The sequence below is a fragment of the Ahaetulla prasina genome, chromosome 7 (assembly GCF_028640845.1).
Source record: "Ahaetulla prasina isolate Xishuangbanna chromosome 7, ASM2864084v1, whole genome shotgun sequence".
NCBI lineage: Eukaryota > Metazoa > Chordata > Lepidosauria > Squamata > Colubridae > Ahaetulla > Ahaetulla prasina.
Window position 1 is genome coordinate 89,894,590 of NC_080545.1, and position 60,948 is coordinate 89,955,537.

General features: G+C 41.9%; 2 protein-coding genes across 9 annotated transcripts in view; both read left to right on the forward strand.

Annotated features, from left to right (window-relative positions):
- The window catches only part of PDE3A (phosphodiesterase 3A), a 343,124-nt gene extending 338,011 nt beyond the window's left edge, over nt 1-5,113 (forward strand). For all 8 annotated transcript variants that reach the window (XM_058189740.1, XM_058189742.1, XM_058189743.1 and 5 more), the window contains one exon: nt 4,634-5,113. In XM_058189740.1, the coding sequence (XP_058045723.1) occupies nt 4,634-4,872 (239 nt within the window). In that variant the 3' untranslated portion in view covers nt 4,873-5,113. The remainder of the gene's footprint in view (nt 1-4,633) is intronic.
- Nucleotides 5,114-28,521: 23,408 nt separating this feature from the next.
- On the forward strand, nt 28,522-60,621 carry SLCO1C1 (solute carrier organic anion transporter family member 1C1). Its single transcript, XM_058190438.1, has 12 exons — nt 28,522-28,586; nt 31,477-31,598; nt 35,212-35,358; nt 36,669-36,767; nt 37,824-38,060; nt 39,990-40,154; nt 45,309-45,504; nt 48,709-48,874; nt 49,629-49,813; nt 54,804-54,868; nt 57,348-57,465; nt 60,212-60,621. The coding sequence occupies exons 1-12, from the start codon at nt 28,537-28,539 to the stop codon at nt 60,435-60,437; spliced, it is 1,776 nt and encodes a 591-aa protein (XP_058046421.1). The 5' UTR covers nt 28,522-28,536; the 3' UTR covers nt 60,438-60,621.
- Nucleotides 60,622-60,948: the final 327 nt, after the last annotated feature.

Genomic DNA, 60,948 nt, shown 5'->3' on the forward strand with positions numbered 1-60,948 from the left:
TGACGAGTGGGACCTCGTCGAAACGTCGCCAAGATACTCTCAACCTTACACAGGAAAAGACCCGAATACGCCAAGACTTGCATACATACATACATACATACATACATGCATACATACATATAAAAGATTACAATTAAAAAAATGGGAAGAAAAGAAGCAGGACACACCTGGGATCTTCTCTTAATCTGTCAACCCATCTCCACCGTGATATGCTCCCAAGCCAACTTATGGAAGGGCAGAAGGATGGGAACAGATTTCACCTCAGGTGACACACCTGTGTCAGAATTGCTATCCAGTCCCATTTCGACCCAAGTATTTACTCAGTCTTTCTGCATGTTCTGTAACCCTGATTGAGTGACCCACATGCCAAAGCAGCATCCATCCATCCATCCATTCATTCAAAGTTATACTAAACAATCCGAATTATCGGGGCAAAACTATCTATGTGGTTCAAATTCAGTCTTCCCAACAGCAAGCTTCAAGGTCAGAAATAGCGAGTTGTGTGTAACATACTACCTTGGTATCCCCGCCCAGGCACTTCAATCTGTCTACGTTAAAGACAACATCCGCAAACTTATTCAGAATTACAGATTCAGGTGACCTTGGGTGGGCAAAATATTACTCACCAGAGGAAAACTCTAGCAATTCACAGTAGAAAACGTGTCTGCAAGCATTCCCAAAAAATCATAAGAAAACGGGATCTTTTCCCTGGAAGATGGGACATGTGGGCACATGTCCATTTTCCAAGGTCCTTACATTTCCAGAATCTCTCACTATGTTCTGACCTAGGCTTCCCAAGAGCATGAAGCAGACTCCTTGTCCCGACAAAAAAACCCTTTTTATTAAGTTACTGTGAATTCCTCTCATTCACATACAGCAATGCCTATCAAGGGAGAATTTAAAGTCACAGACCTTATCTGGCTTGGAGAGCTGCCAGGCTGATAGCTTCAAAACTTGGCAAAGAGTCTCGGAGAGTCACAAACCAATTAAGCGAACTAATTGTCTCCTGCAAACTCCCCTCCCCACTCGCTCCTCTTTTATTCCCTCTGAGAGGGGCCTTTCATCGTCCACCCATGGCCTTACTCCCAAGTCGACCCTTATTCTTTAGCTGTTCATCTGGCAACTCTGCGCATGCGCACACTGGGAACAGGCTCCAGCTGTTCGTCTGCCTCACTGATGTCTGACTCTGAAGGCAGCTGATAACTGGCATATGGCCCTGGCCTCCTCTCTGCCTCCAATGCAGAGCCCTCATCAGAGCCTTCCCCAGACTCCAGGACTGGCCCATGTTCCTCCCCAACCTCCTCACTGTCCGAATCTGCCGCCAGCTCCATTGGCCGCTGCCGGGCCACCACACACTACATGATATGAACAAAATGCCAGAAATATAGTTACAGTGACTCACAATGAGCATGTGTGAAATGATTTCCAGCAAAACATTTTGTTGTTGTATTAACTATTCAGTCGTGTCCAACTTTGGGTGACATTATAGGCAAATGCTCTCTATTACCCTGTCAAGCACAGCTTTCAATTGATGGATGTTCGAACATTACATCAGAGTTGATGTTGTCAACCCAACGTATTCTTGGTTTGCCGCTTCTCTCTTGTCCATTAGCCCTTCCTAACATTATCGCCAACAAAACATAAGATGTGATTAACACCCTTCTGGCCCCTCTGGAGCCCTGCAAAGTATGGGAGGGGGTATCTCCCAGGAAACCAGAGCGGGAATGTTTTATTATGGAGGGCTAGTTCAGCACGGAAGTTCCTTCTGATTAAATCTGGAGGCTTCCCTACAGGGAATCGAAAGTTTTCTAAGGAAGGATTGAACTGGATTTGGGCTGTCCCATCGTGAAAAGCTCTTTGTTTGAAGTTGAAAAACTTGAAGGACTCAAGAGTTTGGCTTCCAAAGTGCTAATCTATGCACGCATTTCTTTTGACAAAAAAACATTCCTGAGTAATACTTCCTCCCTCATGTTTTGTTTCCTTTTATTAAAACTTCTGAAGAAGAAAAAAGGTTCACTGTGCAAGTTAGTGAAGACAGATCTGGGGAGCGGTAGAATCCCAAATGCTTTCACAGAATCATACATGAAAGCGTGGGGGGGAAAAAAAAACTTTCACCGAGCAGAAGCGGTTTCTATGCAGTTAGATCCGAAGGTGTCCTCCTGGCCTGGCGATGGGTTTCAATTTTTTTTTACTACCGGTTCTGTGGGTGTGGCATGGCTTGGTGGGCGTGGCTTGGTGGGCGTGACAGGAGAAGGTTACTGCAGAATCCCCATTTCCTCCCGATCAGCAGGGACTTGGGAGGCAGAGAACAGGTGGGGGCGGGACCAGTCAGAATTTTTACTACCGGTTCTCCGAACTACTCAAAATTTCCGCTACCAGTTCTCCAGAACTGGTCAGAACCAGCTGAAACCCACTTCTGATGTAAACCTTTTGAAGCGGTAGCTTAATCAGCTGAATCTTTGGTTGCTGGTTAACTTAATTAGCTTAGTTTGTTTCCTTTGCAGCAGGGGTTGGACTAGATCAGGGGTGTCAAACTCAGAGCCAGCAGGCAGGAACCAGCCTGTGGGGTGCTTAGATCTGGCCCGCACAGCCAGGGGTGAAATTAAAAACTTTCCCCTACTGGTTCTGTAGGCGTGGCTTGTTGGGGGGAGGTCATGTGACTGGGTGGGCATGGCCAACTCGACATCACTCACATCGAGGGGCTCCTCACTGGCCCCTCTCCTCCCAGCCACTCCTTGCCACAAATGGCAGGAAAATGGGGTGGGGAATATTCTTGCCTACCATCCTTCCTTCAGTCTACGCTGAGATTGAGGAATGGATGACAGGCAGGAAAATCCCCTTCCCCATTTTCCTGCCTTTCACAAAAACGGCTCGATTCCAGCTGCTCCCCTCCCGTCCTCTGCCCTCTTGGGGACTACCTTAAAAGGGACAAGCTGCAGCAGCTCCGTTCTGAATGGAGGGAGAAAAGTTAGCATTCTCTCTGCTGCATTTAACATTGAATTCTGTGGCAGAGAGAATGCTAACTTTTCTCCCTCCATTCACAACGGAGCTGCTGCTCCCTTTATGGTTCCCTTCCGGCCCCCTCCCTCCTGGGGACTACCTTAAAAGGGACAGGCTGCAGCAGCTCCGTTCTGAATGGGGGGAGAAAAGTTAGCATTCTCTCTGCTGCATTTAACACTGAATTCTGTGCAATATCAAATGGCTGGAAGAGGTGAGCGGTGACCAGCTGTGAGTGGGTGGGTGGGGCCAAGGAGAGCTAATTACTACCAGTTCGGTGAACTGATGCCCATAATCCCTAGCGATCCACCCAAACCAGTCCGAACCAGTAGGATTTCACTCCTGCGCAGGGCCAACCTGGAAACAGCAAAGGATTGGCCCACAGTGCCTCTGCCAGCGAAGATGGAGCTTGGGAGGGCCATGTGCGGCCTTCCCGAGCTCCATTTTCGCTGGCAGACGGTTGCAGGAGGCCAAAAATGGAGTTCGGGAGCCCGTTTTCACTGACAGAGTGCTTTGGCCAGCACAGGCACCCCTGACATGAATGACGTTGAGCTGGCCACACCCACCCTGCACCCCCAAAGTCAAATACAATCCTGATGCAGCCCTCAATGAAGTCAAGTTCGACACCCCTAGACTAGATGATCCTTGCATTTTTTTTCTTCAACTCCTTAGTTCCATGCTATTGTATTTTTCTGATAAGTATTGGTCAGTTGGTAAGGTTGGCAAGAGATTAATAGACTGGGCATTGAGGGCAAAGCAAGGTCAAACATGGGACAGTAAAAACATGTTATGACCTCATCACACAAAAGTTAGATACAGAAAGATGTGTATTCATTGAAACTGGTTGTTCCATGCCAGACATACAAATTGCTGGTGGACTTTTTTTCCACAATTCATTTTGTGGTGGAAGGTAGACTGGAGTCCCAGGTGGGAGAGTCTGCTTAACGGGGCAAAGAGGCAGCAGAGCTTGGATAGGTAGGAAGAGGGTTAAGACAGTCCCTCCCTTGCAGTTCAGAGTAGATCTGTAATTATGTAGATAGTTGCTTTAGTCTGGCAAGATTATGTCGGTAGGTGAGAAACAATAAAGAACCTACTCAGAGGTAACTCTACATGTCATTGCTGTTTTCTTGGGGCCTGACAATTTTGCTGAATTGCATTCAAAATTGACAACAACTTTTCATCAATATCCCTCCATCAAACTGTTCCCAACAGAGAAAACTACTCTTAAGTCCTACACATGGTCCTTATTTGCATTATTCCAGTTGGGTCCTGCCCAGAGGTGGTATTTAGCAGTTTCTGAACAGTTCTGGAGAACCAATAGCGGAAATTTTGAGTAGTTCGGAGAACCGGTAAATACCACCTCTGACTGGCCCTGCCCCCATCTATTCTCTGCCTCCTGAGTCCCAGCTGATCGGGAGGAAATGGGAATTTTGCAGTATCCTTCCCCTGCCATGCCCACCAAGCCCTGCCACTCCCACCAAGCCACTCCCACAGAACCGGTAGTAAAAAAAATTTGAATCCCACCACTGGTCCTGCCTGTTCTTCTTACATTTATGTAGAAAGTAAGCCAGGTTTTTTCAGACCTGTCTCCCAATGTGAATGAGGCTTTATGTTTGCTTGTCGCCTTCTTTGGCAGGAAAGAAAAGGAGGAGAGTCTACTGTCAGATAACTCAGCACTTGCTGCAGAACCATCAGATGTGGAAGAAGGTCATCGAAGAGGAAGAGAGGAGAGCTGGGAAGGACAAGCAAAGTGGGGAGCCATCAATGGCGCTGCACCCGTCCTCTGAACAAATAGAGGCCATTAAAGAGGAGGAAGAGGAGAAAGGAAAGGCCAAAGAGGAAGAAGATCACACAGCTTCAGAAGCAAACCAATGACAGTGACAGAAATTTTGTACAGTATTTGGTGCAAGGACATCTTGCATAACAGTTGTTTTTACAAGCCAGCACAACGTTTAGACACAACACTGTAGAAATACGGGGTAATTCACCTACAGCTGTTTAAGTTTTCCTTCCTTCTTTCCTTCCTTCCTTCCTTTCTTCCTATGAGGTACATTGGTTTCACAGTTTTCAACGGCCATTTTTACAAACTTTCAAATACATTGGAGAATTATAAATATATATATATAATATATATATATATATATATATATATATATATATATATATATATATATATATATATATATATATATATATATATATATATATATATATATATATATATATATATATATATATAATTATATAAATACAGTATATTAGCCTGGGTTTATAAGCTGCATATTTGTTTATTTGTTCTTTTTAAAAAGAATATACGATGCTGCCTGTGATGATATTTAAAAAAAAGTGGGGGGAGGGAAGGATTTGAAAATGAGACAATACTCCATGAAATGGAGAAGGCCTTACTGCCCTTGGGTTGTTGTTGTTTTATTTTTATTTTTTTGTCAAAGTGGAATAACTGATTGTGTGAGTTAATGGTTGATCCCAACTGCCAGCATAGATGCGCCTGCAGGACGTCATACGGACACAAAACAGGAGCACCTCAATTCATGGAGCAAAGGGAAGGGTTTATCTGCTTTGGAGATCAGCTGTGACACACTGGGCATGTCACCACAGAAGATTTATGCACCTCCATTGCAGAGAACTTGCTCTCTCTCGCTTTCTCAGCCTGGAGAACTCTGCCTCGAACCTCTTGCACGTTCTTCCACACAACTCAGTAAAATCCAGACGGAGGTGAGCCCATAACAGCCCTGGAAAAAAGGACTTCCCATTTCTGGAGCGAGCTGCTGCTGTCTCCGTTTGGAAGGTCTTGATTGTTTTTTCCGAAAAGGCCATGTCTCTCGAAGACTTGTGCGAGCTGCGGTTCCTACCTGTATATTGCTCAACTGTCTATGCCATCTCCCCTTCCCCCACGTTGGGCGAGCAAGTTTCAAGCAAGCCTCCCATGTTAATCTGCTGAAGAGAAGGTGGTGGTGGGAATTTTCTATGACATCTGAAGGAATTTCCAATTTATTGAATTGAGATAGACTTTGGAGAGACACACCTTAGGAACCTTCTCGTCCTTACCACCTTTTGTTTCCTCCTCATCTTTTCATGTGTCTTGTGGGGCATCAGAAAAGTGACTTTAAAGACGGACCGTGAACGAGAAATGCCGGGTAACCATTTCTTCTGCTTTTGATTGGAATGTGTTGTGTATGGGCTGTGAACCCGGTGCCTGGTGGCCTCGATCAGAGGGAACTCAAATCTACTTCAAGGAATCCATTCTTCATCGATTTTTTTGTCATAAGCTGATTGCATGTGATTACGAGGAGTCTGGAGCACATAGACAATTTATGTGAAACACTGCCTAGGACTCGCTGCAGTCCTACCCACCAAGTCAAATGCCCCCTCTAGAAGGGAGTCCTTCAACTTCCAGAATTTCTCAGACAGCTTGGTCATTGCTGAGGATTCAGCATATTTCTGGAGGGTCACAGCGTTAAGGAAGGCTGCCCCTCTGCGTTTCCCTCCATGACGGAAGGGCCATTTTGTAAATGCAGTGACCCATCTAATATTTTAGCCAAGGAAATGTCACTTAATCATTTATCTGTCCCCTTCCACAACCATGAGAAATTTCCAAAGAACACCGCAGTTCTTTAGGACAGCAGTTTGGAAGCGAGGGGATCTAAACCAGGGGTTCCCAACCTTGGCAATTTTTAAGACCTATGAACTTCAACTCCCAGAATTCCCCTTGCTGGCTGGGGAATTCTGGGAGTTGAAGTCCAGAGGTCTTAGTTGCCAATATTGGGAACTCCAGGCATAGACTGATAGAATTGGTTTCTGGCCCAAGGAGAATTGGAAAGCAACTACATAAAACAACAAGAAGAAACCTTAGCGTTATCCTTCTCCCACTAAGGCAGGAACCCATTATGCCTGTGATGGTGAACCTATGGCATGTGGAGCCATATTGGTGAGCACGCGAGTGTTGTCCTAGCTTAGCTCCAATGCGCATGCACGTGCCGGGCAGCTGATTTTCGGGCCTTCTGGGCCCACCGGAAGTCTGGAAACAGGCCGTTTCCGGCCTCCGGCTGGCCTCTGGGTGGGTGGGGAAGGCCATTTTCACCCTCCCCCGGCTCCAAGAAAGCCTCTAGAGCCTGGGGTGGGTGAAAAACGGGCCTACTGGGCCCACTGTGCCATTGTGTGCCAAAAACGGGGAGTGCGGGGGAGGGAGTTGTGCGTGCAGCACGGAGGGGACGGGGCACATTGATTTATGGGTGTAGGTACACACTTGCACGCCCCCCCACACACACACTTTTTGGCATGCGACGGCAAAAAGGTTAGCCATCACTGCATTATGATGTCAGTTTTCAAGGAAGGTGGTTTCGTCCTGCATTTCATATTTGTTGACCACATCATAAGTAGACTAAATTCTGCTTTGATGTTCTCATGTAACTATATTAAGGGAAACCGGGTGATCTGACAAGTACCATTTCAGATGATCTTTCAAATGTCCCCTTTGGGAGGCTATAGGTATGAATGCCAGAATGTAAAGAAAACTGTAGCATAATTTAGGGAAACAAAACACAATACGACTTGCCTATTTCTCCCATGCTATTTATGTCCTCCATCTGGGTCGTGTTCAATTTTAGTTTTTTAAAGCAGGGGTCTCCTACCTTGGTCCCTTTAAGGCTTGTGGACTTCAACTCCCAGAGTTCCTCAGCCAGCTTTGCTGGCTGAGGGACTCTGGGAGTTGAAGTCCACAAGCCTTAAAGGGACCAAGGTTGGAGACCCCTGTTTTAAAATGAATACAATCCCATTCCTCACTTTGAAATGCAGTTTGGATGGATGACACGCAACTGCAGAAGAAACTTTGATATCAAAGTTTGTCCACCTTGATTGTATGTCTCGGCAGCTATAAAGGCAAGATCCCAATAGATGGGGAAAATTCACCCTCAGGCTTAGGACTTCGTTAAATGATCAGTTTTCCATTTTGAATGGTTACTTCTTTGCTCACAACTAATTTCTATTAGCCTACATGTAAATACAGACACTTTTTTAGTGTCCTGTTGATAGTCAAGAGGAGTTGGGTTGTATTTGTAAAGATAATTAAAAAGAGAGAAAAAAAAGATTTCATCCTCCCCCCCCCTCCATAAAATGTAACTCTCTTTGAATTTGACAAATGAAATCCTCCGTGACTGGGAATGGAATTGGAGAATTTCTTTTCAGATCGGTGGGATTATTAGCATCAGCCGTCGGAGACACTTCGAGTGTAAGAAAAGTGCTGCAATTTAGCAGCAGAGCCTAACTCTTCACCCCAGAGTTTTAAGTAGTAACACAGGTTGGAAGGAGATCCATCTGTAGCTAAGTGTGCCCTCAAAAAATCTTTCTGAAATTATTGTCCTGTTTCCATTTGATTGGCTACTGAGCCAGCCCATTTCTCTTATCTTACTAATACTTCAGGATGAGTTTATTTTGCCTCGTTGTTTTTCTCCCAGGTTAGTTCTCTGGAATCTCCTAAATCAGGTGTGTCAAAGTCATGTCGTCGCAGCATCATCACATGACGTATCACAGCTCCCCCCCTTCGCTAAACTGGGTGTGGGCGTGGCCAGCGTGTGACGCATCCGGCCCGCAGGCCCCAAGTTTGACAGCCCCGTCCTAGACTCACAGTCTACCCCAGGGCTGTCCAACTTTGGCAGCTTTGAGACCTGTGGACCTCAACTCCCAGAATTCCCCAGCCAGCCACGTCCACAAGTCTCAAAGTTACCCATTTTAGACAAGATTGTTGCTGAATGTATTGGAAATGTAGAAACCCAGTTCACATTTTTCCCTAAATTGTAATGTGATGGAAGATTGTTGAATAAGCCATGATTTGCCATGTTTACAATTTGCCTTGAGCCATAATGTGTGGTTTGGTGAACCACAATGGCTGGGTTCTGACAATCCACACTGAACCAGGGGTCACATAGATGAGGCTAAGGCTAGATTTAGAGGGAAATTTAGGAGTTCTTAAGATGTGAAACTGATGCCTTAAGCTTCTGAGTAATCTTTAACTGCCACTCAATTTTTTAAAAAAAGAAATCAGGTGTTTTGGTGCCATCCAGTCTGGGAACCCATCTTTGAAACCAGCATCAATCCTTCCCTCCCTTCACTTAGATTAAGCTAGTTCCAAGTGAGGGGGGAAATGCACATTAGAATTGGTTAGTAAGTAGTTCAGCCTCTCGCACTTTTCCCATAACTCAACAACGTCTTTGAAATTTTGCAAATAGTTAGAACACTCCCTTCCTGAAAAGGTTATACGGTGTGTAGCAAGTCTTTATGTATGATGTTTGACGCAAACATCTCAGATTTGTCCCTTTGTGGCCCTTCCAGCTGCATAGGGTTGTCCACAGCAGGGGTCTCCAACCTTGGCAACTTTAAGACTTGTGGACTTCAACTCCCAGAGTTCCTCAGCCAGCAAAGCTGGCTGAGGAACTCTGGGAGTTGAAGTCCACAAGTCTTAAAGTTGCCAAGGTTGGAGACCCCTGGTCCACAGAGTATGGCTAGAAAGTCAAGATTGGCATCTACAATGATGCAATCAATGCCTTGCCTGGTTTTGTGTGTGTGTGTGTGTGTGTGTGTGTTGTGCATAAGATGCAAAAGAAAAGTGGGGGAAGAAACTTTGATTGCACCATCACTGCCACCATCTTAATTTTTTTTTTTTGAATAATATCTTGCAGACACCACTGTTGAAGTTCACATTAGACAGATGAATCTCACATTCTAGTGACTATTATGTAAGCTCACCTTCTCAAAGGACAAACCAGAGTCTAATGGCTTTAAATTGCCTGTAAATGTGTTCTACGTTTGAAACAATAGTACTTGCTGGATGTTGGAGCGTTTGTGTTTTCATGTCAATCTTTTTTCCTGTTCAATTGTACCAACCCACGTCTAAAGAGGATTGTTTATCTGCTGTTCTTCTCCAGTTCTTATTTTTTTAGGGATGGTTAGCAGACATGAAACTGATCTGGGTACATTTGTGAGAGCAGCGGTCCCCAATCTTTCCAGATTGGCAGCCCAGCTCTGGGCAGTGGGGCGGTGTGAGTGGTAGATGCACGCACAGCTCTGTGGCATCCCGCACGAGTGGAAAGTGCTTGCAATCCGATCCTGGCAATGTTCCATGCACAAGTGATGCCTAACATCCATGAAATTAGGACACACCCACTCACCTATCCTATTTGCACCAACATTTAAGAATGATTATCCCCAGCAAACCTTGAAAGATGGGTGTATATTTGGCCATCATAGGAATTAAAGCCAATTCACTCTTGTTTCTCTTGAGACCAAATAGTGTTGATTCCTAACTTGAAAGGTGCACCTTCACACATGGTTGTATTTGAGTCCTCTGAGTTCAGTCATGAGCATTCGACAAATCATGGTGGCTGTTGCTTGAAGGACCCATTGTTCCAGTTCACCTAGGCAGGTTTTGAGTCTTTCAATCATTGTTGGTTTGTCTGCCCTATCAAGGTCTCTTAGCAGAGTTGTAGGTTTCATAGTAGAGTTGAAGGTTTCTTCAAAAGCAATATCATGAAGTACTATTTTCTTCATAAAGAAAAAAATGGAGTGGGGGGGACGGGACAGGTGAAGGTGATCAAGCCAGACCTAAATGTTTCCAAGGCCCATTAATTTTTCAAGTCAACTAGTGTTGACTTGTGTGTCCTACCACCATGGCCTATCCTTATAGCCATCATCCTAGTAAGGAACCAATGATCTTCTAAACTACAATATCCATCCTAGATAGATAGCAATAAGAGTTCTTGAAAGTTGTTGGGCAGCCAATGTTGACTCCAACATTCTTTGAAGAGCCAAAGCAAAGGAAAGGTGGAAGATGATGGAGAAATAGCGATTTAGAAGGACCCACTACCGTGTTTCCCCAAAAATAAGACCCTGTCTTATATTTTTTTTGAACCCCGAAATAAGTGCTTGGCCTTATTTTCGGGGAGGTCTTTTATTTTGGGGCATATGGAGCAAGACGGGGACCCTCTTGCCGTCTTACCTGATTTCCAGCTCTGTCTCCCTAACCCTAACCAGAGGAAATGGCGAGGACCGGCTGCGCATGCGATTAAATATTTTCGGGGAGGGCTTATTTTCAGGGAGGGGCTTATTTTAGTGCATGCGCTCAAAAGCCCAATTGGGCTTATTATCCAGGGAGGTCTTATTTTCAGGGAAACAGGGTACCTGAGTGGTTCTTCTGTTTCTTTGGTGGGTTTTGGTTTTTTTTTAATTTCAAGTTGGGAAGAAATGGCAGCGTTGAAGAAGTTGCTAAAAGAAGTAGCACCTGTTGTGTCATAACAGCGCACACTGCTTGCTCCTTCACAGTGTCCCACTAAATTCAAATGAGGCTTTATAAAAAGGGGTTCAGTTGCGACGTTTTTCAACCCTCCCAAGTAGGTGGAATTGCCAACCATTGTTGTACTGTAGAGCTGTACCTCCTGCATTCAGTATTTGTAGATGTCCATTTTTTGAAGCACGGTCTTCTTTTTCACTAAATACTACCTGCATTAATTTATATTTATATATTGCCAATATTGTTGTAACCAAACTTCTTTTAAGACAAAAACTTCAAAAACAAGGCCTTGTATTTTTTTTTTAGGTAAGGATCTTTCACCAACTGACTGAAACCTCTGTTGGCTTTTCTCCTCACAGATATCTTGCACTTAAGACATGTAGCAATACTTAATATATTCCCTTCACGAGTATTTGTTAGGTGATTTTCAGTTAATGGCTGATAAATGTTTTGTACAAAATAGATTCTGTACAGGCGGAGAAACAGGAGAAATCTTTTAGATAAATATTATTTATTTTTACTGTTTTGTAAGTTAGACACTATTAATGAAGCTCCTCTTTTGCCAGAATTACTGGAAGTGCCTCTTGGTATAATGTATTATAGTAAATATATATTCAGAATTATTAGAGATAATGTGTCACAAAATGAACAACATGGATGTTGCAATGTGAAGAAAAAAACATAAATATAATTCTGTGGTATCATATTGGTGACTGTTCTTTTTTTTCTTTTTTCTTTTCTTTTCTTTTTTTTCTTTCTTTTCTTTTTTTTTGCTTAATGGGGTTTGTGAACTTCACGTGGCGTCAGGAAGGGCATCCGGTCAGTAAATGCTCAACTCCATCCAGTCACCCCCAACTCTACTTCAAATTAACGAATTACAGGATCGTAAAAAAGAATGGAATTTGTGATTTGTCTTGTAATTGCCACTAAGGCAATTATGTCCAGGACTTAATAGTATTGGTCACACCGTAGTTCAAGCCCTCTCATCCAGTCCTGGGTCTTAAATTTAAGGAGGATTCAAAAAAGTTTAGAAGATAAGCAATGTTTGTAAGCAATGGACTGTAAATTTAAACTCAGTGAGGTCAGAATAAGGAAGAATTGTCAAGCACAGGAAACCTGGAGCCAAGGTGGCTCAAATGAATACAGGTTTGTTGCATTCTAGCTCTACAAAAATCTGATCTACTAACAGTCAAAGCAAATTGGCAATAGATAAGGGTCAATGGAATTTAAGGTGGGCTGGACTTCGATTCTCTTGTGGGTGCAAAGAGACTTGAGACTGATGATGCATTTGACACCCCCCCCTCCATGGGCTCAACCTGGTCATCTCCTACAGTACTAGGTGCTGTTCTGACCCAGTTCCCCAAACACAACAAACCATCTGAAGTTAAATCAATGATTCCTTTATTAGGAGCGCCAACAGCCCCGGCAAAAAGTTTCTCCCTCACCGCAGGCTAACAAGTCTATCCGGCAGGGAGATGAATAATTGTCTGCCACATCTATTCATTTCCGCCCCCTGCCTTTTATCCCCAGTGCTAGGGTGCGGCTTTACTAGCAGCGGTGACTCATCCTTCCCAAGGATTGGCCCACAGATTTCCACTGCTCTCCTCTCCTCTGCCTTCTGTGCATTTGTGCAACAGCCACTGAACCCAGCTGTCCCATCTCTTCCTCATCAGCCACCTCCAGACCTGAGGGCTGTTGACTCCCCATCTGAGGGCTGACGGATGGCCCAGGCTCTGCCTCTCTCTCTCTCTCTCTCTCTCTCTCTCTCTCTCTGCCAGCTCCATTCCCTCTTCCCACTCGGAGCTGTCAGGTTGCCTTGATGCTGGCCCTGACTCCCATGCCGCCACCTCCTCCTCCTTTGATTTGGCTGATTCAGCCACAACAGGTACACTTAGCTTTAGATGGCAAACCTTTTGGGCTTGATGTGTAGAAATTCAGAAAATTTACACCTTGACTCAGAGAGAGAAGGAGGAGGCCTCTCCAGACATCCTTTACTTTGTACTCTCTTCTCCGGATACTCTTCTCCCTGATACTCTTCTCTGGAAGTCGTACACGAGGGTCCTACTATCATAGAGTCTCTGGAGTCTCTCAAAATTGCATTAGAATGCTTGCCCAGTTTTGGGAGGGCTCAGAGGCTATGCTAGAGCAAGGCCCTCTCCTGTAGCTTGGAGAGCATCCAGGGGCCTAATATGTCACTAAAATGGCCTGGTGTGTCACCAGTATACATATTTGGCTTAGGTCCTCCATCACTACTTTAGCCTGGATGAGGGTTTCAAGTATCTGAAAAGGCAGTGGCACAAGAAATATCAGGGATCAATTTCTGTCATCCTGGAATGGAGAACAGTAAGTAATTATTTTAATTATCATATTTTTCAGACTATAAGATGCATTGGTGTATAAGACACACCAAGATTTTGAAGAGGTAAGAAAGAAAAAAAGTTTTTGCCCTCCCCGGCCCCCAGGAGCACTCTGCAGGCCTCACAAACCCTCTGCGTGTTCTGTTTTTCGCAAAAACAGAGTGCACAGAGGGTTTGGGAGACCAGAGTGCTCCTGGGGGCTGGAGAGGGCAAAAACCTGACGTGGGAGTTTGGGAGGCCAAAAACAGACCCATTTTTTTGCAAAAATGGACATTTTTGCCCTCCCCAGCCCACAGGGGCACTCCGCAGGCCTCCCAAAACCTCTGCGCGCCCTGTTTTTGTGAAAAAAAGCCTACTTTTCGCAAAAACAGGACACGGGGCAGTGCTGCGGGAGGTCAAAAATGGCTGTATTTGGTGTATAAGACGCACCAACATTTCCACCCTCTTTTAGGGGAGAAAGAAGTGCATCTTATACTCCAAAAAGTATCAGAAAAAAATTAACAATGAGAAGAGTTCAGTAGTTGAACCAAGACCTTAGGAAGTTGGGGAGTCTCCCTTTATTACGACCTGTGACCCAAAACACAACGTACATCAAACATGCAGATCAAGCATATATAGAAATATATACCTAAAAACTTGCATATGGGAATAAAAAAGCAAGGATAAAATAAAATGGTGTCATACAAATAACATGGTGATTAATGGGAAAAAAAATCTCAAGACAGTTGAGAACTACACTAGCCTGATAAATGAATTGTGTGTTCCAAGAACCTGGAACTGCACCCCAAAATATTTGCAAGTGTGCATCTGGTCTATTGAGGGTCTCATTAATTTGCCATTTATGAATCCTACAGTGTTGTCATGCCAGAGAGTCACTATTTTGGTAATTTATTATCCTGGGGGGGGGGAGATTTAGGCAAAAGAAAGCCACTGTCTTCATTCCCAAAAGAAACAAGATTACAACATCATCTACATACAAAGTATTTTCCATTTGATGCGCCCCTTCCCACTTTCACTTTTTAAATGTCATACATTTTATTTCTTAAGTGTTTTAAAATAAACAACACTTGCAAAAGATAAAAATGCAATGCAATATAGAATCAGGAAATTTAAAAAAACAAACAAACAAAAGGCAGCCAATTAAAAAACAAACAAACCTCAAGGGTCTCGCTAATTGCAAATAACCCAGGTCTTTTTCAGAAGGCCCTCAAGGTTGGGACCAATCTGATCCCAGGTGGTCAAAGATGTTTCAGAGAGCAGGAGCCATGACAAAAAATAAGATGCTTCCTAGATCCGGCAACATTTCCTTTTAGTTATTCATTCATTCATTAAGCGTATATGGCCACCTGTCAGCTTTGGAAGCCATACTAGGCTGAAGGTTTCCATGTGCTGCCACAATTCTCCTCTGTGGGAAAGGAGGGGAAGAGGGTGGTTGTCGTGTCCCACTCCTCCGCTGACGGCCGGGTCAGGGAAATCCGAATCAGGCGTGCCTCTGCAGCTCTGCCAAAGTCCTAGCAAAGTTCTCAAGGCAGGCAGGAGACCAGAAAGTGACTTCAGCAAGATATGTTCGACTTTGCCTGACTCAGAGACTGCCAGAAAGCAGATCCTTTATATAGGCCATGGGGTGTGACTCCATGACTCAGCACTTATCCAGGCCTGCCCCTCCCTTCCTTCTGACGACGCTGCCTATCAATTCTTCTGAAGTGAGGGTCACTCCAATCGGCAGCTGTTGGTAATAGACATCCCTCAGGCTCACATGCTGTAGGGGAGGGGGAGGGGGAGGGGTCTAGTTGCTCCGTTTGCCTGGGCATGGAGCCAGGGCTGGGGCCGGGAGGTGCTCCCTCCTCCGCAGCCTGTCTGGGCATGGAGCCAGGGCTGGGGCCGGGAGGTGCCCCCTCCTCCTCAGCCTGTCTGGGCATGGAGCCAGGGCCGGGAGGCATACTAAGACATTCCTCAGCGTTCGGAAGCAGATAAGAAGACCCCGGCTGCGGTGAGAGCGGGCAAGACACAACAGTGGTAGTGCAAGAGATGATTAGACATAACAACATTTTTCTGCCAGTCAAGGTCAGGCTGGGTCCGCATCTGGAGAAGGAGTGGCTGGAGTGATGCTTCGACATGGGACGGTTCAGGATTGGAGCATGTGACCGGCAGAGGGGTCATGAGGGTGAAGATTTGGGGGTTTGTATTACTGAGGGACAAACCAGAATCCCCAGTTTCGGTTGTGCCAGTTTACCTATGCTAGTAAAAGAACTTTGAAAGATGTTGGTTTTGGAGTCTTTTCTGCAGGAAGGGTTTTCTGGAACGCTGACACTACCCATGTCAATAAGTGACATTAAAAAGTTGTGACCAACTCAAGGGGGCAATGCTATCTCCAATTCTCAGCCAAGGGAGTCTACATTCTCTGAGAGACACTTCTGTCATCATGTGGCCAGCATGAAAGTACGGAACACAGAAACCTTTCCCACTGAAGTGGTACCTATTTATCTACTCCAGTGGTGGGTTTTTACCAGTTCACCCCGGTTCGGGCGAACCGTAGTGGCAGTGCTGGGAGGCTCTGCCCACCTGCCCAGATGTCATTACGGATGCTCTGCTTATGTGTAGAAGTGCTGCACGCGAGCGAAGCAAGCGCGTGCACACTCACAGTTCCATACCGGTAACGAAGGTAAATGGAAAACACTATTGATCTACTCGCATTTACATGCTTTTGAACTGCTAGGTTGGCAAGTAACGGGTGCTCACCCTGCCACTCAGCACTTGGGTCTCAAACCCAAGCTGTTGAATTACCAGCAGATAAATTTAGCGTCTTTAATTGCTGAGCCATTGTGCCACCCTTAAATGATGTTAAAGATGGTGTTAAATGGATGGAAATTGATCCTGCCCTTCCTAGCAGATCTAACAGGATGGGCAATGAAAACATAGGCACTGATAATCAGGGACAGGAGTCCTTCAAGGATCCTGACCCCACGACACAAGCTGTAACCAGAACTTCGAATTGCATCCCGACACCTGCTGGGAGTCAGCACAGCTCATAGAACAAAAGGGGAACCTGGTCAAAAACCACTCATAATTGTGCCTACGCCATCGCATCGTAGAACAATTGTAGCTTCCTAATTAAAGCATTCAAATGAAGTGTATCAACAAAGAAGAGACATATTGTTTTACCAACTGGAAGAATAGGAGTCAAATATACCTCCTTCGGGAATGCATTTTACAGCCTCAGGACCACACTGGAGAAGATTTTCTCCACCGAGAAGGTAAGGAAGTCTCAGATATTGGAAGCACTTTTTAAAGTACTCTGCTGCTGATATAAGAAGGCATAGCGGGAGAGGACACCTTATGCAGAGTAAAAGCCTAAGCTACTTAGGTTCTTTCTATGCCATGACCCACATCCAGAATTGTATCAAGTAGCCAATGGACTCCCAATGCAGATCATTCAGTACAGAGGTGGGTTTGGCATAATTTAACCACTGATTTGCCACGCATCGAAAATACGTGCGGCCTTCCGTACATGTGCTATGCTTATGTGCGTGGCTTGCACGCATGCACGTGGCTTAGAAAATGTGGCTAAATAGGATGGCATAGCGCTGGGCGGGTGGGCAGCCACCTGCAGGTCACCACTACCGGTTCGCTTCAACTGGTCTGAACCGGCTGAATTCCACCACTGATTGAGTAGGGAGGATAGGATAGGATAGGATAGGATAGGATAGGATAGGATAGGATAGGATAGGATAGGATAGGATAGGATAGGATAGGATAGGATAGGATAGGATAGGATGAAAGAAGGGAAGGGAAAGAGAAAAGTAAGAAAAAGAAGGGAAAGGAAGCAGAGGGAGGAGAAAGGGGGAAGGAGAGAAGAGGGAAAGAAAAGGAAAGAAGGAAATAGAAGGAAAGGAAAGGAAAGGAAAGGAAAGGAAAGGATGGTTTCTAAGCTAGTATGAGGCAATTCACATTTTTATTCCATCTTTCCCCTTTCTTAAAAACAACAATTGAAGATTAATCTTGTTTAGTATGCTATAGATAAATGATAGAGAGAGAGAGAGAGAGAGAGAGAGAGAGAGAGAGAGAGAGAGAGAGAGATACAGTGGTGGGATTCAAGTAATTTAACAACTGGTTCTCTGCCCTAACGATTTCTTCCAACAACATTTTGCCAAACTGCTCAGAAAGTTAACAACCAGTTCTCCCGAAGTGCGAACTGGCTGAATCCCACCACTGGATATATATAGATATATAGACAGGGCTTCCGGGTGGCTCCACCTCTTCGCTGAGCCCTAATTAAAGGGGCTCCGCACTGAACATCGTAAAAGCCAGGAAAAGCCGGCTTTAATCTTTTTCCCTGGATGAAAGGGGGAAGATAAGAGCGCAGGAAATGTTGGTAGACCTCCCCAGAGGCTTTGTTTTAATTAAGCAGAGCCTCGAAGGGTCGACGGGTCCCATAAATATTCCTGCCATCTCCGACTTCAGTGCGTGTCTGCAAAAGCAGGAAAAGAAGAAGGTGTCCATCTCTGCTAATTGTCTTATCTTTATGGATCTCTTTAAGCAGACGGAATGAGTGCAAGCGGACGATTATTGGATTGCAAGTATTTTTGATTTCCGGACTTCTACCTTTTAAAAAAGAGAAATTTTTTTCTCTCCTTTGTTTTAATTGACTCTTAAAGATGGCGCCTGAACAGGAGTGAAAATGACGAATAAGAAGATAAGAAAAGTTATGTGTGGATTTTAATGAAGTGAACTGAGCTCTCCTATACTTAAAGGGGAAAAGAGAAGTTTCTAGACTTATATTTTGTGAATTTTAAAACTGAAATGGCTACTAAACCACCTAAGACTGGGGGCAGAAGGGGTTCTGAACCAGCTTTAGAAGATCTGATTAAAGAGCAAGGGAAAGTGTCTGAAGAAAGGTTTAAGGAGATTATGGATAATAATGAGAAAATAAGAGAAGAAATAAAAGAGAATAATAAAAAAATAAGAGAAGATATCTTGATGGCTTTTCAAGGTTTGGCAAAAAGACTGGAGGTGGTGGAGGAGGAGGTGCAAGAAATTGTTCAGTCAAATCAACAAATAGAAAATAGAATGGGGGGAATGCAAATCAAATTGGATAAAAATGAAGATCAAGTGGTGGTGATGCAGTATAGAATGATGGAAGGAGCTCTGAGAATTAGAGGTTTGAATGAGGAGAAAGGGGAAGATTTTAAAAAATTTTTATCAGAAGCTCTGGCTGAATTTATTGAACTTGATCCACAAGAGGTTGCTTATCAAATTGACAAAATTTATAGAGTTAATTCTTGGATTGCTAGGCAAAAGAAACTTCCTAGAGACATTGTGGTTTATTTTTTGAAAAGAACAGTGAGGAATCAAATTTTGCAAGTTGCTTTTCAGAAAAACTTGAAAATAGGGAACAGGAGTTGAAGGTTTTGAAAGAGATCCTCCCAAGATGTTAAGGGATAGAAAGGACTTTACATTTTTTACACAAGAACTTAAGAAATACCAGATTCAATTTAGATGGGAGGTTCCAGTTGGCTTGACAGTGTATTATCAGGGAAGAAGATATCGTATTGACACAGTGCTTAAGGCCAAAGATTTTCTTTCTACAGTGCTGAAATTTGAAATAGAAATAATAGAAAAAGAATTCAAGAGACTCAAATGGGTGTGGAAGCTGAGGTGATTCCAGTGATGTTACCATCAGAGGAACAACCACAAGAACAAAGACTGACGAGGGGAGCCCTTAAGCGTAAAGAAAAGGAGCAACAAACTCAAAGTAAAGTTCAGGACTCTGCTACAGAAGCGGTGGGAGGAGCACGGCCGAAGATACGGGAGGACGATCTTCAGTTGATTGCCCAAAGGCTTCAGCAGCCCAGTAATGGCAAATAAAATCTTGACTTGGAATGTCAATGGTTTGAACTCAGCTCAGAAGAGAAGAAAAATATTTCATTATTTGAAACAATTTAAAATGATGTTATTTGCTTACAAGAAACGCATATTAAATTATCAGATCAAAAGTACCTAATAAACTCAAAGTTAGGTAAACATTTTGTTGCTTCAGCTTTGGAGAAACATGGCATAGTGGTTTATTTGAGAAAAGATATACCAGCCAAGTTAATAGAGGCAGATATTTATGGAAGATATATTGCTATTGAACTTACAATAGAAACAAAAGGACTCTCTTGCTTGGTATATATGCACCCAACCAGCAACAAGAAAAATTTTATAGAATGTTATATGATAAGTTGATCTATGGGATTATAAATCGTGTATTATATTGGGAGATTGGAATGGAGTAATAGATACACGAAAGGACAAGAGAATTTCTTCCAAGAAGATACCTGCACATGCAAAGCTGCCTAAATCCTTTTTGATATGATAGAAGATTTTGAGTTAAGAGATGTATGGAGACTGCGAATTTGGAGGAAAGAGACTATACTTTTTTCTCTGATAGGCATCAATCCTTCTCACGTATTGATTTTATTTTAATTTCTAATGATTTGCTTTTTAGGGTGAAGAAAACTAAGATATTTCCAAGATGTTTGTCTGATCATAGTCCTGTTTGGATGGAATTGCAATATGGAAAAGAGGGTAGAAGAACTTGGAGATTAAATGAAAATTTGTTTAGATATCAGGATAATGTAAATCAATGTAAAAAGCAGATGAAAGAATTTTTTGATTATAATTTGAATAATGAAACATCGATAGAAATGGTTTGGGACTGCAGTAAAGCTTTTATGAGAGGTGTATTAATATATCTTAATAATAGACAGAGAAATAAGCAACAAAGACAGCGTAGGTATTTAGAAGAGGAAATTTATAAGAAACAACAATTATTAATACATAACCACATGATCAAAAACTTAAAGATGCAATAAAGTTACTACAGAATCAATTTAATATGATAATGGCTGATCAGGTGGCAACAAATATACAATATGCCAAACATAATACTTTTGTAATGCAAATAGACCTGGTAGGTGGTTAGCATACACTTTAAGGAAAAGACAAAAACAACGTACTATAGAAAAAATAGAATACAAAGGTAAAGAGAGATATCAACAGGATAAAATTAAAAAAGCTTTTTTAGAATATTATACAAATTTATATCTTAAAGATAATATATTGAATAGGGATATTGATAATTATCTGAAGGAATATAAGGTTAAAAATTTAACTTTAGAACAAACGGATGAAATGAATCGGCCTATAACCTCGGAAGAAATTATTTTGGTAATTAAACAATTAAAATGGGGAAAACTCCTGGTACGGATGGGCTTACAGTTAGTTATTATAGGAATTTACAGGATGAGATGTTAGGTCCACTTAAGGAATTATTTAATCAGATACAACTAGGAGAATTCCCCTCATGGAGAACCTCTTTTATTTCATTGATACCAAAAGAGGAACAGGATTGTTCTAAACCTGGGAACTATAGGCCAATCTCACTTTTAAATAATGATTATAAGATTTTTGTTAAAATAATAGCTAATAGATTAATGTTGATTCTGCAGCGAAGAATTCATAATGATCAATCTGGATTTATAAAAGGGAGACAGATGAGGAATAATGTTAGGCAGATTGTTAATTTACTGGAGTACTTAGAAAAGAAAAATTTTATTCCAGCAGCATTTATTTTTCTCGATGCAGAGAAAGCTTTTGATCGATTGCATTGGGATTTTTTATTTAAATTAATAGAAAAGATGCAATTTGGAGATGGTTTTTTAAGAATAATTAGGGCAATTTATGGAGAGCAAACAGCACAGATTATAATCAATGGTAGCTTAACAGAACCTTTTAAGATTGCGAAAGGAACAAGACAGGGATGTCCTTTATCACCATTATTGTTTATTTTAACTCTAGAACCATTATTGGATAAAATACGAGAAGTAAAGGAGATAGAGGAATTAGAGTTAGACAGTATGAATATAAGTTAAGAGCTTTTGCAGATGATTTGGTGATTACTTTAACAAACCCTATAAATTCTAGTAAATCTTTGTTGGAAATAATTGATCAATATGGGAATGTCTCAGGGTTTAAGGTAAATCAGAAAAGACAAAAGTGATAATAAAAATATGGCCAGACAACAGAAAGAAAAACTAGAGGAAGTAACAGGATTTGAAATTGTAAAGAAGGTTAAGTACTTAGGGGTTTATATTACGTCATCAAATGTGAAATTGTATAAGAATAACTATGAGGTTTTATGGCAAAAAGTTCAGAAGGAGTTGATTGTTTGGAAAAATTGCAATTATCTTTGCTGGGAGAATTGCTGCTATTAAAGTGAATGTTTTACCTAGATTTTTATTCCTCTTTCAGATGATACCAATAATTAAGAAAGATAAGAATCTTGAGGAATGGCAGAAGGGAATTAACAAATTTATATGGGAAGGTAAAAAAGCTAGGGTTAAAATGAAAATAATTCAAGATTCTCGGAAAGGGAGGTTTAAAATGCCTAATTTTAAATTATATTATGAAGCAGCTGCTCTCTCTGCAATAAGTGATTGGTTTAATTTAACAGAGGACAGAATTTTGAATATAGAAGGTTATGATTTGTTATATGGATGGCATGCATATTTAATTTATGACAAAAAGTGGATAAGGCCTTTAAAAATCATGTGCTAAGAAATGCCCTTCATGTGTTTGGAAAAATACTCTTATAAACTAAATTATAAGGTTCCTATATGGGCATGTCCTAGACATACAGTAGAAAATATAAACATAGAACAGAATCAGGAAATGATTACATATAAAGATCTTTTGTATACTGAAAGAGGTAATTTGCAGTTAAAATCTCTGCAAGTATTAAGAGAGGAAGGGAAAAATTATACTTGGTTTCAATATGAGCAATTACGTGCTAGATGGAAGGGAGATCAGAAAATTGGTATAGAGCAGAACGAGGGAAATTTGGTAAAGCAAATTAGAAATCAGTCTCAGGAGCATATAAAGAGATTGTATAATGTGTTACTTGAAATAGATTCTGAAAGGGACTTGGTAAAGGACTGTATGATAAAGTGGGCACAAAATTTTCAGGAGCCAATATTATTGGAAACGTGGGAAAAATTTGGGTTAGAAATGTTAAATTCACGAGGCACAGAATCTGAGGAAAATTTTTATAAAATGTTTTATAGATGGCATCTAGATCCTAAAAAATTATCGTGTATGTATCCAGAAATGCAAGCAAAATGTTGGAGATGTAATTGTGATGACGCTACATATTTTCACATTTGGTGGACTTGTAAGGACATAAAGGCCTTTTGGATAAAAATTTGGTGGATTTTACAAAATGTTCTGAAAAAGAAGATAAAGTTCCTGCCGCAATTTTTCTTGTTGGGAATTATTACGGATTGTACAGTAATTGAGACTAAATTGATTTTAAATCTAATAACTGCAGCAAGATTACTAATAGGACAATATTGGAAGAAAAAAGAAGTACCAACAATACAAGAATGGATATTGAAAGTTGCCAATTTGGCTGAGATGGCGAAGATATCAGCCTTTTTGAAAGACAATACGCAAGAAAGATACTTAAAGGAATGGAAAAAATGGATTGACTATATTCAACGTAGATATCAGACTAAGAGTTATCAGACTGTTTTGAATGATTATGATGTATTATTTTGATTGCTTTGGGGAAGTTAGGAATTGATGATTGTAGGGTATAATTAAGTTGGGACGAAAATTTTTAGCATATGTTTGTTTTACTTTTAACTATACCTTGTGCTTGTTCCGGGAAGTCGGGGAGGGGTTAAGGAGGGGGAGGAGGGGGGAAAGGGGGGGAAAAAATTTTGTAAAACTTTTTGAATAAAAAAAATAAAAAAAAATAGATATATAGACAGATGGTGTGCAGCCACTGGATAATCTGGGGAGGAAGGAGAAAAGAGAGAATTCATGTTATACAAAAAGCCTTCGGTGTAACCGAAGAGAGTTTCTTCATTCTGCCCACTTTCTTTCTCTTCTTTTGGTCTGTTCTTCCCCTTTAAGTCTTCGATTTCATGAGAACCGGCAATTAAGAAAACCAGGTCTTTAGAAAGAGAGAGAGAGAGAGAAGGAGAGAGAGAGAGAAAGCTTTGTCACATGCATTCTGTCAAAGTTGCTGCCTGCTTAGAAAGAAGGCTCTCAAGCACATTTAACCATTTCCATCGCTTGGATTTCAGGAGAGTCTCCTGGAATTTATAAAGGAGGAGGGGAAAGACCAATGCAAAAGATGTAGAGGTCATCGGGATCAAAACAATAATAACAAAAGATACTAATCGTACTGGAAAACAGATACCTGTTTTCTCCTCCCCCTTTTCTTTTCTTTGCTTGTCTTGTTTTCCTTCTTCCAGATATTAGATCTACCTCTGGCTGTGGTTAACCACCTTCCACCCAACAGCTAGGAGGAAAGAGAATCTACGTATCTCAGTTTCTGAATTCTACTTGCACGAATGTAGCTTCTACGAAATATGAAGGCTGGCGAGGTAAGGAATGTGAATGTGAAACTTGTGGTTTTAGTATTGTGTCCATAACTTTAATGAAAACGACTTCAGAGTCAGCTTCCCATGGCAAGGGAATCTTTTAAAAACCTTGGTTTTAAAGCAACATTTACATCTTGGTAATTACTGCTATTTTTGATGATCCGTCGTTGTGCTAGAACCATGGGTTTCTTCTAACATCTTCCAAATAAATAGTGAGAATATTCAGAGATCCTCTGCCTTTAAACTTAAAGGAATTGGGTTGCCTTGAGTAGCAAAGACGTAGCAAAGATAATCCATATTGGCTTCAACATATTAGGCAGAGACACAATCCAATGTAATGTAATCCAATTGCATGTAAATCAAGAATGTGATTTTGTCACAACTTAATTGGCAATAGACATTCTAAGCCAACATTCAAAGCTTTGAACGACGTTTGTGTGTTTTTAAACAGCTTAGTCTGTTTTGTTTTATGAATTTTGTAACTATATAACTATAAGGTAAAGGTAAAGGTTCCCCTCGCACATACGTGCTAGTCGTTGCCGACTCTAGGGGGCGGTGCTCATCTCCGTTTTAAAGCCGAAGAACCAGCGCTGTCCGAAGACGTCTCCGTGGTCATGTGGCCGGCATGACTCAACGCCAAAGGCGCACGGAACGCTGTTACCTTCCCACCAAAGGTGGTCCCTATTTTTTCTACTTGCATTTTTACGTGCTTTCGAAACTGCTAGGTTGGCAGAAGCTGGGGCAAGTAACGGGAGCTCACCCCATTACATGGCAGCACTAGGGATTCGAACCGCTGAGCTGCTGACCTTTCGATTGACAAGCTCAACGTCCTAGCCCCTGAGCCACCGCGTCTATAACTATAACTATATAACTATAACTATAGCTCAGCTGAATTCACTGTGGTTTGGTAGTCTTGAGGATGGCAATAGCAACAGCACTTATATACCACTTCACAGTGCTTTACAGCAAGGGTGAAATCAGCAGGTTCTAACAGGTTCTGGAGAATCGGTAGCGGAAAATTAAATTAAATTAAATTAAATTAAATTAAATTAGATCCCTCACATCCTGGACATAAACTGTTTCAACTCCTACCCTCAAAACAATGCTATAGAGCACTGCACAACAGAACAACTAGACACAAGAACAGTTTTTCCCCGAAGGCCATCACTCTGCTAAACAAATAATTCCCTCAACACTGTCAAACTATTTACTAAATCTGCACTACTATTAATCTTCTCATTGTTCCCATCACCAATCTCTTTCCACTTATGACTGTATGACTGTAACTTTGTTGCTGGTAATCCTTATGATTTATATTGATATATTGACCATCATTTGTGTTGTAAATGTTGTACCTTGATGAACGTATCTTTTCTTTTATGTACACTGAGAGCATCTGCACCAAGACAAATTCCTTGTGTGTCCAATCACACTTGGCCAATAAAAAATTCTATTCTATTCTATTCTATTAAAGTTGCTTTAAATCACAAATCAACCAAGCAATTAACCGATTTATGCAAAGGAAAAAAGGAAAGAAAAATATAACTAAATCTAGTTTATGCTGCTCCATAGACTTCTCAATACTTTCCTACCTTGGCAAATTAGTCTCTCTTCAGCTCTATGCATGTACTGTATTTTTCGGAGTATAAGACACACCAGATTCTAAGACGCAGCTACCTTTTTTGGTGTGGAAAACAAGAAAAAGAAATCCACCTCTGCCTCCCAGCAATTTTGCAAACAGCAAACAGCCTGCTTTACTTTCATTTTCGTTTTCAGCATAGCTTGATTAGCACAAGAAAAAAAAATCTGCTCCCAGCAATTTACCTCCTTGCAGCAAGCAACAGAGGCCTGCGCAACAATAGGCAATGGCAATCCCTGCAGCCTGAAACAGCTGAGAGTTGGAAGGCCGACCCAAGGGACAATCAACTTGTGCTAATTATTCGGTGTATAAAGCGCACCCAAATTTTCACCCACTTTTAGGTGGGAAAAAGGTGCGTTTTATACTCCGAAAAATACAGTACCCTCTCTCTGGTTTATTTAATTTATTTATTTAGCCATTGCATTTATACTCCACCCATCTCACTGTCCCTTTTATGTTTTGGATTTCTCTGTGGTCTCCTTTTCAGGAGCGCCTCAAGTCCATCCAATTGCCACGTCTCATCTTTTTCCTTCTGTCCCGTTGTCTCACTCTTCTTTCCTATGTTGATTTTGTAATTCAGTCCTCATTTATTCCTCTCTCACGCACTCTCCTTTCAGAGCATATTGCTCTTCCCAGTTTGCACATATACCACTTTGTGGGAGGGGGGGGACACCATCATATACAACACTATTACATTAAAACCTTTTAAATTGAGAAACATCAATTAATCAAAATATGGCACTGAACTGTGAAATCAAATTCAGCTGCCTTCAAAGCACTCTGGAAAGCGAATAACAGATTAGTCCCAGGAAGGGAATTCCACTAATTTGGGGGGTTTCACTAGAAATTTCATTCCCTTTTGCCCATGAATTGTGCTTTTTCAATGGAACGGAGTACAATGAACTAAGAAAATGGTCGTAACTTGAGGGCAGTTCCTCAAATGACATGGTGCAATGTTTTGCAGACTGATTGAAAGGCAATATCCAAAATGGAGTCTTCATCTAAAGAGAACGCTCAGTTCTTCCCAAAACCCTTGACATTGTCCACTGACAGATCTTCCTCACGAGCAGATTCTTCCACATCGAAGGAAAAAAGAACATTATGTGGAGGAATTAAGGTACAGTTAAACCCAGAATTGAGAAAATAGATACTTAAAGTGGCTGATGTTGTAGTCCACCAGCAGCCAGCAGACCTGGCAGCAAAGTCGGACAGTGAGGAGGTTGGGGAGGAACATGGGCCAGTCCTGGAGTCTGGGGAAGGCTCTGATGAGGGCTCTGCATTGGAGGCAGAGAGGGGGCCAGGGCCGGATGCCAGTTATCAGCTGCCTTCAGAGTCAGACATCAGTGAGGCAGACAAACAGTTGGAGCCTGTTCCCAGTGTGCGCATGCGCAGAGTTGCCAGATGAAGGGAACAGCCAAAGAACAAGGGTCGACTTGGGAGTAAGGCCACAGGTGGACGATGAATCGCCCCTCCCATAGGGAATAAAAGAGGAGTGAAAGGGGAGTGGAGTTTGCAGGAGACAATTAGTTCATTTCTGCATTCTTGCCAAGAATTGCAGGTGTCTGAAAGACATCGGCCTGGCCACTCTCCAAGCCTGATATAGGTCAGAAATTGTGAGCTATCTTGAAAGACTGTGGGAGAGGAAAGACTTTGCTGGAGAGGAATTCACTGTAAATTAAATAAAAGGGGTTTATCGGGACGAGGACTCGGCTTCGTGCTGCTGGGGAAGCCTTGGTTAGAACAGCTGAGAACTTCCTGGATGCATTTTTTTCCTTACGTTTTTCAATCTGTTCTCCTCCACTCCCACCCCCGGTCGCTTTAGAATTTAGCTTTAATTAATTTGATGGGATTAACACTCCAGCATTGCATTGGAAAGGCTGCAAACATTTATGACATCCTTTCGTTCTGGTTCTGAAGAACAAACAACATTTTAGGTATGGGAAATACTTTTGTTTAAAGATAATTCTATCATTTCCAAAAAACATATTTTGGATTCTAGATAATGCTATGCCAAAATCAGTGTTGCAATTACTTAACACACTGTTTCTTAACCTTGGCAATGAAGATATGTGGACTTAACCTCACAGTTGGCTGGGGAATTCTGGGAATTGAAGTCCGCTTGTCTTAAAGTTGCCATGGTTGAGAAACACTGTTCAAACTCTTAAAGTTGCCAGGGTTGAAAAACACCGCCTTAAAATATTCCGGTTAGAAAGCTAATTCAACAGGAAAATGTATTTTGTTTGTCAGTTTCTCTAATGCTGTACATATATGTTTGGATGTATTTGGGGCTTGTCAAATTTGTTTGGATGTATTTGGGTTTTTTAAAATTTGCATCACAAATTTGCATCACAAAGCGTATCCACACGCAGACCTATGTATTTAATAGACCTAATGCAGGAAAGTTATGACGAACCAAATTTCTCATCTATTTTGCACAGTTGAATTAAAAATTCTTCGGCACCCTTTTTTTCTAACAGATTTTTCTTGGTGCATTGTCATTTGTTTACTTTGCCAAAACTCTATCAGGAAGCTACCTGAAAAGTACCATCACTCAGATAGAAAGAAGATTTGATATCCCTTCTTCTTTAGTTGGCCTAATCGATGGGAGCTTTGAAATTGGTATGTTATACACACGTTCTCCACATTTTGCAAATAAGCTAACAATATATTTTTACCCCGATAGACAAGTCCATCTTCTCCACCTTCATCCTTCTTTCTATGTTTCTTAAAGGGAACCTTTTAATCATAATTCTGGTGAGCTACTTTGGAGCCAAACTTCACAGACCCAAAATAATTGGAGCTGGGTGCATAATTATGTCACTGGGGACATTTCTGATTGCCATACCACATTTCTTTATGGGACAGTAAGTATAATGGTTAAACATTTAGTGTTATCCGATAGCATGCTGGCTCGGGAATTCTAGGGAGTTGAAGTCCACATGTCTTGAATTTTTCAAGGTTGAGAAACATTGAGCTAGACCAGGGGTAGTCCACTTGGTCCCTACCACCCACTAGTGGGCATTCCAGCTTTCATGGTGGGCGGTAGGGGTTTTGTCCGATACTGAAGCATTTTCCTTTTTTTTAATTTAATTGACTTTTTTAAAAAAAAATTCATAGCATTATTTAAAAACATTTTCATTAGGTTTTCATAAAATTCCCTGTGACAATTTAAATTTCTGAAAATATACTATTTGTATCGCCCGCGCATAAGTTTAGTTCACGTTATGTAAGTGAAACTAAATGGCGCTATAGTGCGACCGCAAACAAAAGAGCCTCATCCCAGAATAGCTCGCGCATCTCCCCCCACACCACCCAGCTGTAACAGACAAGCAGAGCTGGTAGCCGGCGCCCTCCCTCAACCCAATCCATGATGTGCGAGAGGCATGCGCAGATGACGATACACGGCACATTACTGTGGAACCAATGGGCGGTTAGAAAATTTTACTACTAACAGAGATACAAAAGTGGGCGGTAGATATAAAAAGGTTGACTACCCCTGAGCTAGACTATCCCACTGGACTTCCTTGTTTTTCTTTGAAGAGGTTTCACTTCTCATCCATGAAGCTTCTTCAGCTCTTCTTCAGCCTAAGAAACTTCTTGGAGGAGAAGCGAAACCTCTTCAAAGAAAAACAAAGTCCAATTGCTTCTTGAAAAAGCACCTTTGGGACAACTGGATGGCTGAGAATCTCCGTAGACATGGAGCCAGACTGTATGCTTGAGTGTAAAAAAGTCCGAGAGTTGAAGTCTGCATATGTTCAAGTTACCCAGGTTGCGAAACACTGATCTAAGGGATCAAATAACTGTTCATTGCTAGAGCAGAGATTAGAAATCCATCCAGCCAATGTGATATTTGGCTCTGAATGGTCTCATTGACTTAAGATGCTGAGCAAAATGACCTAGGACAGGGATCTGCACACTTGGCTCTTTTAAGACTTGTGGACTTCAACTCCCAGAGTTCCTCTGGGAAGCTGGCTGAGGAACTCTGGGAGTTGAAGTCCACAAGTCTTAAAAGAGCCAAGCTTGCAGACCCCTGACCTAGGAGATTACTTCTAACTCTATGACCTTTTGATTCTGATGGTATAAGGAGATGGATTCCCAGGAGGAAGGGAGTGCTTTCCAGAGGGGCAACTCAGTCCAGATATGATGTGTGAGAGAAAGAGGGTGAAGACAGTCCCTCCCTAATAGTTGAGTACAGGTAGTCCTCCACTTACGACCACAATTGAGCCGAAAATTTTTGTTGCTAAGTGAGACATTTGTTAGACGAGTTTTACCCTATTTTACCACCTGTCTTGCCAGTGTGGTTAAGTGAATCATTGCAGGTGTTAAGTTGGTAACACGGTTGTTAAGTGAATGTGGCTTCCCCGCACAAGAGGTGATCACATGACTCCGGGACACCCCAACCATCATAAATATGAACCAGTGGCCAAGCATCTAAATTTTGATTACGTGACCGTGTGGTCATAAGTGTGAAAAATGGTCATGAGTCAATCTTTCCGAATCATTGTAACTTTGAACTGTCACTGGACAAACTATTGCAAGACGAGGACTACCTAGATAGTAGAGTCCTCAGCCTGGGAAGATTTTGTCTATAAATATGAAACAATAAATCAATGGTCCCCAACCTTTTTGGCACCAGGGACTAGTTTCTGGGGAAGGCCATTTTTCCATGGACCGAAGGGGTGGAGGAGATGGTTTCGCATGCAATCTAGATCTCACACATGCACAGATGAAGCTTCACTTGCTTGCCCACCATTGACCTCCAGCTGTGCAGCCCGGTTCCTAACTGGCCATGAACCGCTACTGGTCTGCAGCCCAGGGGTTGGGGACCCTTGCTATAAAGGACTCTGCTTGGAAGAATCGCCGTGGGTCATTCTTGGCTTTGGGCCTGACACTGTTTGCGTCATGCCCCCATTGGAGTCTGAATCTGAGATGGAAGACAGGCAGCTGACAGAGAGGGAGAGAGTGGCTCCGTTGGTTATGGAGGAAACTGGGGAAGGGCAAAGCCAGGCTGGGCAGAACAGGGGAGAGGTAGAACAAGGGAGAGGAAGTTCAGATGAAGACCAATGTCCATCCCCTCCCCGTCCTAGGGCACCCAGGGAAGAACACAGAAGAAAGCAATGTGGGTTGTATGGCTTACGAGGAAGGAAAGGGCCCCAATTCTCTTCACAAGGCACACCTGGGGATGGAGTTTAAAGGAGAGGCAGTTGGGAGAGCCGTTTGTAGGGAAAAAATGCTGAATTAATCTGGTGTTGAGAGTTGTGGCCTGCATTCCTGGCATTTCCTCCTGACTGTTTGAATTACTGCCGTGCTACTGTGTGCCTATCTTGTCTTGCTGGAATTATTCTTCGCCTCTGGGACTCATTATCTTGAGTCTGCTGGAGTGATTGATTGCAATCATTCTGTTTACAGCATTTGGACTGAAGTATCTGCAGGTTTGTGGGAGAGCTTTCTCCAGGCGGCAAAAGGGACGTTGGGGGCAGAGTATGTGCCAATAAAGGGATTCATACCGGTTCTCTGGTTATATTTGCCTTCGTGCCACACCCTGGGTCCCCACAGTTTGCTTTCTGCAAATCTCCACTAGCCTTGTCTTGGTGGTCATATCAATCCAGTTATTAACTTCCCTAAAGCTGTTTCTTGAGGTGACATCTTGAGAACTGGGCCCTGAATAGGTCTTTGGAATAAGTTAGAGAAATAATTTTTCCTCCCATTTTCATAGGTGGGATCCTTGTAAGGAAACTGTTGGTTTTTACACAGCTATAGGTATGAGGTGTTTTCTTCCTCCTCCAATTCAACTATCAGCGTCTCCCCATGTCTGCAGGATCAAAACCAAATACGAGTCTCAGGCTTGGAAAGATCTCAGACAAAAATCCAGACGGGTAAGTAAGTATTTAAGAACAATATTGACAACATACTTCCTATGGGCTTTAAAAAAACAAACCCATAATATTTATACTTGGTTAAACTTGGATGTCCTGGTTCTCTTGAACATTCCACCTCAAATGTGGGAGGAGAAGACCTGGTTTCTCTGAAACTATCTCTAACCACATACCAGCATTATTTGGAGGAAAATAAATCAAAATTGAAACCCAGCTCTGTAACCTCTTTGAGAATTCCATCAGCATTGGGAATGAAAATTATTTATTATCTGAATTTTCATTTTGTCTTGCATATCAGGATAGTTACTGTTCTGTCCCCCTTCGTCTCCGTCCGAGCGATGGCTTAATTAGCTGGCACTATCAGCTCTGGCAGCAAAATAGCAAGCATCTGCCAAGTGTCTCTGTTATCTCCCTCGACGCCGATGAGTCAAACAGTACTTCAGCTCTTAGTTAAGCAGTTAATTTGTCTGCTACGAAGAGGCACAGCAGCTCTTGCTGCCTTTCTATCCTGTGGGGTGTGGCTCCATCACTCAGCACTTCCTAGGCCTGCCCCACCCCTGCTTCTGTTGCTCCCTCCTCTCCTGCCTACGAAACCTAAGGTCCAGCCAGGCCTGATTGCCATCAGCTGGGTCTGGAGACGTGGCCTGGGGGGGGAAGAGTCAGGGGACGGAGGCCTCATTATCTCTTCCACCTGGCCTGCCTCTGGCTCCTGGAGCGGAGCTAAGGAAGCCGGTGTTCCCGAGGTAAGTCCTGATGGCCCTTCCCCCTCACTTTCCAAGTCACTTTCTGGCAGGAGGCCCGGCTCGGGGGGCACAGACACAACAGTTACAGATAGTCAAAAGGCCAAGTAATGTTCCATGTGAGTCCTTTGCATGATGACATTTTTGATGTCATTGTAGCCTCTATGTCAGGCCTGGAAGCCATCTTTTGCATTGGGACTTCAGGTCTGCCACATTTACTGTTGTGGGAAACTGGGGGGAGGGGATTGCATGGAGCATGGGTGATATGTAGTCACAATAACATTCCTTTCTCAGAGAGTCAAGGACATCTTGCCTTGCACCTGGAAGGCTGGAACTGGGAGGCATCTCCAGTTGGGACAATGCTTTGATTGGACCATGTGATGAACATGTGGGTGCAGGGGAAGAGACTTGGACTTTATTTTGGGTGGGAAAAATCTGGAAGCTTTCAGATTCGGGTTTTCCCAGATGTGCCAATATGACATCTCTAATGAAATGGAACTTTGAATAACTTCATGCCTCAGAGTCTTCTTTCGTTGGTGGTGTTACTTGAAACCCTGACACTCTAATTGGGTACTTACGTTTGCATTATAGATAGTATCTAGATCAGTGTTTCTAAACATGGCAATTTTAAGACATGTGGACTTCAACTCCCAGAATTCTCCAGACAGTATGCTGGCTGGGAAATTCTGTGAGTTGAAGCTGACATGTCTTAAAGTTACCAAGTCTGAGAAACATGGTTCTAGTTTATTGATTGCTATCTGCAATTCACTTTATAAATGAATTTCGTTATATGGGTATACTGTCTATATACGAACAATGACAATAAAGTTAAACTTTAAACTTTAACTTTTTCCCGTTGAATTGTGGATTTTCTCTCTTTTTATATTTTTCTCATGTGTGTGTATGTGTGTGCGCGCGCACACACACACACACACACACACATACACATACATATACACACACACTGGGGAGGGAAGTTAGTTTTTTCTCCTTTTCTAGTTTTTTTTTTTAAAAACTTAAGCCACTTCAGCCATGACTGACATAGGAAAGCATTCTTTTGGTAAACTAAAATAATCAAACTTTATTTTTATTTATTTATTTATTTTTGAATTTATATCCCGCCCTTCTCCGAAGACTCAGGGCGGCTTACACTATATCAAGCAATAGTCTTCATCCATTTGTATATTATATACAAAGTCAACTTTTATTGCCCCCGAAAATCTGGGTCCTCATTTTACCTACCTTATAAAGAATAGAAGGCTGAGTCAACCTTGGGCCTGGTGGGATTTGAACTTGCAGTAATTGCAAGCAGCTGTGTTAATAATAGACAGACTTAGTCTGCTGAGCCACCAATATTAAAGTGGGGACACTTTTTGAATAGCTTTTCTGCTGTTTATACACATGTATGTAGCGATTAAAATCTCTCTGCATTCATGCTGTATTCCAGATAACTTCATGGATATGCCCATTTAGTTTCCTTGTCAAAAATATTGATAGTCGTCAATTTATGACCATTTAGTTAGTGATTGCTTGAATTTACAACGATGCTGAAGAAAGTAACAAAGATGATTAGGGGACTGGAGGCTAAAACATATGAAGAACGGTTGCAGGAACTGGGTATGTCTAGTTTAATAAAAAGAAGGACTTTTTATCTCAGGGGTTGCCACAAAGAAGAGGGAGTCGGGCTGTTCTCCAAAGCACCTGAGGGTAGAACAAGAAGCAATGGGTGGAAACTGATCAAAGAAAGAAGCAACTTAGAACTAAGGAGAAATTTCCTGACCGTTAGAACAATTAATCAGTGGAACAACTTGCCTGCAGAAGTTGTGAATGCTCCAACACTGGAAATTTTTAAGAAAATGTTGGATAACCATCTGACTGAGATGGTGTAGGGTTTCCTGCCTGGGCAGGGGGTTGGACTAGAAGGCCTCCAAGGTCCCTTCCAACTCTGTTGTTATGTTATGTTAAAGTGATTTACGATCAGTGCTGACACTTACAATCATGCAATTTGGCAGCTCGAATCTCACCAGGCTCAAGTTTGACTCAGCCTTCCGTCCTTCCCAGATGGATAAAATGAGGATCCAGATTGTTGGGGCCAATAGGCTGACTCTGTAAACTGCGTAGACAGTGCTGTAAAGCCCTGTGAAGCGGTATATAAGTCTTAAGTGCTATTACGATTGTGCACAGCAACTGACATATATTTATGATGCTTACAGTGTCCAGGGTTAGACGATCACCATTTTTGTCCTTTCCTTTTTTTTTTTTTTATAAAAAGTTTTATTTTTACAATCATATCAAATAATTCATCCAATGTACAGTTATATACAATTAGTCGGGCTTGCCCAGTCACCACCACCCTTTTTAACACTCTTCCCTCTTCTACCTTCTTTTACTTTCCAAACCTTCCTCTCCTTCTCTTATCTACATCCACTCCTCCCTCCACCCTACACCTTCCTTCTCCCTCTACTATCCCTCTTCCTTCCTCATTTTTGTCCTTTCCAACTGGCTTCCAACAAGCAAAGTCAATGGGGGAAACTGCATTCATTTAACGACCATGTGATTTACTTAACAACCTTGGCAAAAAAAAAAAAAAGACCATAATATCGAATGCGACTCACTTAGCAATCACATTACTTTAGCAATGGAAATTACTGCCCCAATTGTGGTTGTAAGCCAAGAGCTATCTGTATGCCAATCAATTGTCACTGCCATCTTTCAGGCAGTATTTCTGATTCCTAATCTACCCCTGGAATTTCTTAGTGGTCTCCCATCCTGGTAGGCACTCAGGCACCTACATATAAGCAACAGGGTTGTTCTTCTTGTTTCTGCGGATGTTATCAGACAGCAACTCTGAGCTTCTTGCTCTGTGTATCCAGGGTGCGAAAAAGAAGCTGGCATTTCCATGTGGATCTATGTTTTGCTGGGAAATCTACTACGGGGAATCGGAGAAACACCAATCCAGCCTTTGGGAATCGCATATATTGATGACTATGCCCCAGAAGAGAGTGTGCCCTTCTACATTGGTACTGTTGAAGACCATAATAATAATAATAATAATAATAATAATAATACGACTCTAGGGGGCGGTGCTCATCTCTGTTTCAAAGCCGAAGAGCCAGTGCTGCCCAAAGACATCTTTGTGGTCATGTGGCCAGCATGACTAAATGCCAAAGGCTTATGGAATGCTGTTCCTTTCCCACCAAAGGTGTTTCCTATTTTTCTACTTGCATTTTTTAAGTGCTGTCGAACTGCTAGGTTGGCAGAAGCTGGGACAAGTAACAGGAGCTCACCCTATTACGCGGCACTAGGGATTCGAACTGCTGACCTTTCGATCGACAAGCTCAACATGTTAGCCACTGAGCCACCATGTCCCATATATATATATATATATATATATATATATATATATATATATATATATATATATATATATATATATATATATATATATATATATATATATAAATATATATATATATATATATATATATATATATATATATAGAGAGAGAGAGAGAGAGAGAGAGAGAGAGAGAGAGAGAGAGATTGATTGATTGATTAGGGGAAACAGATCCCTTTCAGATTTAATTATTCAGATTGGTTTTGTTGATTTTATACCATTAATGCTTATAAATCTGTTATATATATATATATATATATATATATATATATATATATATATATATATATATATATATATATATATATATATATATATATATATATATATATATATATATATATATATATATATATATATATATATATATAAAATCAGGACTGGCCTGATTTTTAAACTCTAAATTTTTAATTTTTAATTTTTAATTGTAATTTTATTGGGTATTTTATAGGGTCAATTGGACGGTTTTAATTTCGGCCTTTTATTGAATAAGTTTTTTAATTGTTATTTTAGTGTGTATATTAATTGTTTTAAATGAAGGCTGTACACCGCCCTGAGTCCTTCGGGAGAAGGGCGGTATAAAAGTTTAATTAAATAAATAAATAAAATAAATATATTATTGACTGTATTCATAGTTGTATTAGGAATCTTGATGGCGCAGTGGATAGAATGCAGTATTGAAAGCTAATTCTGCCCACCGCCAGGAGTTCAATCCTGATGGGGCTCAAGATTGACTCCATCCTTTGGTAAAATGAGGATTGTTGGTGGCAATGGGTGGTATATAAGTCTAAGTGTTATTCCTATTTTACAGTGTTTTGCTGCATTTTGCTATTTTCTTTTACTTTATTTCATCAATTTAAAAGTTTTTCTCTTTCTTCAAAAGATCAAGTTGAATTCTTCTCAGTCTGATCTGCCCTTCCACTTTCTTGACAGGATGTGTTCAGACAGTTGCAATTATCGGTCCCATTTTGGGGTTTCTTTTGGGATCCTTGTGTGCCAAGCTGTATGTGGACATTGGCTTCGTAGACATGGGTGAGCATGAATGGCAGTCTTTGTAGAAGTCCAAATGCCCAAGTTATTTTTGACTAAGACACCAACATCAAACCACACACTGTGGAAACAAAGAGTGGATAAATATTTTTTTCTGAAGTTGTAGTGGGAAAGGCATAAACTACAGTTTGTCCCCCAAAAAAGGCATGGACAACATTTGATGATCTTGGTATCAAAATAGGTGAAACCAACAGGAAAAAGTGGGGGGGGAATCCCCGGAATCATAGATAACAGAATTGGAAAGGACCTTAGAGGTCTTCTAGTCCAACCCCCTGCTGAAGCAGGAGACCCTATACCATTCCAGACAAGTGACTGTCCAGTCTCTTCTTAAAAATCTCTAGTGATGGAGCATCCACAACCTTTGCAGGCAAACCGTTCCACTGATTAATTGTTGTAACTGACAGGAATTCCTGCCTCCATATTAAAGGAGAAAAACTCACTTAAATGGAAACTGTGATTTGCCAGAAAATTATCGTACCAAACCACATTGCCAGAATTAAGGGATGAGATCGGGAAGGTTTTGAGCAGCGGTGAAATCTAGCAGGTTCTGACAGGTTTTGGAGAACCGGTAGCGGAAATTTTGAGCGGTTTGGAGAACCGGTAGCGGAAATTTTGAGCGGTTTGGAGAACCGGTAGCAGAAATTTTGAGCAGTTCAGAGAACCGGCAAAGACCATCTCTGGCTGACCCCAGAATGGAGATTTTGCAGTATCCTTTCCCAGGAGTGGGGTGGGAATGGAAATTTTGCAGTATCCTTCCCCTGGAGTGGGGTGGGAATGGAGATTTTGCAGTATTTTTCCCCTGCCACGCCCACCAAGCCACACCCACCATGCCACGCCACGCCCACCAAGCCACGCCCACAGAATCGGTAGTAAAAAAAATTGGTTTTCACCACTGGTTTTGAGCAGGTACAACATCAATTTAAGATCTATTGACTGCCTAGCCTTCCTTAATCCCTCTCTACTCAATATTAAAAACCATGTTGGTATTTAATAATTCATACTGATTTTTTTAAACATCCCCTTCATTTCTCTTTTTAGGCACCATAGCCATCACTCCCAAAGACCCACGCTGGGTTGGAGCTTGGTGGCTTGGCTACTTAATCGCTGGGTTGGTCAGCATCTTTGCTGCAATCCCCTTTTGGTTCTTACCCAAGCATCTTCCAAGGCCTGAGATCGGAAAAGATTCTACTGAGCAGTCCAGGTTCATTGCAGAAGATAACGAGGACTGTTGTGCCACCTACCAAACCCAAGTCAATTTTCTCAAGATGGCAAAAGGTGAGGGAACCGGGCTAATTAACTGATCCATTGTTGGATACTTTGGTGGTCATTTTCTACATCACTAGTTTGGTAATTTGGAGAACTAGTTTGTAGAGCCAGCTTGGTCTAGTGCAGGGGTCGGCAATCTTAAACACTCAAAGAGCCACAAAGGTCCTAACCGGAAGTCCCCTATTCAATTCTGGAGCTGACCAGAAGTCTGGTTCCCCCACCATAGAATCTCCTCCTAGCCCGGTGTCCTATTTCCTCTGCCAACTGGAAGTCCGGGTCCCCTACCATAGAGTCTCCTCCTAGCACTGCGTCCTTTTTCCTCTACCTGTCCTAACCAAAAGCCCTATCAATTGTGCAGCTGACCGGCGACAGGGAGCTACAGCAGAGGAATGAGAGAGCCACATGCGGCTCCAGAGCTGCAGGGTTGCCAACCCCTGGTCTAGTGTTTAAGGCACCAGACTAGAAAGCAGACATCTGTGAGTTCTAGTCCCACCTTAAATATGAAAGCCAGTTGGGTGACTTTGAGCCAATCACCAGGAGACTGTGAGTTCTAATCCCGCACCCCACCATAGCCGTGAAAGCCAGCTGAGTGACTTTGGGCCAGTCACTCTCTCTCCATCCAACCGATCCCACAGGGTGGTTGTTGTGAGGAAAATAAGAGGAGGAAGGTGTGTTGGATATGTTCACCACCTTGAGTTATTTGTAAAAGTAATAAAGGTGGGATACAAATAAATAATTAAATAAAGATAAATAAATGAATAGTCGCAGCACAAAGAACTGCCTTGCTTTGAATAAGAGAGCTGCTGTAGACAATCCAATGTCTTTCAGAAGCCTTGCGAGGTAGTTTTCATAACTACTTGCTATTGACCATTCAATTTAAAGCCAATTCCACTGGTTAATTGTTCTCACTGTCAGGAAGTTTCTCCTTAGTTTTAGGTTGCTTCTCTCATTGTTCAGTTGCCATCTATTGCTTCTTGTTTTGTCTTCTGTTTCTTTGGAAAATATATTGCCCATTCACCCCTTCTTTGTGGCAGCCCCTCAAAAGCCTGTTTTGTGACCTACCTATCACACTCTTGGGCAAAGCAGGTGAGCTATTTCCTCCTTTCAGTGGTCCATGAAAGTACATCTATAGTATGTAGATGCAGATAATAAAGTCGAAAAAAGGCGAACAACATTTTTACAGAACTATAGATACGTTGAGGCCGGACGTGACAAAGAGTGGATGGGAGGGGAGGGGCCGGGGGAGGCACCCCTCAACGTGATTGATGTTGAGTTGGCCACACCCACCCAGTCACATGACCACCCAGCCACACCCACCCAGTCACATGACCACCCAGCCTTGCCCACCCAGTCATGCCTACAGAACCGGTAGTAAAAAAATTTGAATCCCACCACTGGTTATGAAGTCCAAAGTATCTAGAGGGCAACAGATGAATTACATCTAATTAAGACAACGAGTAGAAGTCAATTGACCCATTGGCAGTGGGATCCTGAATGGATTCAACTTGAGTTTTATTTGGGTTCCAGTGACCCACATGCTGACCAATGCAAGGGCTGTGGGCACTTTGATGGAGATAAATGTTTTGCAGCAAAAGTCAAAGGCCTCCTGAATCAGGGGTCTCCAACCTTGGCAACTTTATGACTTGTGGACTTCAACTCCCAGAGTTCCTCAGTCAGAAAAGCTGGCTGAGGAATTCTGGGAGTTGAAGTCCACAAGTCTTAAAGTTGCCAAGGTTGGAGACCCCTGTCCTAAATGACAAAAAGAGAAAGCAATATATTATAAATATTTGTCGTGTGGAAAGGATCTGAGTATGACTAAGTCTTCCTCCAATTTTCCATGAACGGTGGTTACCAGGTCAACCGATTTTGAAAAAAAGTTGTCATCCGTGTTCATTTCTCACTTCTGTCCAATTGACACGTATCCATTTTCTTTTCTAGAGTTCCTGCCTTCCTTGAAAAGTCTCCTTGGAAATCCAGTGTACTTCTTATATCTCTGCTCTAGCATCATCCAATTCAATTCTCTGATTGGCATGGTAACCTATAAGCCAAAATACATTGAACAACAGTTTGGACAATCATCTTCCAAGACCAATTTTATCATAGGTACGGTTGAGGTTCTTGTGGCTGGGAATGAAGCAGATGCTACTTTGTTTGGGGTTTAATACATGTAGAAAAAAGTCCATAATCCAAGGTTTGATGACAATGTCGATAGATGCCAGAGAGGGAAATCATTACTTGGAGAAGTAGTCATATGTATTTTTTTAATTAATGTAACTTTAAGCCACTTACACATCAAATCAAATTTACTCTTTACCTTGGCTGCATGTATGTGTCCCTTGGCTTGCTATGCCTCTCAAAGGGTAAAAACAGCCCTTTGACTAAAAAAAAAAAATGATTGCACAGCTGTGATACAGATACATAAAGTTAATACACTGTAGCTCTATCTTCCTTTTCGGTCTGTTTTTGTCTGGCACATCTAATGGACCGCACTTATTTTTGTAGCTGGCTAACTTGAGAACATATCACTGCTACTTGTAGCTAATTGTAGGAACAGGAAAATTTAGGGAAAATTAGCATTAATCAGAAAGAATTTGGAGATCTTGTCTGTTGTGATCTAGGCCCAAGTAGTTATTACCAGACACAATCAGTCCTAAATAAACATATTTTATTAGAATAGCTGAGAATTACTTCATTCCCAGCTTAGTCTAAATTTAAGTCCAAAACAAAGTCCTTCAGAAAAAGTCCTTCGGCTTTATCACAAACCTTTGTCTTCTTTGGCACTCTGCCAAAGGCTTTTCTTGGCAAGAACCCATGAAGTTCAGAAACAGGAGACACTGACAGGAAACAAATGTAGCAACCTTGCTTTCCTACAAAGAGCCCAAGAGCCGTTTCTGCTCTTTTAAACCTTATGGGTGGGGCCAATCATATCCTGGCCTTACTCCTGAGTCGTCCTTTTTGCTTTAGCTGCTCTTCCCTTCTGGCAGCTTTTCACATGCATGCACTAGGAACAGGCTCCCCCTGTTCCTCTGCCTCTCTGCTGTCCGCCTCTGGAGGCTCCAGAGTCAGCACATTACTCCCAGATGGCCCTGGCCCCATCTCTGCCTCCAATGTAGAGCCCTCATCTGGGCCTTCCTCTGACCCCAGGACTGACTCATTGTCCTTCCCAGACTCCTCACATCCGACTCCGCTGCCAGCTCCACAGGCTGCTGGCGGACCACAACATTGTCCATCTCTAATTCCTAGTGGTTTGTGAAACCACCCTCTTCTGACCTAGGCTTCACAAAAGCACGCAGCAGGCTCCTTGTCCCAACAAAACCCCTTTTTATTAAGCTAATGTGAATTCCTCTCATTCACATTCAGCAAAGTCCCGGCAAACAGTCTTTACGGGTGAATTTTTACAAGCACAGACCTTATCAGGTTTGGAGATCTGCCAGGCCAATATCTTCCAAATCCAGTGCTGTGCAAGAAAATACTTGGCAAGGAGTCTCTGAGAGTCATGAACAGATCTTCGCACTACCCAAATGAACTAATTGTCTCCTGCAAACTCCATTCTCCTTTTGGTCCTCTTTATTCCCCACGGGCGGGGCCATTCAACATCCACCTGTGCCTTTACTCCTGAGTTGGCCCTTGTTCCTTAATTGTTCCTTTCTCTTGGCAGCTCTGCACATGCGCATACTGGGAACAGGCTCCAGCTGTTCTTCTGCCCCACTTATCTCCGACTCTTAAGGTAGCTGATAACTGTCGGATGGCCCTGGCCCCATCTCTGCCTTCGATGCAGAGCACTCATCAGAGCTTTCCCCAGACTCCAGGACTGGCCCATATTCTTCCCCAACCTCCACACTGTCTGAGTCTGCCACCAGTTCCACTGGCCACTGGCAGGCCACAACAGGCAGGCCCTGAAGGGACCCCTTAAAATCAGATATGTCAAGTTTCCCACCCTTTACAACATCCAGAATGGTAGATTTCTACTCCCTAACTAAGGAGTTCTGGAAGGCAAGATCCATACCTCTGGAAACTGCCAGATTTGGATAATATTGTTTTTTGCCATATTAGGGCCAATTATCTGATCAAAGAAGATACTAAAATTTTTCATTGAGGATTAAGAGAAGTTCATCTGGTTCGTTTGCAATTAGAGTTTTATTTTGTCTTTTTTGTGAATGACCCAGTTATTGTGTGAATTCCTTGAAGTTAGGAAAGGATATTTCTTGAGCTGCCACCTTTTAAATTGTAGCATAATTTGAAAATGCTGTTTCAAGAGAAGTAGAGGCATTTAGAAACAATTCTTCTTACCCTTAACACAGTACTTTCCATTGTATTTTAAGCTTTTCTCAGGGCTAAGCCTTCAGCTATGTATGAAACACTTCGGCATTGTGAAAACAGAAAGAATAGACTTTATGAATCAAGTTTATAAAGAATATGCAAAATATTTATAGTTGTTAACTTACCGCATTATAATACACATAATTAAAATAGGGCCAGATAATACGCTATGTTAAAAATGATCATATAATAGAGGCAGGGGTGAAATGCTCCCGGTTCAGACCGGATCGGCCGATCTGGTAGTGATGGCAGCTATGTGATGACCGTGTGGCGATCACACAGCTGAGCTGTGTGATTGTCAGAGCATTTTTTTACAACCTATTTGGCCGAATAGGTTGTAAAAAAAATGCTTTCAAAAGTAAAAGAAAAAGATTGTGTGCCACAGCTGATCACTCCCCCACCCGCTGTTCTACTTACTCCATGCCGCCTTTCGGCCTGCACTGCGCTCACGTGAGCACCTTGCATTTGGTGCATGGTTCAGATTTCACCACTGAATAGAGGGAAGATCGATTTTCAGCCATTGGGCTACATAGAGAGTCCCCCACCAAACTTGTTTGCACCCCCAAAAGTTCCCAGGACACACTGTCAAAAATCTAGTTGGCAAAGAGCCAGAGTTTAGGGGTGTGATTATTTGCTTTTTTCTCACAAAGATCTAAAATTGGTGTTTTGATACTTAGAGAAGGAAAAAAAGAATCTAAACTCCACAGAATCAGTATTATATTCAGCCGGTTTTATCCAGTTCACGCGAACCGGTAGTGGCGGCTGCAGGAGGCTCCGCCCACCCACCTGGATGTCATCACATCCTGTTTTTTATGCTCTGCGCATGCGCGGAGGTGGCGTGTGCACTCACATTTGCGAATTAGTAGCGAAGGTAAGTGAATACTACCCCTGCTCAGAATGTCCATTTCAGGGGTGAAATGCTCCCCGTTCGGACTGGATCGCCTGATCCGGTAGCGATGGTGGTGGGTGGTTCAGAGAACCGGTAGCAAAAATCCCTGCCCCCACCCCCATGCCACGTGATCATCAGAGGGGTTTTTTTTACTTTTAAAAGCATTTTTTTCTACGGCCTAAAAAATGCTTTTAAAAGTAAAAAAAAAAACAACCTCTGACGATCAGGCAGCTCAGCTGGGATTGTCAGAACCCTTTAAAAGCATTTTTTCTACAACCTCTTCGGCTGAAGAGGTTGTAAAAAAATGCTTTTAAAAGGCTCTGATGATCCCAGCTGAGTTGCCTGATCGTCAGAGGCTTTTTTTTCTTTAAAAGGCAAAAAAAATGCTTTTAAAAGAAAACAAAGGCCTCTGACGATCAGGCAACTCAGCTGGGATCGTCAGAGCCTTTTAAAAGCAATTTTTTACTGAAGAGGTTGTAGAAAAAAATGCTCTTAAAATTAAAAAAAAAAGATGGCCACGCTCACCCAGTCACATTACCCACCACCACCAAGCCTCGCCCACAGAACTGGTAGTAACAAATTTTACATTTCACCACTGGTCCATTCCCTCTAAAGAAGCTAAAAGATGAAGCCCTCTATGACAGGGGTGTCAAACTCAAGGCACGAGGGCCAGATCCGCCCGTCAGGGTGCTTAGATCTGGCCCGTGGGGCCGCCCTGGAAACAGCAAAGGACTGGCCCGTGGTGCCTCTGGCAGCAAAAACAGATCTTGGGAGGGCCACCCCCTCGAGCTCCGTTTTCACTAGCAAAACAAACTAAAAACAAAACAAAAGGAGAAATGTTTCCCTTTTTGCATTTGAGTATGTAAGAAGGAACAGGAAAGGAGAAAGGGAAAGAGAAAAGAAAAAGAAGGGAAGATGGGAAGATGGGAAGAGAGCAAGGAAGGAAAAATAAGGAAAGAGGGGAAGGAAAAAGAAAGGAGAATGAAGACAGAACAAAAAAGAAGAAAAGACAGACAGGCAGGAGGCAGGCAGGAAGGATGGAGATTATAATCACAGCGAGGGAGGGTCTGAAGAAGTCCTGCCTTAGCACTTGGCCACTACAGGTGCTTCCGACATGAGTGACGTTGAGCTGGCCACACCCACCTCGTCCACGCCCACCCGGGTTACCCACACAAAGCCACCAGACTCCAAATTTTGGGCTTAGACAATTTAGAACTACACCGACTTCAGTCTGACCTTAAGCATAGTACATAAAATTATCTACCACAATGTCCTACCTGTCATTGACTTCTTCAGCTTCAACCACAACAATGCACGAGCAAATAATACATACAAATTCAAGGTAAACTGCTCCAAACTCGATTGCAGAAAATATGACTTCAGCAACAGAGTGGTCAATGCCTGCAATGCACTACCTGACTCTGTGGTTTCTTCCCCAAACCCCAAAACTTTAACCTTAGACCGTCTACTGTTGACCTCACCCCATTCCTAAGAGGTCTGTAAGGGGCCGTGCATAAGTGCACCTGCGTGCCTACCGTCCCTGTCCTAATATTCCTTTTTTACTTATTCTTTTCATGTATCCAAATTATGTTTATTCTTTTACCTGTTATCTTATATATGATTGATAAAATAAATAAATGAAATAAATATATAAACCCTGATGCAGCCCTCAATAAAATTGAGTTTGACACCCTTGCTCTATGACAGTGGTCTGCAAACTTGGCTCTTTTAAGACTTGTGGACTTCAACTCCCAGAGTTCCTCAGCCAGCTTTGCCGGCTGGGGGATTCTGGGTGTTGAAGTCTACAAGTCTTAAAAGAGCCAAGTTTGCAGACCCCTGCTCTATGACATCAGAAGCATGCCCCTTGCAGCCCTTGTCTGTCCTAACTCAGCAGATACCAGGATTAATTTAGCAGATGCAATACATAAAGTGTTCTGAAGAATGGGACAAAAGAAGATAACAAACACTTCTTGGTCAAATCCCAGTTGTTCCTAAAAATAAGTGTATGACTGTGTTCATTTGCTTCTTCGGGGTGGTGGATACTACAGGTCTCATCAACATTCCTGCTGTAGCTCTTGGGATGTTCTCTGGAGGCTTGTTCATGAAGAAGTTCAGGCTGAGCATGTTGGGGGCAGCCAAGCTTTCGTTGATCTCGTCCTTCCTTGGCTACCTATTGCTCCTCACCCTTTTCACAACCGGTTGCAAAAATGCAGAGGTGGCAGGCTTGACCATCTCCTATGAAGGGTAAGTTCCATTGGACAGCGCGAGCAGATAGTTCACACTATAGTAGTTACTTTGTTAAATTGTGTCGTTGTCTTCCATGGGGCCCATTGAAGTTCAGATGAGATTTCTGAAGTTCTTTCTGTGTGAATTGGGTGATCATCTTCTATAATACAGTAGCGGCCAAAATTGTGGAAACCTTTTGGGAAAAGTGTATTTTTGAGGTTTTATGGCTAATAGCACCACTTTTTTTTGGAGTTTCAAGATATTCTATTACTGAAATGGCATGGGAATAGCCCAGACCTTAACCTCATTGAAAATCTATGGAGCCGACTGAAGAAACTTGTTAGTCAGAAGCGACCCAGCAATATAAACCCAGTTAATAGAAGCAATCATTCAATCTTGGTTTCACATTAGAACAGCTGCAGAACTCAAAGACTTGGTTCACTCCATGGGAAGACGTTGTAAGGCCGTAATTCATGCTAAAGGTTACCCAACTAAGTATTAACTGACATGGCGATAACTTTTGTAAATCTCGTTTTTTCTACGGTGATAATTTTTGTATATCTCGTTTTTTCTATGTGTCTCACTTTTCTTCTTTATACTGTAACCGCTATTCTAATAGCAAATCCTTCATAAAAGCTATTGCGTTACATTCTTGATTAAATTATCTCTCCATTAATATAGAATTTTATAGTACCACTCCAAAAAAAAAAAAAAGTGGTGTTATTAGCTAGTTTTAGAACATGCACTTTTCCCAAAAGGTTTCCACAATTTTGGTCACTGCTATAATTGGTTACTTGGTGCTGTGAGTTGTAAACCAACAATATCTTGAAGACTGTAGTTTGCTTACCACTGACTCAGGAAGAGTTTTTGTGTTTTTTGGGGTTGTTGTTTTTTGACTTTGACTTTGCTCTTCCAAAACGATCAAGACCATATCAGAAATTGCTAGGTTTTGTGATGAGTTGGGTCAATGAAGAACTTCCTGGACTGAGATGGAAAAAGCTTAAAATAGCAGGGATTATTGAAGCTGTATAAATATAATTAATGTAGGGTCGGGTCTGCCCAGCTACCATTTTAGAATGGTGGGGAGGGAGAAAAGAGGAGAGAGTAGGAGGTAGGAAAGAGGAGAAGAGGGGTAGAAGAGGGAGAAGAGGAAGGAAGAGGGGTAGAAGAGGGAGAAGGAAGGTATAGGGTGGAGGGAGGAGGGGATGTAGATAAGAGAAGGCGAGGAAGGTCTGGAAAGTAGAAGAAGGTAGAAGAGGGAAGAGAGTCAAAAGGAGGGGTGGTGACTGGGCAAGCCCAACTGATTGTATATGACTGTACATTGGATGAGTTGTTGGATGTAAATGCAAAAATAAAACTTTTTTATTAAAAAAAAAGAAAAGAAAAAGAAAAAGCTTAAAATAGCCTTCCTGTCTTGATAGAATGTTGTTCATGAACAGAATGATCCCTCTTATCTGATGGATCATTTCTTGGTTCCTATTGGAAAGGAGACTGGGTAGCATCTTTTCTAACCGACAACATTTATTAAAAAGGAGACTTTTTAAGATCAGGATCCTACATGGGTCCAGTCACTCCATGCTCTTGTGAAGTAAGTGCAGCTAATGGAAGCTTGGCCTTTGGATGAACTTCATCAGTTGGAAAAGATTCTGCCAGGCTCCTTCTGGTTTTTTGCTGCCAGAGACTAACATGGATGCCTTCCTAAAGGTAAAGGTAGAGGTTCCCCTCACACATACGTGCTAGTCGCTGCCGACTCTAGGGGGCGGTGCTCATCTCCGTTTCAAAGCCGAAGAGCCAGCGCTGTCCGAAGACGTCTCCGTGGTCATGTGGCCAGCATGACTCAATGCCAAAGGCACACGGAACGCTGTTACCTTCCCACCAAAGGTGGTGCCTATTTTTCTACTTGCATTTTTTATGTGCTTTTGAACTGCTAGGTTGGCAGAAGCTGGGACAAGTAACGGGAGCTCACCCTGTTACGCAGCTCTAGGGATTCGAACCGCTGAACTGCCGACCTTTCGATCGACGAGCTCAGTGTCTTAGCCACTGAGCCACTGCGTCCCTGCTGTCCTCCTACAATGATTCATATTTTTTTTAAAGTACATTTTTTTCAGTGTCCTAAAGAAACGAGAGTGGCTTATATGAATCAATAGAGAAATCCAATATTGTAATAGGCTGTTCTCTGACCACCCTAAATATTTGATTGGCCTCAATTGCCAGTAATTTATTGTGCAATAAAAGCCAACAGAAGCCAATCCAAAGGATGTTCTTACTCTTTCTTTTCTGATATTATTTTTTTAATGCAAGATCTTGCTTATTGTTTTGCTTGCCTTTGACGGCCCTTAAGTCATTAACCCTTCCCTCTAAGGGGAACACAGATATTGGAGGTGAAAAACTGCTATGCTTCAAATAACTTTAGCAGAAGATAAGGCTGCAGAGAAGTTTTCATATTAAGCTGAGTAATATAGAGAGATAGTTTAGTCTAGTGATTAAAGCACAAGGCTAGAAAGCAGAAGGCTGTAAGTTCTAGTCCTGCCTTAGCCATGAACGCTGGATGGGTGACTCTGGGCCAATCACCAGTACATGGTGAGTTCTAGTTCTGCCTTAGGTATGAAACCCGGCTGGGTGGCTTTAAACCAGTCACTTTCTCTCAGCCCAACTAACCTCACAGGGTTGTTGTGAGAAAAATAGGAGAAGGAAGATGTGTTGGTGTCAGTCGTGAACAACCAGATCCACGCTGTTTTATTGCTCAAGCCTGTAAGGTTCAACCTCATTCAAAGGTGCGTGTATCAGAATCCACTCTCTTGTGCTCACATAGGGATTCCAGAATAACTCCCTGTTTGACTCCTCTCCCTGGCTTAGCCAGTCTCTCTCCAATAGTGGCTTATATTCACTACCTTGAATTATTTTTCAGAATAATAAAGGCAGGATACAAATGGAAGGAAGGAGGAAGGAAGGAAGGAAGGAAGGAAGGAAGGAAGGAAGGAAGGAAGGAAGGAAGGAAGGAAGGAAGGAAGGAAGGAAGGGAAGGAAGGAAGGGAGGAAGAAGGAAGGAAGGAAAGGAAGGAAAGAAGGAAGGGAAGGGAGGAAGGGAGGAAGAAGGAAGGAAGGAAGGTAGCTGCTATACTGGGGTGCTATCCAATGATGCTCCAACTGTGGTCTGAGGTTGGGCCAATGTTGAGAAACAACCTACAATGATCTTGCAGTATTCTCTCTTTTCTCCACTAGCAAGAAGCCAATCTCCTCCTATGAACAAACTCTGTTTTCAGAGTGCAATGCAGGATGTGCATGCTCCAAAAACGAGTGGGATCCTATATGTGGAGAAAATGGGATCACGTATATCTCAGCTTGTCTGGCTGGTTGTAAAACATCCAATGGAAGTGGGAAAAACATGGTAAACACCTTCTTGTTTCACCTGGTTCAAAGACTAGAAAGAATCAGATCAGGTCTCCTTGGTGATTAGTTTCCACCCGTTGCTTCTTGTTCTGCCCTCAGGTGCTTTGGAGAATAGTTTAACTCCTCCTTCTTTGTGGCAGCCCCCGAGATATTGGGACACTGCTATCATGTCTCCCCTAGCCCTTCTTTTCACTAAACTAGACAACTTCACCTACTTTCAAGGGTGGGCTTCAAAAATTTTAGCAAGGGGTTCTCTGCCCTGTTGCTGGGTGGGCGTGGCCATGGTGGGCGTGGCCTACTCTGCCTACTGCACCATGGCGGGAGGGGGCATTTTTGTCCTCCCCGGGCTCCCGAGGCTTTCCTCGAGCCTCCAGGAGGGCAAAAACAGTTCCCAGGCTCCAGAGACCCTCTGGAAACCAGAAACGGGCCCATTTCCGGCCTTCCCGAACTTTGAGTAGGCTCATTTTTCGCCCTCCCCGAGCCTCCACATATGCCCTGCACTTACCTGCATCCAAAACAGGCCATGTGGGACTCCTGGGAGGGGTCGTACGGGGTGAGTGGGGCCAGCCAGGAGTGGGATTTGGGGGTTCTCCGAACTGCACAGAATCTTAGCTAGAGGCTCTCCTGAACCCCTGCGAACCCCCAGCAGCCCACCCCCGGCTACTTCTGATTCGATTGTAACCCTTTCAGCTTGCTACAAATTTAAGCAGTGGGCATGAGCCCATACTGTATTTATTCCTGCTTCTTTTCAGATATTTTATGACTGTAGCTGTGTGGACTTTCCAGAGGCTTCATCAAGGCATCCTTCAGCACTCTTGGGACCTTGTCCACAAGGAAAGGAATGCTCCAAAATGTTCCTTTATTTTTTGGTGATATCTGTAATCGCTTCCTATACCTTGTCAGTTGGAGGCACTCCGGGATATATTTTGCTTCTCAGGTAATGAATATTTTTAACTGCTGGAGATTTTTCTCTAAACACATATAGTAAGCTATATATATCAGGTTTTCCCATAATGTCACCTCATAGCAACGTGATTTTCTGTATTTTTCCAGTCCCCTATTTCATTGGGGTTTTTTTTTCCCCCAGTAAAAGGGGCAGAAAAACACAAAGTGATTTAATGATGCAAGGATATGGACTAGTAGATATTTAGAAAACAAGGGGAAACTAGAAACTATATAGCTGCTCTTCAGTTTAACCTTCCATTTATTGTATCTCAAGATTTACAGTGTCTATGGATGATTTGCAGCTCAATTGCTCAGTTTTCAAATATATCGACTGAAAAGACCTACTTAAAAGACAAATTGGTGTTGTTTTTGGAGTCCTGAAAGGGAACGTTTTGAGGAAAATAAACTAAAACATGGTTTAAGGAAGGAAGAGCATGTGTTTTTAATCAAATGGCCAGTTGTGCAAATAGAAATAGAAACTAATACTAAGGTAGACCTTTTCCCCTAATAAAGCAACTATATAAGACAGATGTTGGCTCTTACAAGGTGTCTTAGGAATATGTTCAACATTTACTAATATATTAAGCACATGGAAGATTTTTTGGCTAGTCTGATAAATGATGAACTTTTGTCTGGAGAGCTAAGCATATTTTCATTTTATGAAGTTGGAATGGTAGCTAACTTTTCATGGTGTATGCCTTTATCTTTTAAATCAAACTGGTTTATTTTGGCACACTTGTTCTGTCTTTGTATTGGATCTCATACCATAGAGGTAGTATTCAGCAGATTTTGACCAGTTCTGGAGAACCGGTAGCAGAAATTTTGAGTAGTTCGGAGAACCGGTAGTAAAAATTCTGACTGGCCCCGCCCCCATCTATTCTCTGCCTCCCGAGTCCCAGCTGATTGGGAGGAAATGGGGATTTTGCAGTAACCTTCCCCTGGAGTGGGGTGGGAATGGAGATTTTACAGTATCCTTCCCCTGCCATGCCCACCAAACCATGCCATGCCCACCAAGCCACACCCACAGAACCGGTATTAAAAAAATTTGAATCCCACCACTGTCATATCATCAAATAAAATAATGTTTGTCAATCACCAACAAGTTTTGAAAATATACAAGACAAAACTATTGTAAAATCAAGAGGATTTTATCTCAAGGATGAGATAAAATGCAAGCATAACAAGGAATCTCTATAATAAAAATGTAACATATGCAACTATAATGGTATGTTATGTGCAGGTATAAATCTAAAACATTTTAAATCTATGAAATAAAAACACAAATCACTTAGAACAAGATAGCTAACATGTAATAAACCTGAAATGATGAATAAACGTAAGTATTTGTGACCAGTTGTGCCTTATTTTCATGGCAACATGGCTATTACACAAGGGAGAAGGGGTTTCAAATCTTTTATAGATATAAAAATTGTCTGGCGTTCCTGCGAATGTACACATCGGGGCCAAATGTAAGCAAAAATGTATATTCTATTAAAGATATCTAAAATTACACCACATATGTAAACTTATTTTAAAAAGACAATTCAATTTCCATATTTTTCACATGGATGTGAAAGACCGTATTAAGTGTTATCATTTCTGCGGTAAAAGTTAAAAGACCAAAAGTGAATTTTTGAAAAATAAATAAATCCAAAGGACAGATTTCTGAAATAAAGGCTTGTCCTTTATAATGAAGGATTTTTGGTCACTGTATTTGTGAGATAAAATGCAAAATGATGCTATAAAAATGATGACATTTAAGTCAACTTGTTTGAACGAGATATGTTTTCTTTTTATTACGTGCATCTGTTTTCTATTTATTTACATGCTTCCGCATAGTTTTGTTCTCTTCCTTCAAGCAGAACAACAACCAAAACTATTACTCCTGATTTTATTAATAATAATAATATTAAATATATGCTATAAACTAACAATAGTTCACATGTTGAAGGAGCCCTTCAGGGACTGAATTCTGCTGTATTAAATTAAACACTGGAAACGAAGTGAAGGGATTTAAAAGGACTCAAATACCACCTGATCAGAGTCTGTTCTAAAATATTTCTGGGAATTAGGTATAGCTTAAACAAAATCCACACTCTTGGAAGTTTAATCGCAGGAGTAATTTTTCAAGGATCCTACAGATGGCAGTCATATTCTAACATCAGCAACTGTACTTTTTTCAAGTAGATGAAATGCTTTCTCTTGGGTAACACACGTCCCATAGTGTGTATATAAATCTCATATATTTAGGAATCAATGGTGAGTTGCTACCAGTTCGCACCGGCTCGCCCCGGTTCGGGCGAATCGGTAGCAGTGGTGGCTGCATCAAATACGCTTTGTGCATGCAAGCGAACTGGTAGCAAAGGTAAAACCCACCACTGTTAGGAATCCATGCATTATGTTAATCTTACAGAATACAAGCCTCTGTACAGATAAATCTGTGCTGGTAGCTCTCTGCTTAAATTGCAGGCATGAATCCTTTGATTCATTGAAATTCAGTTCAACAGGTTCAATGCTTCACCCTAACTCAGGGGTGTCAAACTCAATTTCATTGAGGGCCGCATCAGGATTATGCTTCATCCGGGGGGGGGGGAGCTGGGTGGCGTGGCCAAGGTGGCTTGGCCAGGTGGCTGGGAGGGCATGGCTAGGGGGCGTGGCCAGGTGTGGCCAGCTTAACATCACTTGTGTCGGTGCCTGTGGTGGCCCGAGTGCCCTGCCAGCGAAAACGGGCTCCTGAGGTCCGTTTTTGGCTGCGACGACCTCCTGCAACCCTCTCCCAGTGAAAACGGAGCTCGGGAGCCAACATTTGTTAAGTTAAGACTTTTCTTGACACATTTGTTACGTGTTAAGCTCTGTTTTCACTCGGAGAGGGTTGCAGGAGGCCGTCTCAAAACGGAGCTCAGGAGCCCATTTTCACTGGCAGAGGCACCACGGGTTGGTCCTTCACTTTTTCCAGGGTGGCCCCGCGGGCCAGATCTAAGCACCCCAGGGACTGGATATGGCCTGCAGGCCTTGAGTTTGACACCCTTGCCCTAACTAAATTTATTGTGCAAGTCTTACAAGTCAGATCCTACAATGAATTGGATGGCATTACAATGGTATGACTTTTAAACCCCTGGATTTTGGAAGCAATCCCTTCAATTGAGTAATTTCTTAAGAAAGCAAAAAAACAAAACAAAACCCAAAACAATTTCCCTGCAGATTCTTGCAGGTTTACAAGCTCTCTGGGAGATCTAATCTTAAACGCACGTTTGTGAACATTGCATTGTTTTTGCAAACTTTGTGGTTTCAGACTGACTATTCTCTTGCTGTTAATAGCCATTTTCTTTTCAGTTTTAGCTTCTTCACCAACTCAGTTTTGATCATCTGTTGATATTTTTGCTATCTGTTGATATTTAATGCAGTCCATTTTTAACTGAATCCTTCATCAATAACTGAGTATCGTTGGAAGAACTATCCATCTGGTTTAGTTCCAAGTGGGGAGAAAGACACTGGAAACATGGAGGCTGATTGGAAAGATGGTTTATTTTATTATTATTTTCTATAAAAAGTTTTTTATTTTTTATTTTAAAACAAACATTACATCATTAATCAACCAGTGTGTCATCTGGGTACAAATTTTTGTGTCATCATATTTAACGTTTACCACCATTTTCTTAATATATATTTCTTTGCTTTTACATTTCAATTTAATATATCTCCTGTTAAAAACATTTTTCTTCTGGATTTATTTAGTTTTATACCACTTTTTGTCCATATTCTTTTTCTATCCAGTGATAAAATTGCCCCGGTACGTTATAATACTACTACTTCTTCCTTCCCTTTAATTGCCAATGTTAATCTATTCATTTCTGTACATTCTAATATTTTCTTAATTACCTCTCTCTCTGTAGGGATTTTTTTTTTCACTTTCCAATTTTGTGCAAATACAATTCTCGCTGTTGTTAATACATGAATAATCAAATATACATTTTCTTTACTATATTTCTCAGATAAGATAGGAAAGATGGTTTATTGATGGACAAGACCACATGGGTTTGAGGTCCTGGGCAGCTGACCACATGGAGTGGACTTGAGCTTCCTGTTCCTGTGCAAGAATATGTATTCTATTGGCTGCTGTCAGACTCCCATGGGGCTATGCAGGGGTCATAGCTCAGGTTGTCTGAGATACGTTTGGTTGAATCTTGATGGGTGATGCAATGTCCTTAGCAAATTTTGAAATGCAGTGAACCCTGCTGCTAGATGGGTAGAGGGCTAATCCTATTATGTCCTGAGGGTTGATGTCTTAATCCCATCACCGTGGAGCTGAAGTTCTAATTGTCTTGTAGATAGGCTGGCCCAGTCTTTCTTAATTTGTTCCAAAATATCTGCTGGGGGCAGGGAGCTGGTGTCCTGGGGTTCTGTTTCCTTTAAAATTTTTATTTCTCTTTTAGGTGAAATATTTTATCCTACCTTTTTAATATTTCCTAAAATATTTCATTCTTCTAGGAGGGGTGGGTGTTAATTTTCTACAGTATCATCAGTAACTGAGTTTAAATATGCTTGGGATAAACACGTCTATCGCCTGACAAAAATTTAAAAAATAAAATAATAAATAAATAGTAATTAAAATTAATTGATTAAAAAGAAAAAAAACAAAGAAAAACTCAAAGGACAGACTGGATGGACCATTGGGTCTTTTCCTGCCATCAGTTCTCTAAGTTTCCATTTTTTTCTCCTATCAGCACAAAATTTCCTGTGCCATTGGCTGTAACTCAATCCCAACACATAGTAGTAGAGCTTAATTTTACACAATTTGACAAGCTGTTTTTATTTCTTCAAATTTCTCCCTTTTTTCTCCGTAGGTCCTCTGCAGTTGTGGCTAGATGCTTTAATTTTTTCTTTCTTCATTCCAAAGCATTTTGTCTCTAATCCTTTCTAATCATGCTTTCAGAGTTTCCTTTTGCACACTTTATACAATTCTTCTATTTTATATATTTCAGATGTATTAATCCTCAGTTGAAATCTTTTGCCCTGGGCATCTATACTTTAACTGTAAGAGTCCTTGGTAAGTAAAAGGTAAAATCTCTTTGCAGGTGAGTACGAATCCTAATGATTACCTAGCTATCCAACCTTCTTAACAACTGTATGGAAGTGGTCCACCATTGTCTTCTGCTAGGATGATGTTCTGACCCAGCTCCCCAAACATGACAAACCCCCTGATGTGAACTCAAAAGATGCTTTTATTAGGAATGCCGGCAGCCCCAGCAAAAAGTTTCTCTCACAGGCTAACATGTCCGGCCAGCCAGAAGATGAATAGTTGTCTGCCACACCTATTCATCTCCGCCCCCTGCCTTTTATCCCCAGAGCTAGGGTGGGGCTTTGCTAGCAGCGGTGGCTCTTCCTTCCCAAGGATCGACCCACGGATTTCCACTGCTCTGCTCTCCTCTGCCTTCTGCACATCTGCACATCAGGCACTGGACCCAGCTGTTCCTCCTTTTCCTCATCAGCCACCTCCAGACCTGGGGGCTGTTGACTCTCCATCTGAGGGCTGATGGATGGCCCAGGCTCCTCCTCTGTCTCTCTCTCTCTGCCAGCTCCATTCCCTCTTCCTTCTCAGCTTGCCTTGATGCTGGCCCTGACTCTTACACCTCCTCCTCCTCTGATTCGGCTGCTAGAAGGTCTAGCAGCCAACAGGCCACAACCAGAGGTGAGTTTCAGAAGGTTCTGACCAGTTCTGGAGAACTGGTAGCAGAAATTTTGAGTAGTTCAGAGAACCGGTAGTAAAAATTCTGACTGGCCCCGCCCCCATCTATTCTCTGCCTTCCAATTCCCAGCTGATCGGGAGGAAATGGGGATTTTGCAGTAACCTTCCCCTGGAGTGGGGAGGGAATGGAGATTTTACAGTATTCTTCCCCTGCCACGCCCACCAAGACAAGCCACGCCCACCAAGCCACACCCAGAGAACCGGTAGTAAAAAAAATTGAAACCCACCACTGGCTGCAACAGATAATTTTTTTAACTTCCCAGTGTAGCCTACAGTTCTGAGACTTCCTGATTGCCTCCTTTCTAGAGATTGAACAGATCCAACCATGTTTAGCCTTTTAAGTTCCCTGTTTTCTTCTAGTTCTCATCTATATTATTAATTTAAAATATACTAGCCGTAAGATATAGACTCAGAAATGAATAGATAGTCTTCAACTTACAACCACAATTAAGCCCAAAATTTATGTTACTAACTGGGCAATTCGTTAAGTGTGTTTTGCGCTATTTTGCGACTTTTCTTGCCACATTTGTTAAGTGAATCACTGCAGTTGTTAAATTAGTAACCCGGTTGTTAAGTGAATCTGATTTCCCCCTTGTGTTTGCTAGTCGGAAGGTTGCAAAAGTTGATCGCATGACCCCGGGACATTGCAACCGTCATAAATTTGAGTCAGTTGTCAAGCATCTGCATGTAAATCATGTGACCATGGATTGCTGCAATGGTCATAAGTCTGAAAAATGGCCATAAGTTACTTTTTTCAGTGCTGTTGTAACTTCAAACGGTCACTAAGTGAACTGCCTGTACTTGGGGAAATGATATTCTCTAGCCAAGATGGGAAATGGATCCTGAGACTTGTATTATAGTTTCTATTCAATTGTGCTCAAATGTGCCACTGAAAATTTGAGTAATTCTAACAAGCATTGACCAGAATGTCAGGAGACAGGGTCAAATTTTTGACCATTTGGAAAGATATCTGAGGAACAGTTGGGGGTAGGTTTATTCAGCCAAGACAGCCTTAACACAAACTTACTTTCATTTTCTGGGGAATGAAAATTAATTAGACAAACTACCCTGTATTGGCAACCTGCTTACAAATGTTGATAGGAAATTTGGAGGAATTTTGGAAGAAGACCAGTGAGAGGGTGAGACTATAGACCATTATACCTATGGGAGAAGGATAGGTTTGGGTGGGACTATCTCACCCATGTTCTACCCTGAGGGATTTTTTTAACAATGATATCTTGATTTTAAGATATATATACTCCATTTTGGTATATCTTCCTTTTTTATTATTATTTCTTACCACAAACTGGCAAGACACTGCAGTTTTATTTTCATCAACCGTGGTCAGAAATGGGACCAAAAGCAATCAAAAGGAGGCAGGACCACCAGTTGTCCACCTATATTATGGGATGAAAAACTCATTAAAAAGCAGACAATGTCTTCTCCAAGTAAATTTTGTTTGTCTAATTGGAAGTATTTGGTAATGAATATGCCAGTAAAGAATGCACAGATAACAATATTTGCTATACAAATATAGTAATTCTTTTCTTTCCTTTCCCTTCCTCCCTTCCCCCACCCTCCCTTTCCCCTTCTTTTCTTCCTTCCTTCCTTTCTTTCTCTTTCTTTCCCTTTTTCCTTCCTTCCTTCCTTCCTTCCTTCCTTCCTTTCTTTCTTTCTTTCCCTTTTTCCTTCCTTCCTTCCTTCCTTCCTTCCTTCCTTCCTTCCTTCCTTCCTTCCTTCCTTCCTTCCTTCCTTTTCTTTTTGTCTTCTCTTTCTGCAGCAGGAATCCCTGCCCCAGTATACTTTGGAGTATCCCTAGACACAACTTGCCTCCAATGGGGAAGCAAACTATGTGGAGGTCAAGGAGCTTGTAGGCTGTATGATTCCAAGGCTTTTAGGTAACTTATTAATTTCTTCTCCATAACTCCCCACAGAATATCATTTGCGGGACTGCCCTTATCTGGATTATTTCTGTCCATCCCATTGCACGGGATGAGCAGCTACCAAGTGCCTCCCCTGAGGCAGTGTCATCTTATGGGACCTAGAAGAACATTGTTAGGGTTCAGGGTTAGGTCTCTGAACCCTAACAGTTCAGGATCATGTATCATATTGTCCAATATCTGAGAGAACATCCAGGTCTGTCTATCTATCTATCTATCTATCTATCTATCTATCTATCTATCTATCTATCTATCTATCTATCTATCTATCTATTTATTTATTTATTTATTTATTTATTTATTTTGTCACAACAATATATGTAGGTATCATACAAAAAGATTATATAGTATATAAACACATATATGAGTAAATATAAGGACGTATAAGCATATATATATAGGAAGAAGAAAAGAAAAACAATAGGACAGGAACGGTAGGCACGTTTGTGTGCTTATGCACGCCCCTTATGGTCCTCTTAGGAATGGGGTGAGGTCAATAGTAGAAAGTTTTCGTTTAAAGCTTTTGGGATTATGGGAAGAGACCACAGAGTCAGGTAAAGTATTCCAAGCACTGATGATTCTGTTACAGAAGTCATATTTTCTGCAATCTACATTAAAGCGGTTGACATTAAGTTTAAATCTATTGGTTGCTCTAGTATTATTGCAATTAAAGCTGAAGTAGTCTTTAACAGGAAGGACATTACAATAGATGATTCTATGAGCTAAACTTAGGTCTTGTCGAAGGCGACGGAGTTCCAAGTTTTCTAAGCCTAGGATTTCAAGTCTGGTGGGATAAGATATTTTGTTGTTTTCAGAGGAATGGAGAACTCTTCTTGTAAAATATTTCTGGACACGTTCAATTGTACTGATGTCAGAGATGTGGTGAGGGTTCCAAACAGGCGAGCTGTATTCTAGAATTGGTCTAGCAAATGTTTTATATGCTCTGGTTAGTAGTGTAGTATATGTAAAAATCTATGACCTAGATTTTCTCTCAGACACTGACCAGTATGATACATGACCCTGAACTGTTAGGAAAGGGAGTGGATATTATCTCCAGGCTTGGCTAGCTATATATGTATGATATAAGAGCTATGGTGGCGCAGTGGTTAAAATGCAGTATTGCAGGCTAACTCTGCTCACATAACCAGGAGTTCGATTCCCTCAATCCTGACTGGCTCAAGGTTGACTCAGCTGTCCATCCTTCCAAGGTCGATTAAATGAGGACCCAGATTGTTGGGGAAAATATGCTGACTCTGTAAACTGCTTAGATCAGGGGTCTCCAACCTTGGGCCCTTTAAGACTTGTGGACTTCAACTCTCAGAGTTCCTCAGCCAGCTTTGCTGGCTGAGGGACTCTGGGACTTGAAGTCCACAAGTCTTAAAGGGACCAAGGTTGGAGACACCTGGCTTAGAGAGATCTGTAAATCACTGTAAAGTGCTGTTGCTATTGTAGACTTTTCTATTGGAATTATATTTCTAGGGGGCCTTGGTGCTCTCTGAGCTTGATGGTCTTCTTGCAGAGGTTTCATTACTCAACTAGGTAACATCATCAGGGCTAACTTACCTAATTGGGCCATGAAATGCCTGCAATTCAGAGAGCGTCAAGGATCCCACAATTCAACCCTGAGCTACAAATATTCTCTTTTATATTTCTCTGCCATACAGACTCATAAACTATGGATCGAGGGGACTCCTCTTTCAAAGAAATAAGCATTAGCTTTGGATGCCACCCCATTGATCAGGAGAGGCAGTCTAGTGTGCAGTTATCAGCAAGACTTTGATAGCAAACAAGATCGTTCTGCAAACAATCAAAGTGCACAGGCTGAGTTTATTCCGTTCCTGTTCCTTTAACCTCCAGAGAAAAGGGCTTTCCCAAACCCAGCGAGGTACCACAAATGCCAAAATGGAAGACCATGTTCACAATAAGAAGGAGGACAAAATAGCATAGAGGGGGAGAAATCCAAGTATGCCATCCTTAAGAAAGTTCTTACTTAAAAAAAAACCTTGTAATTACCAAGAGAAAGAGGACAAGTTGAGTATTTTCTTAGAGAGACAGAGAGAAAGAGAGGGAGGGAGGGAAAGAGTAGGTAGATAATAATAGGTAGATATCTAGCTGGCTAGCTAGCAACCTACCTATTATCATCAACCTACCTACCTATCCTCCTACCATCTCTCGCTCTCCCTCTCATTAAGAAAATGCTCAACTTTCCATCTCTCGCTTGGTAATTCCATCTACAGATAGATATAGGTTGATGATAGATATAGATTGATGATATTGATGATAGATAGATAGACAGACAGAGAGCGAGGAGATGGGGAAAGGGATGGAGGAGAGAGAGAGAGAGAGAGAGAGAGAGAGAGAGAGAAAGAGAGAGAGACGGGAGAAAGAGAGGGAGGAGAGAGAGAGACGGGGAGAAAGAGAGGGAGAGGGAGGAAGGAAGGAAGGGAGAGAGAGAAAGAGAGACGGGGAGAAAGAGAGCGAGAGGGAGGGAGGGAGGGAGGGAGAGAGAGAGAGTGTGTGTATTATAATAGGCAAATCCCAGAATTGAATGGAAAAGCCTTTCATTTCCTGTTGAATAAAATGTGACTTCTTGGACCAGAACCTTTTCATAGTACAGCATCTTTTCAAAAATAACAAACAATGAATATATCAGCAATTCCCTGATATAGGTGATGGATTCGGTGCATCTGTCAATCTATTGCAGATACATCTACCTTGGTTTGACGATTGTTTTAGGCACCGTCTCCACCATCCTCAGCGTTGCCGTCTTGATCGTCTTAAAGAAAAGATCCGTTTCGCCACCAAACGAAACCCCTGCGAGCAGCAGGGAGAGAGAAGCTACCTCAGTGAAAAAATGGAAAAGTGACTTTGTCAAGAGAGACTGCCTGATTCAGAAGGCCTACTGGACAGAAAAAGAAACACAACTTTAGGAAGACTGTGTTCAAGGAGAACTTGGACTGAAACTGGAGCTTCTAACATAGTCTTTTTCAAGTTGCCAACATTGAAAAACACTATTCTAACCAGTGGTGGGATTCAGCCAGTTCGCACCACTTTGGGAGAACCGGTTGTTAACTTTCTGAGCAGTTTGGCAAACTGGTTGTTGGAAGAAATCAATATGGCAGAGAACCGGTTGTTAAATTACTTGAATCCCACCACTGGTTCTAACCCAACCCACTATATATTAATGTGCTGCAATATGGAAGGGAGAGGTGTGGATGTCTCCTTTTAATAAATTTGGTGAGGGGAAACTGGAGGTCCCAACGATGTTTTTTTCAGGAGACAACTGGACTTTCTTGTCTTTTCTTCCTTTTGAAGACATTTCGCTTCTCATCCAAGAAGCTTCTTCAGCTCTGACTGGATAGTGGGAAATGGAAGGATTTATATTCCTTGCAGACAGCATCCTTTTAGAGCAGGGGTGTCAAACTCGGATTTCATTGAGGG

What these genes read in the sequence shown, in the direction of transcription:
- SLCO1C1 (XM_058190438.1), top strand. Translation starts at nt 28,537, where the DNA reads ATGTCACTGGGGACATTTCTGATTGCCATACCACATTTCTTTATGGGA. An exon ending in CCACATTTCTTTATGGGACA is followed by an intron (nt 28,587 to 31,476) that starts GTAAGTATAATG and finishes GTTTTTACACAG; the next exon opens with CTATAGGTATGAGGTGTTTT. An exon ending in CAAGACCAATTTTATCATAG is followed by an intron (nt 40,155 to 45,308) that starts GTACGGTTGAGG and finishes TGGATACTACAG; the next exon opens with GTCTCATCAACATTCCTGCT.